The sequence below is a fragment of the Vigna angularis genome, chromosome 3 (genome assembly GCF_016808095.1).
Source record: "Vigna angularis cultivar LongXiaoDou No.4 chromosome 3, ASM1680809v1, whole genome shotgun sequence".
In the NCBI taxonomy this organism is placed as follows: Eukaryota; Viridiplantae; Streptophyta; class Magnoliopsida; order Fabales; family Fabaceae; genus Vigna; species Vigna angularis.
This window is the reverse complement of record NC_068972.1, coordinates 20,705,070-20,777,158: the sequence shown is the minus strand read 5'-3', so window position 1 is coordinate 20,777,158 and position 72,089 is coordinate 20,705,070. Positions and strand designations below refer to the sequence as shown.

At 32.4% G+C, this 72,089-nt stretch overlaps 6 protein-coding genes and 1 long non-coding RNA gene across 10 annotated transcripts; 2 read left to right on the top strand and 5 right to left on the bottom strand.

The window, feature by feature from the left end:
• Positions 1-1,332: 1,332 nt before the first annotated feature.
• LOC108324634 (probable aquaporin NIP7-1) lies at positions 1,333-3,502 on the bottom strand. The gene is made up of 6 exons (XM_017557577.2): positions 3,018-3,502; positions 2,662-2,886; positions 2,354-2,548; positions 2,220-2,281; positions 1,607-1,824; positions 1,333-1,486 (listed from the first exon to the last, which is right to left on the bottom strand). The coding sequence occupies exons 1-6, from the start codon at positions 3,201-3,203 to the stop codon at positions 1,380-1,382; spliced, it is 993 nt and encodes a 330-aa protein (XP_017413066.1). The 5' UTR covers positions 3,204-3,502; the 3' UTR covers positions 1,333-1,379.
• Positions 3,503-6,950: 3,448 nt separating this feature from the next.
• LOC108325439 (uncharacterized) lies at positions 6,951-9,680 on the bottom strand. The gene is made up of 3 exons (XR_001831829.2): positions 9,363-9,680; positions 8,051-8,201; positions 6,951-7,587 (listed from the first exon to the last, which is right to left on the bottom strand). It is a non-coding gene; the product is annotated as an uncharacterized LOC108325439 (long non-coding RNA).
• An 11,284-nt stretch (positions 9,681-20,964) lies between these two features.
• Positions 20,965-26,709, top strand: LOC108326349 (flowering locus K homology domain). The gene is made up of 7 exons (XM_017559807.2): positions 20,965-21,112; positions 21,631-22,145; positions 24,212-24,461; positions 24,713-24,861; positions 25,299-25,595; positions 25,689-25,883; positions 26,334-26,709. Exons 2-7 carry the CDS (start codon positions 21,639-21,641, stop codon positions 26,517-26,519), a joined length of 1,584 nt encoding a protein of 527 aa, XP_017415296.1. The 5' UTR covers positions 20,965-21,112; positions 21,631-21,638; the 3' UTR covers positions 26,520-26,709.
• A 1,707-nt stretch (positions 26,710-28,416) lies between these two features.
• LOC108326328 (fructokinase-1) lies at positions 28,417-34,233 on the bottom strand. The gene is made up of 5 exons (XM_017559771.2): positions 33,749-34,233; positions 32,766-33,034; positions 32,367-32,658; positions 29,737-29,889; positions 28,417-29,253 (listed from the first exon to the last, which is right to left on the bottom strand). Exons 1-5 carry the CDS (start codon positions 34,061-34,063, stop codon positions 28,870-28,872), a joined length of 1,413 nt encoding a protein of 470 aa, XP_017415260.1. The 5' UTR covers positions 34,064-34,233; the 3' UTR covers positions 28,417-28,869.
• A 9,479-nt stretch (positions 34,234-43,712) lies between these two features.
• LOC108324271 (iron-sulfur protein required for NADH dehydrogenase, mitochondrial) lies at positions 43,713-48,732 on the bottom strand. 2 transcript variants are annotated; one of them, XM_017557177.2, is made up of 8 exons: positions 48,531-48,732; positions 48,334-48,442; positions 48,104-48,214; positions 47,434-47,531; positions 47,122-47,248; positions 46,558-46,643; positions 45,608-45,733; positions 43,713-44,534 (listed from the first exon to the last, which is right to left on the bottom strand). In XM_017557177.2, exons 1-8 carry the CDS (start codon positions 48,534-48,536, stop codon positions 44,376-44,378), a joined length of 822 nt encoding a protein of 273 aa, XP_017412666.1. In that variant the 5' UTR covers positions 48,537-48,732; the 3' UTR covers positions 43,713-44,375. The 2 variants fall into 2 exon arrangements, with proteins under 2 accessions (XP_017412666.1, XP_017412665.1); XM_017557176.2 differs by having other exon boundaries at positions 48,104-48,226; positions 48,531-48,730.
• A 7,547-nt stretch (positions 48,733-56,279) lies between these two features.
• Positions 56,280-60,333, top strand: LOC108324056 (myosin-binding protein 1). 3 transcript variants are annotated; one of them, XM_017556853.2, is made up of 4 exons: positions 56,280-56,330; positions 56,436-56,539; positions 57,258-58,562; positions 58,643-60,333. In XM_017556853.2, exons 3-4 carry the CDS (start codon positions 57,389-57,391, stop codon positions 60,061-60,063), a joined length of 2,595 nt encoding a protein of 864 aa, XP_017412342.1. In that variant the 5' UTR covers positions 56,280-56,330; positions 56,436-56,539; positions 57,258-57,388; the 3' UTR covers positions 60,064-60,333. The 3 variants fall into 3 exon arrangements, with proteins under 3 accessions (XP_017412342.1, XP_052730865.1, XP_017412343.1); XM_052874905.1 differs by having other exon boundaries at positions 56,311-56,330; positions 56,441-56,539; XM_017556854.2 differs by lacking the exons at positions 56,280-56,330; positions 56,436-56,539 and adding an exon at positions 56,912-57,168.
• Positions 60,334-69,400: 9,067 nt separating this feature from the next.
• LOC108324635 (uncharacterized mitochondrial protein AtMg00810-like) lies at positions 69,401-70,102 on the bottom strand. The gene has a single exon (XM_017557578.1). It carries the CDS (start codon positions 70,100-70,102, stop codon positions 69,401-69,403), a length of 702 nt encoding a protein of 233 aa, XP_017413067.1.
• Between the last annotated feature and the right edge of the window lie 1,987 nt (positions 70,103-72,089).

The window sequence follows — 72,089 nt, the reverse complement described above, 5'->3', positions numbered from 1 at the left end:
AAAATACTAAAAGATAAAAAAAATTATTAAATGACCATTTCACATATTTTGGTCCTCTAATTCCTTTTGAGTAAACAAATTTCTTTTATAATGTGTCTCAATCTAAGGTCTCTATCAAAAGTTTTGTTTGAATTTTTCTTCACCAAATTTTTATATGTCAAAATCTATTAATATTCTATCAAATGTAAGGACTCTATTAAATACACACAAAAATAAGTTATCCCAAAAAAAATTGGTCAAATTTTCCTTTTGCTATTATTAATGATTTTTACGAATAAAATAATACAACAAAACATATAACTTTTCTAATGTGAAAGTAAATTGGTGAAAACAAAAAGTTACACCAATAAACAAATTTAATGGAGACATTCATGCATTTTGAATAAGATATTAAAAAAAATCACTACTTTAATTTCAAAAGTAATATATATATATATATATATATATATATATATATATATATATATATATATATATATATATATATATATATATATATATATATATATATATATATATATATATAACACCTATCTTAATGCATTTGGACTTAAAAAACTCCAATCAAATTGAAGAAAACTATCCATCACTGCGAACACCTATAAACCACCAATTCACATCATAAAAATGGTCTCCAAAATGTTTACCAACACCCACACAGTTGTTACCAAAGAAAGAAAATGAGATGAGAGGAAGAAAATCAATCGTGAGAGAAGAAAGCTAAGAGCTCTAATTTAAATAGTTTTACACCAAACCTTAAATAGTTCGACATAAACAAGTTTTATTTATTTACAAATATGAGACTGCATTTTGTTGTTGTGTTCTTATGAATATGATGTAAATTGTGTGAAGTGAAAGACTATTTTTGTACTAATAATTGCAATATTGCAAAATCATATAAACTTAATTTGTTTGATTTCAAGTTCAACATTTAATATCACTACACAAGTTGTTGGATGCATAATTTATTTGAGAAGTCTACTATATCACATGACTTATAGAAGTTTTTTAAGCATTTCGAATATAAATTACAAATAGATGGTGAGAAAATATTTATGGAAATCAAAGCATTTATCGCCTCTCCATCCGTACATGATTTAGGATTCAAATATTTGTAGTACTAGTTATGAATTAAATTATATAAAAAAATATTTATATTATGTCTAGTCAAGGTCCCTTAAAGAAAAATTATAAACGAGTTTTATTTCTGGGAGAAAACTTCTCGCCACCACAGTATCATGGTTGATATTAAATTTTAGCTAAATGAACAAGAAAAAAAAAAACTAGTCACAAAATATACTATATTACATTTCAACCGAATTTGAACCATGCTTATAAAAAACAATTCTCATTATAGATGAAATATTTTGTAACCACACCTATTCTTTCGATATGCACCATCTGATATTTTTCTTCCCGAGACATATTCTTTGACAGAACAAACTCCAAATTTTCTCTACCAGCAAAATCATGGCCCCACTTCTCCCTAGAAAAAAAAAATATATGAATTGAACTGCTAAAGCTATTTGATATGCAATGATTACTACTGATTCTGCAGTTTCTTTAGTTTGGTCTAAAACAGTGATTCATGTTGGTGCACACTAACTTGAGCAAAAGGGTATGGGACGACCAGCGTCACTGATGTTTGGGGAGAACAACGTAGTAGAATGTTGGTTTCGAATGCGTAGGAAGCGAAACATTGCAGCTCCTGCCACAGCTCCACCACTCGGGGCTACCATGTATATCCATATGTTCTTAAACTTCCATGACAGAATTGCCGGACCTAACGATCTTGCAGGATTCATTGATCCACCTGAGACTGGTCTGCAACAAATAACCAACACTTTCACATTACAAAATAACACTATGTTACAATTTTCTATCATTTCTAACCTAAAACCAGAAAAGAAAATGGTAATTATCTCTCTAAAATAAGTTTAACAACCAGCAACAACGAAAACCTTATCAACTACAAGCATCACATAATTTATCAACTATGATAAGTTAACAACTATTTTTAACAATTTTCTTACAATGGATTATGTTTTACTATTTTATTTGTCCGTATATTTAAAACGTACCAATCACAAACTACTTAAAAGTTATCAAAAAAAATATTTTCCTAATTTTATATCATGTCCTTGCTGTGCTGATGTAACTACCATCTTAATTTTTCTAAAAATAAGTTAAAAGAAAAGAAAAGGTAGGTCCGTAGGTACCCTGTGATTAGCACACCAAGGCCAATTCCTACACCAGCAACAAAGCCAGATAAATGGCCCACCTGCAGAGTGTTAAAAGTTTTAATTAGGTAGTTGCATGTTTAAGAAACTTAGGTGTGAATAGGTAACCTTACTGATTGAGATTCAGATGTCAAAGCTGCAACGAGGAACATGATGATGAAAGTTGCAATAAGCTCCACCCAGAAGGCAGAGGTGCACCCTTGGAGTGGCATGGTCATGATAGCATCTGATTTTATGCCGTATACAAGGCTACCTATGTATGTTGCCGACATAGAACCTACTGTCTGTGCTATTATGTAAACTGGAACCTGTTCAGCAAAATAATGGTACGTAGTCACAAACTAATCAATTATACCACCAGAAAATTTTTAACAAGGTCTATGCCATGCTATGCTAGCTCTTGTTCTATTATTATTAGCACCTTCAACCATGGAAATTGACCCATTGTAGCAAAGGCTATTGTGACAGCTGGGTTAACGTGCGCACAAGATATTGGCCCTATAGAGAAAATTACCACCACCACTGTTAACCCTGCTGTAGCTGCATACTCCGCAAGGCCCACTGCACCCTTTTGGATTTCTGTGCTTCCACTGATTCCACATACACAGAACATCAAAATAAAAGTACCCACCAACTCTGCCATTACCTACATACCAAAAACTTGTACTTCTCATTTTACAAAACTTCATACTTTCTTTACAAAACTTGTAAGTATTAAGGAAGAAATTTACTTAAACAATGCTTGAATTTAATGAGATGGGTTCTTAATACTCTTACCATGCGAGCATAATTCAGGTCAATTTTGATGGAAAAGAAGTGGAGAACAGATTTGTTGGCCAAAAGATATATATGTTTTGATGTTGCAGCTCCATATCCAATCTCCTTGTCTTCCACACAGAAGCCACTGCTTGATGCATAATTTGAAGAATCAGGTGATGGTTGGTTTTCAAATATGTCTGTCATGATCAAACCTCTTTAGAACACAGCTTTGATGAGACCTCATATATATGAAGAGTAAGTGCAAAGAACATGTTGGCAAGAAAAAGTTGAGTTCTAGCATTCCATGGAACTGTCATGATGCAGTAAGATGGGGTAAGTTTAACTATGGTTGGAACCTTTTGTTGCTCATACATATTTAGCTTCCTAAAAGGTTTTCTGAGAAGGACATCTACACACGATTCATGTGTTGCTTGCATTGACGTAGGAAGAGCAATTTGTGCTTATTAACTGCTCCAATGTAGAATGAAAACTGCTACTTTTTGCCTATTCTTTAGTATGTAGAATCCAAACTAAAAGCTAGCACTCAACCACTTCCACACTAATATTACCAAGTTTGTTTCTTATTATTCTACCTCAGTTTCTTCAATCCCTTTTTCTTGAATTCGAGTTCTTCATGTAAAACATGATATGATCATCTTTTAAAAAGAATTTTTTTCATCCAACAAAGAACTGTCATGTTTGGCTGTCGAAATCAGTCATTAAATATGTTTTTTTCTTTGTAAAAAGACCATACCATATTAAAAATATTTACATGTTCCTATTTGAAGTAAGTCAAAAGAAAGTTGTAGCCATAAGAAATTGCTAAAGTAGGCAGAGTATATGCCCTGTTTTATGTATTAGAATTTTCTATATGATAAATAAAAATTAATAAACTCAAGGTCAATCGTTGAAAGGAATAATTTCTAGTTAAATTTTACGTATGTTTGGTTGATTCATTTTAGTTGAGATAAAGTCCTTAAGATACTAGTAAATCCTTATTGAAAAAAAGGACTTTGTAAATAATAAGTAATAAAATAATAAAAGTTTAGATGTTAATATGAATTACCAAGCACTAGTATCATTATAACGATTATATAAATTGATATTATTTTCTATTAATATTATTATATATTTTAAAATTTTATATTAGCATGAAAACTTGTGAAATGTAATGAATGTTGTATGAAAGGCATTTAATGCTTCTATATGTTAAAGCTCAACAACTATAATGAGAAGAAAATAATCAATTGAGTTAAAAGTTACTCAATAGACACCAAAAGGTTTAAGGTGATCATCTATTATGAAGCCTATGCAAAAACTCTTTTTAGAAAAAAAAAATTGAGAGAGAAGAGCTATAATTTGCAAGTTCCAAAACTTTGCTAAAATTTTCTTATGTCCTAAAAACCTTAAAAAAATATTGTTTGTGTTCATATAAGCAAATTAGTCAAAGAATCAAATCCTTGTATGTCAAAAAAATTTACAATCTTTAGCAAAAATTAAGATAATGATATGTTGATTATTCAAATTGTGTGTTTGTAAAAGTTAAGAATAACTTGTTAAAAGAATATTTAATTGAATCATAAATGACTTAGAAAAAAAATACTTGAACATGATTAAATAAAAGTGATTGAGAATATTCGTGTTTAGTCAAAATTGATTTGAAAAAAAAATACTTATTTGAATTTAGAATAACTTGAAAAAATAATATTTTTGTACACTTTGCAACATGAGTTTGCTTAATAAAATTTAATTGATTACAAAAACTGAAAATAATATATGTGATTAAATAAACAAATAGAAAAAATATTAAGTATTTTTTCTTTCCAGTAAACTTTTATATTATATATTATAACTGCTTAAGTAACTAAAGAATAAGAAGAAAAAACATAAACCAAAAAATTACAAAAATTTTAAAACACAAATTGACTCTTGATATTTGTATTATTAATTTCTTACAAACATGTTCGCAATAAATAAAAGCAAAGAAAAAAAATAAAAAAAGTACTTGGACACCCTTAACAAAAATACAACTACCTTATAATCCATTATACTAATATAATATTATATATTAGAATTTGAAAATAAACAATAAAAATAAATATGATTAAATTATTATTTTAAGTTATCAAATGGATATTTTTTTATGTGATGACTGTTAAAATATTATCCTCAAAAGTCATTTATAGGAAGATAATGATATTTTGACAATATTTTTTTAATAATATTTTAATATTATTTACGTGTTATTATGTGATTAACATGTTAGAAAAATATTATTATACTTTTTTTTTCTCTCCCTCTAAAGTCTCATTCTTCTAATTAGGGTTTAGGGAATATATGGAGAGAACGTATGATAGACACGAAGCATTTAAATCTTGAATCAATTACAAGAGACGAAGCTTTGAAAATGGAGGAAAAGAAAGAGAAAAAAAGAGGAGTACGAAAATGGGGAAATGATATATTATTATTTAAGTCTTTATTTCTAATTAGTTTAATTTAAATATTTTTCCAAATAAATATTTCACCTTTTACTTTTAATTTGTGTTTCTATTTTTTTTAAATACGTAATTATTTATTTGAATGTTTGTAATTATTGTCTTTAATTTCTAAAAACATTTCATTCGTGTTTTTTATTCCTAATAATATCAACGTGATAAGGGCAACTATGTAAACATTTTCGTAATAGAGAATGGTGATAAGATTAAAATAATTCATTTATTCTATAAAAAAATAAAATAATATTCGATTCTTGATAAATTAACTAAAATCTTCTATACTTTTAGATTGTTTGACTGAAATCATGTATATATAGTTGAACAAGTAACACATCATTTATGATTTTCTCACGTGTTTACTTGTATCTATAGAGTTAACTAAACTTGTAGAATTAACTTTATATCACAGTTCATATTTAAGATATATAAAAATCAGTATATTGTAAAAGCACATTAAAAAAACAACACAACAAATCTAGTTGAAAATTTGAATTCAAATAACAAATTCTTGAATGGATATATGACCAAATGGCACATTATGAAGTATATTTGGCTCTTAAATTCACATTCAGTCTTCTGAAGGAATGTGTTATATGCTGTTAAAAACTTAAAAACAAGTTTTAGATTCAAAGTTGTTATTTTCATTTACTCAAGCTGAAGTTTCATTTATAAAAAATAAATAAGTAATAATATTATGACATATTTTTATATTTATTTGACATAAAATATAAAGATAAAATAGTCATAAAAATATATTTTTATATTTTTTTAAAGAAAGAAAAAAATAAAAAATAAAAAAGAATAGTATTAAATGAAGGTAAAAAAATGTAAATATACAAGAAAAAAAATCATTTTTTAAAATAAATTAGTATGTGGAACTGAAACTGTGCATTATCACACACAAAAACACAAAAAAAAAACATACTATCCATTAATGTTCCTTCCTACATCAAAGTGCACACAATCCCTAGTTGACTAATTGCTAACCTTTTTCTAGTTGACTAATTGTTGTGCTCATGTCTCCCTTAACAACATGCCCATTGTCTCTCCTGTTTTTATTTGTTACCAAAATGTCCTCTGAATATTAGTGGCAACTGAAAAAATATTTCTCAAACTAATTGAACAATAGATACTTTGACATATATATAGATAAGTTAACAGATGAAAAGTGAAAATAAAATAATAAGGTCGTTGCAATAATAATAATAATAAAAAACTTGAATTATTTGGCGGTTAATTTGTTTTTAAGGTCTTGCTGAAAATTGTCATTAAATAAAAATTTGCTGAAGATCTAACATTTTCTTTTTCAGAAAAACTCCTCTGCAACGTATCTGGTGCAATATTACAGGTTTTGTAAGAAGAGGAGTACTAACATTATCTTTAAACATATCTCTTTTAACAAGTGCTTCATTATTGTTTAAAAATTTATCAAAAACTAAAAAAATAGCAAACTAAATTTGAAAAAAAAAATTCTCCATAAACTTTATCTAATAAGAGAACGGTTCAAAGAATTAGTTAAAAGTGTGAACAATGGAGAGTCAGATGAATCTAACTATACAAGGGATTCATATAATTTTTTATCAAAAATAATAAATTAAAGAGTCTTTTATCTATATATATAATATTGTATTTTCTTATTTCTATTGAGATTTAGACTTACACTTAGTATTCCAAATACTTGGATCATGTAACAATATCTTGCCGTTGTAGCATGAAAAGGAAGTTTTCATTTTTGTGTTAGCTGCTCTAGTGAGTGATGATAATAGAATGGAGGTTAATGTTTGGTTGTTGGGAAATATGCAGAAAAAAGGAGGTTTAGGTGTAGGTGGTGTAATTGGTGGTTCTGTGGCATGTGCATGCCAGCTTTGCAGGTGCCAAAGAAGCATGTAGTTTGTTATCTGTGCCTTCTGAAGTCTCTTTTAGGTGGAAGTTGCTTGGTGGCTTAGGTAAGTGATCTGGAATCTGATTCTATGGAGCCTCTGCCTGTAATTAATCAATCATGGAATGAACCAACACTGGAGTCTGCTTTGGGAATTGGGATGACCCTACGAACTCCTTTTTAAGGCTGTCTCTAACTGTTCTTTTTATTTCATCTGTACCAAAATAAAAATGATGACTCAGATGAAACCAACAAGCATTTCATTACACCAAGCGTGTGGGGTCAACAAATATGTTCTCATCATGCTAATATATTGCACAGTATTTTAAGAACTGTTCTGCTCACAATGTGGCTCTAAGTATCAGCTTAATAACTTTTTATTAAAATGTCAATTTTCGTATATTTGATTCAAATATGCTTCTTTCAATGCACCACATAGAAAACAAAATTTTAATTCTGTCATAATCACTAATGCTTCATTTTATATACTTTTGCAAACATAATATTTAGTCATGTTTTGAACCATAGTGCAATGTTTCAAGCATCTTTATTTAATCTGCTCTTTGTATGAAGGGTGCTGCATTTTTTTGAGTCATATTCATGGTTTACACAGAGTTTGTTCTTACCTAGTTTTCAACCAGCTTTACAAAATTATAAAGTCATAAGTGTACATTTACCTGCCTGGGGGTTTTCTTTCCATCCCAGGTGAAACATGCCAGAATTATTTTACTGTTCTTTTCGCCTTTTGTGCAATTGAACGGACAAGTGATACTCCCCGATCCATACTCTACCATCTGCATGTTCCTGTCACCTGTAACTGCAGTTTCCCTGCAAAGGATGATGTCAAGACTCCAAAATGCCCCTAGATTGAATCATTCACCCTGATTTACTACACCAACACTACTACCTATTTACCTATTCTGTCACAGCCATGTCATTTTGCTACATTTTTATGGGTTGTAAACTATAAACACCTGACTACTTAACACATTGATCATTAGTTACAGTATTGTTTCAGTTTAATCACTATGATATTTTCAGTTTAACCAATAATCTCGTGCCCTCCTAAATACACAACTACGTAAAAATACTCAAGAGAGAAAACTTTATCCTTCACATTTATCCTACTCAACTCGAACAAAATTGTTTCTAGTGGAAGATATTTACAATCTTTACCCTAAAAAACCTTCCTTTAGTGTATGTTGCAGCTAGTTATATATTTTCGGTTTCACTGTGTATGTCATGTCTTAGCTTGGACTGCATTATTGTAATACTATTTTTTTCACCTATTATTTTACCATTTCTCTGTACTCATACTAGATAGTGCAACTGTAAGAGAAGACTCTCAAATCAGATTCAGACGCAAATGATTGGATGAGTAACAGTGTTCCATCCGATCATTCGGCTAAAAATATATTTAATATATCAGTATTACCTAAAGAATGAACTATATTGAAACTTGGTGAGATTAAGCTTTATGCTGGAAACAACTCATGATTGTGATGCCAACAAAGCCTGCCCTTTGATGTTTGTGTCTTATGGGGTTTGCTTTTCCATGTGATTATTGTGAAATAACATCAAAAAGTTATGAGGAATCTTGTGATAGTCTTCTCATTACATCAGTTAAGGAGCTTTAAATAAATCAAATCCACATGCCTTTCTTCTATCTCATAATTCTTTTCTGATTCTGTAGTTTTAGTTTTCTCGAATCACGAGAGTAACTTAACCACCTGGTAAAGATAGTTTGTGCTGAACAAATAATATGATTCTGGAGAAGAATGAAGAGATTGTTCCCCAACAGAACACAAGCAAGAAAAAACTAATTATGCTGCTTAGGTCCCAAAGACAACAAACAAACAAACAAACTAGTGTTTATCAACAAACCAACAGATACTCATACAAAACAAGCTATAGAGGAAAGATAGGAACTTGAAATTATGAGTTATAACCACCAGAAAGCATACACAATAACAAGTTACTGCTACATACCCGTTTTATGCAATGATGTACAATTGCCTTAGAACATCAAGAACACGACATGAGAAGGAGAGTGATGAAAGGAAAAGAAGGTTGTCTATGTATGTAGGAGTGGAAGAAAATAGTGTCTGCTTTTGGTTGGTTGCTGAGGGGAATGAAGCCTGGTCCGAAATCACCCAGAAGAGTTACGTCTGAGACTACTTACATGAATGATCTCGAACCAGACGACATTCCCCTCAACTTTTTTATGTATTTATGGCAGACAGGGGAAGTGTGGGAGGTAGGGAAGAGAAAAAAGAGAATATGAGAGAGAGAGACAGATGACTAAAGTTTTTGATATGGCCATGCATTATTTTTTCATGGGGTCCTTATTATATACGTAAGTTTCAGAACAGATTCTTGTTTCTTCTTCTCTCATTTGGCCGTTGAGGAGATTCTTTCTTTGCTCACATGATTTGAAGTCCACTTTCTACACTACCCCTAACTTGCTTTTCACACGTAGGATTTTTTCGTTTAATAACAGGAATTGTTTCCATCAAGAATCCTTCATTCATATAAAATATGGTTTTTTTGTTTGACAAGTTAACATTTTTCGTCTGCAACTTGTTTGATTAATCCATCTACTTTGGAATTTGCATTATCAAATGACACCCAGTTAAAACTGTGTCTGATGTTATTAGAAGGCTAAAAAAACTTGACCACAAACCGTAGTTAAAGCAAACACAGCCTTTTCACCTACTTAGCTAGCTACCTGAGTCTAACAAAAGTAGTACTGAAATTGGAGGCACATTATACCCTTATGGGTGTTACAATCAAAGTTTTGATATTCTTATAGTTTTGATTCTTTTGAAGGTTTTGACCTTGAGTTTATACTCCGCTCTCAAGTAAAGGATTTCCCTTTTGCTTGCCACTAGGGTAAAGAGAAGATAGTGATGGTCTTCGATGGGGATCCATCACACTGCAGCAATATGCCAAACTTGATTAACAAGTTTAACAAGAAAAAGTCGTTTAAAGGTATAAGCATATATGTACAAAGACATTAGAGAGAGAGAGAGAGAGAGAGTAGATTTTGTACCGAAGAAAAGAGGAACATAAAAGTCGAAAAGATTTGTATTAATGTTGCCTTTTGTTCAACTACTTTGTGACATTGCATACCCTCTGTTGTGCCTTCTTATAATGTAATAGTGTACCAATATGTGGCAATAGGTATGAGTATTCATAAATAGTGTGTTTATATAATATTATATGTTACTATTGTTAATGTTAATATGCATAAACAAACAAAAATCGAGTTCCTACATTCCAATAAAGTAGACATAAACATATTGTACTAGTTTTTCAAACACTGGCCTCAAATTTTTACTGCCAACAACAGTCACCTGAGATCGGTCCAAATCTGACATATTTTTACAGATTTTCATTCAGGCTATATTTTCTTCAAATGTTAAACACCAGTTCTCAACATTTCAAAATGAAACTTGCATATTAAAAGTATTTTTACCTAGACTTTTAGGTAGACGCGCCGTGGACACATCACACATAAAAATGAGAAATTGTATCAGATAAGAGAGAATTTGGCTAAGTTGGAAAGATGTGTGATCCAGCTAAGAGAAGTTAGTACACCATATATTCCTGTGGACACGAGTCTTCCCAATGGATTTTTCCCCCATCAAGTTCATTATCAAAACAAAGGTCACTGAATATGCTAAAGACGTTTCTCTAATACGACCAAAACAATGTCTGGCCCAGAAATCTCCACACTGTGAAGGAAAACACATACATGAATAAAGTTTAAACAGGAGAAGCTCTTAAATTAAGACAAGACTTCAATTCAATAGCTTATTTGTTTTTGTGATATTCTCTCAATAAATATATTTTCGTGTTTGCGGATTTCAGAAATCGAACTTGTGATCACATACTAAAAAAACAAGGCTATATAAGTATAGAGAATGTGCATTAGATGTGTATATTGTTAAAGATGTTGATGTAGTTAATTACTGGAGATATTAACACTTGAATTTTGTCCATGTTTTAAGTCAAAATGAGGTTTTGGGGGGCCAGCAAATGTCCGAAAATGCTGGCAGAATAAAGTTTCCTTGATATAACTTCCAAGAGCTAATAGATAAATGTAACACCAAACAAGCCCAACAGAAAAAGGTGCATGAAATCATTACTCATATGCAAATTTATAAAGAAAACATTTCCTAAATGACCAACGAGTCAAAATGCCTCTTCATTCCACATTTCCAAGTTTCTTCAACCAGAAAAAAGGTCTCTGATTTTAAAATTCTGCCAGAGGGGACAATAATTGAGACACTCCTCCAAGAGAAATTTAACTACAGGGATATATTTTTCCTCTTTGTTTTAGACTATCCTACTGTGTGGCGGCTTACGTTATTACATTGACCTTCTACCTATAGAAATGCGTATCATCAATCACTTCAACATGTTAAATCTTTTACTTTTTCCTTTGTTTTTTTTAGTTTTTGGTTGGATTTTCTAAAAGCTTTTCCCGTAAAAAGTAAACACGTCATTGTACAGTTGTTCTAAGCTTCGGTGATTATATTATGTGGTTATTAATGTTGTCGTGAATTTTCCCCATGGTCAACAATGTTTAGCGCCATCATTACACTTGCAAATTCAGTTTCTTCAATGCCACACTCAGATCAGAATTGTGTTCACTTCATATGCTTTTCTTTCTTGACAAAACTTGGATCCAATAGTCTATAATTAATGTTTTTTTACAAGTCATCCTGCAATCAAGAATTGTCAGTGGATTAATGATTCTTTTACTACTCTTTATTAAAAATCTTAAGACAAAAAATTAATAAATCTTTTATCTTAAATTTTTTTATTTCTATCCAACGTACAATTTGGATTCACATTTAAAATCCTAATAATCTTGGTATATAAATATATATGATATCAAGAAAATTTAATCATACATAAGTGATAACATTAAAGTGATTATTTTTTTTATCGCGTGTTAAGATAGTATTAATTGTACATTTGATGAACACTCAGGTTTATATGCTAATTAAAAATATAAATAGATTAATATATACATTGTTCATTTATATATTGATTTTATTATTTCTAACTTGAGTGTTAGAGAGTTTTTCACAAGAAATACTCCGTAAGTCCAACATTAATAAATAAGAAATAACACATCTCGAAAGGAATATGATATGAAAGACGAGAAGATAGAGATATTTTGATCTTATAAGATACGGAGAGAGAGTTATACGTAAATTAAGATAAATAGAATTAATATTTATTGATTATTCATAGTATACTGGTATTGCATTTTTCATTTTAAACTCATTTGTTAAAATCCACTGTGTTTCATGTTATTTATATCATTAACAAACTTCCTTACATCTATTTTTAAATCAAAAATCACTTTTTGAAATGTTGCATCACACTCTTCCAACGTTGTAAAGTCTAAAAGGTTGTTATTTCTTGATTCACAATTTCACATGTCTATATTTCTTTGTTTTAAATCCTATGCCAAAGGCTACATTTTTTTTATCTTAAGTTGAAAATTCATATTTCTCAACCTAGTATCACATGAGCGCATACTGTCATATTTCTATATTGAACCACCACTTTCACTTTTTGATACAGTATTAATAGAGTTATTGATTTAAACCTCAAGAGATGATAGAATGAGGTGTTTGAAAACTCAAAACCCGTGAAAGAATTCACAATAATGGCAAAAACATGTAAGTTTCCTTGGAAATCAATTCGACAATTACAAAACAAAAAGGAAAACAAAAACGAGTTGCAAAAGGAAATAAAAAATGGATTGAAAGAAGAAAATTGAAACAACACATCACCTTTAAAATAATTTCCAAAGGATAATTTACTGAAATCATATGAAAACACTAGAGGATGAATAATGTTTTTGAAATCTTTTCGCAAAACATCATCTAATGGTTTATAAAAAATATACTTTGTATGAGAGGTTTATAAAAGATATACTTTGTTATTTCTCCCTTAAGAACTCTCAAGGGTTTCATTAATCTTTTAGAAAGATTACACGAGTTTTACCTCTCCAGGTTTACAACAAGTATTCTCACCACTCCTAGTTCACTTAGTCAACACGACTAATCCAAGTTTAACCCCTTATGATTTACAAGTATTCTAACCACTTTTGTTTTCAACCCTAGACAACACATCTAGACGGTTTTTATTTAGCTGAGTTAAACACCAAGTGTTTTAATTCTTTTCAAAATTTACAGCACAAACAGTGTTATGAGAAAATGTATAGATGATAACTCTCAAAAAAAGGATATAAACAATACAAAGAATTTTGTGATTTGCTAAGATTTTTCTCTTCTAGAGAAATATTTAACTTCAGACGATATATGAGCACAAGAGGCTTAGCATACACGAGTTCATTATATTATTCTTCTTATCTTCCCTTTAAGCTTTCGTCTATATATACCTTTTTTTGAAAGATGATCGTTAGACAGAGAAGTTGACTTCAGGAAAGCATGTAGCCTTTAGGCGGGAAGTCAGACTTTAGTCTACATTGTTGAGATCAGAGCTTTATCATAGTCTTTAGCAAATCAAGCTTGTATGATGTGAGAGAGCAAAAGACTTCAAGGGAAACATTCTCATAATGTTCTTCATCTCTCACAACGTCTTTTTCTTGGGTGTGGTGATTATGATTATATCTTTCTACTTTAGTAATCTGCACAAATATCGAGAATAAGATATACAAGCATCGAGGTACTTTATTATACATGCATTTAATATTTTTAACATTGATAAGCTTTAGGCCGTATTGCACGTACAAAATATTTTATTACTTGTCATATATCTTTAATAAATGCATCATTTGGTAAAGTATAAATATATTTGATTATCAAATGGTGTAAAACATTATATGCTTTATGATAGACTATTTGAGAAAGTAGCGTTTAGCAGTCATATCTTAGACAGTGTAAATCATAAGACGTTTTGCTTGAGTTAACACTTTATTAAATTAAACTTTCTTTTAGCTTCAATGTCATAAAAAGATAAACTTTCTTGTTCATAAGACGCTAACTTGTTACTCATTCATCTACTAAATGATATAAAAGAGAGACACTTTCTTTTCTTAGACATTATTTATAAAATAAGTTCATCAGACAATTTTTTCTAGAAAATGTTGTTCATAAGCTTGATTTCATCTAAAACAGATGTTACAAAATACTTTTCTCTTAGACATTATTTCTTTGAAACAACTTTTCATACACTATGATATTTTGTCTGATGTTTTTGTTAAACTTGAAAACATGAGTTGCTTAGACATTCTGTTCTCTAGACGATCTTGTTTTAACCGTCTCTCCATTTTTTATTTTTAATGAATACATATGTTAAATAAATATCAGAGTATAAATATATTTTGTAAATGTATCAAAGTCACTTATGAATTTTTCAAAAATAGAAAATTTTGTTTTTACTATTTTCAAAGTGTTTGTATGTCAAGATTTATATCAGAGCGCGATTTATAATATGGCAGAGATATATCATAGCAAACGTGTAATTATCAATTATTTATCAAAGAAAAAAAAACTAACATTAGATTTTCTTTTCAAGTATTAAAGTATATCGTTTAACATTATCAGAGCAAATGTTATTTATAGTGTTCGAGCATTAGAAAAATATCATATTATCCAAGAACAATCATACATGACTTCCTTAAGTTATAAATCATTTGTGCACAACATATGTATCAGAGAAAAACGTAACTCTTTTATGCAAAACATGTGTATCAGATTATGAACAAAAACTAACTTATGTTTATCAAAGCGTAGATAAACACTTATATGTATCAAAGCATAAATAACCATAAATGTTCATACTTATATATTAGAAAAAAATATTCATTCAGAGCACAAATATCATATCTAAGTCATATATGAGAATAGATGATTGACACTAAACATGGATATTTTTGTATTAACAAATAAGCATTTTACAATATTTTTAATGTAGTAACATATTATTACATTTCTCCCCCATGAATGTAATATTAATGTAGTTTAGCATTTTCTCTCCCTGATTTATAAACATCGAAAAGGGAGGGGAGAGAAGGCATCATGGCACGAATGAAGAAAGATAAGATGGTGGAGGTCGTGACTAAGGGAAAGAGAGATTAGAGAAAGGGAAGGCTCAGAAGAAAAAGGTTGGTTGAAAGTGTTGGGTGGGGGAAAGGAAAGGCTGAGAAAGAAAGGGTTAAGGGTACGTTGGGGAAAGAGAAGGCTTAGAAAGAAAGGTGGTGTGGAAAAAGTTTGATGTGGTTGTGGTGGTGGTGGGGTTTGGGTTGGGTTTGGTTCAGTGGGGAAATGTGTCATCTAGAGGTGATGTTATTTGCACTAAAGGACTTTCTTTGAACCATAATCCCTTGCTCCCTTTATATAATTTTCCATATGAGGTTGAGCAAGACCAGCATTCAACAGTTCCTTCAAACACCATTTTCTTTATCATCAAGTTCCATTAGGCAAAAGAAACTTTAAGGCGGATCAAGTGCTCAAGAGAGAGTTATATTGGCTTGTGTTTGATAAGGTTAGTATAGCTGGCCTTTCTTGCGATAAAAACATCATCTATAGAGATGTTGATTGGTTTGGCAGACATGGAAAAAGATAGTTACAAGGTTTTTCAGAGTGTTTGAGAATTTATTGTTTCTGAGAGACCATACAATGTGTGTCTTAGACCATACAATTGATTATAATATCTCCAGACGATGTGTCTTTTGATGTTTTTCACTAGATGCAATGTGTGAGCACTAGATGCATTAAGACAAGGTTTTCTTATATGAAGTGACATCCTATATTTGTACTTTTTCTTTCAACTTTGTCACCAGCATAGTTTGCATCACAATATCAGTCTATACGATTTTTTTCTTTTTTTGAAGCAAAGAATGATTTGTACGTGAATCTCTTATCAATACTTAGATAACTAACAATGTGGACCTAGACTTCTAGGTTGTGTTTGATGTTTTTAACTCAAAGAATTGATCTTGTTTACCCTGCCAAATCAATGGATTAAAAGACAAATAGATAGACTGACACACTAACCCACATTTTTTGTATATTAAAAATTGAAATATAAATTTGTTTAAAATATTAATTAAATAATGTAAATATACAATAATATTATATTTTTAAATTGTTAACATTCAAAAATAAAAATAAAAATTTTAATTATTAATTATAATTAAGTAACTTAACATGGAAGGGTAATACTTATTTAATTTATCAAATTAAAAACATAGAAAATAGTTAGATAATTATATATATATATATATATATATTATAAAATAAAATAAAAAATTAACAAATTAATATGCTAATTGACGTGACGAGTTAAAATTTTCAAATTGTTTTATCAAGCCAATAAAAATGGAGTTAAAATAAACAAAACTAACCCATATTTTTCACTCTATAAATTATTTCTCATTGGTAGAACTCCTCTTCATAGAATATCTCATTAGTGAAACTTTCTATCAAAATCTATTGTGACCTTTACAAAGCACAAAAATTCCTCCTTATCAATATTTCATCCAAAATCATTCAAACTTTTTATAAGAAAAATCCTTATTTATATTAAAGCTATTTTACTCTAATAAGTTAAATTGAAACTATTATAGATAAAAAAAGTTTTCCTTCAAAATAGTTATAATAGTTATAATTCTTCATCGTCCCGTTTTTTATAAGTTAACTCTTTATGGCGTAGATTATTTAACAACAAAATATTTTAAAATATTAAAATCTAAAAAGGGGGTAATAAAATAATGAATTATAAATGATAAATCTAATGAAACGTGAAAAACCAATGACATTGTAAAAAACAATTAAGGAAAATAATACTTTACTTATTTTATCTAACTACTGTAGGGTTGAAAGAATTTTGTTATACATTATACTTCTAAATTCATGCAGGAAAATAAATGCTGTAATTTACTTTAAACTTTAATTCATGATATTTATCTTTAAATATATATATATATATATATATATATATATATATATATATATATAATCGCCTTAATTTTAAAATTTGTCTTAATTTTTAAAATTTGTAAACAAGAGGAAAATATTGAATTTGAATTTTTTTTTTGAACTTTTATTGTTGTTATTTTATTATGCCTTTAAAATACAATTATTTACATTGATTTTGATATTTTAAAACATATTAAAAACTTTTTTTAATGTATCAACGTATATTGAAGACGGGACAACTTCAAAATCTCAACATAGAATATAGACTTGAAAAATATCATCAATTACAATTTGTACATTAAATGAAAAAGGGTGTATTTAATAAATTAGGTGCAAATAGTAAATGCCTAAAAACTTAAAATTTAATAACTAAAAGCCCGACAATATACAAATTTGAAAGAAATTACTCCGTGTACCCTCATGATTTCTTTTTCACTTTTGTAAGTGTGTTAAAAGATAAAAGTACCTTTAGCTTAGATATATAAATTTTAATATACCATTTTCCCTTTGCATACCGTTTTAACTTATTACATTCTATAAGGCATCTCATATCATCATCGTTGTTATTGTCTTTGTCATATATGTTATTTTTTGTGTTGTAATAGGAACTTTTGAGTTCAAGATGTTCATAATTTTCTAGACATCTTTTTTATTAGTTGATTTGTAATAATTTTGAAATTAGATTGTTATAGATCTTTTAATCAACATATTTTTAACTATTGGACTTTAGGAACAACACAAGGTATTAACCAAGTAACGACGATTATAATTACATTTATTATTAGGTTTAATTGCTTTGTTGGTCCCTATTTTTATTTCAGTGTGTTAGCTTGGTCTCCATTTTTTAAAAAATGCCAAATTCGTCCACACTTTATTTAATGTGCATCAATAAAAGTCAATTTTGTTAATTTTGCAGAAACAGAGTTAATTGTGTGGTGATATGGCAAAAGAGTATGGTAAGTGACAAAAGAGTATGGTAAGTGACAAAAGACATTTGGAAAGAGTACAAATGTTTAAATCTATTATGCAACAATGTTGTTGACATATGCTTACAAAGGAGGAGCTTATAGGTGGTTGCCCTAAGTGTAGTGTGTACCCCAAGGAGCTTATAGGTGGTTGCCCTAAGTGTAGTGTGTACCCCAAGGAGCTTATAGGTAGTTGCTCTAAGTGAAGTCTATACCAAAGTGAAGTTTGGAGATTTAGGGTTTAAATGTTACTATTATGTGTTACCAGTTGCATGGTGGGTCTTAGTTGATGAAGTCTTCTTCCCTCCTTACGAGTTTGTTGACAAAGTCTTCTTCTTTCGTTGGGAGTTCATTGAAGAAGATTTCCCATTTCTTTAGTTTGAGGTTGCTTCACGAAGTCTAGTTTTGTCCTTACGCGTTGGCTCAGGAAGTGGCAATGTCATTGAATCAATGTCGTTCATCTTGTTCATGGAGGACCTCTCGTGGTGGTTCATCTAAAGGATTGGCTGGAAGACAAATATGCCATTGTGGGGAGGTTGTTATATTAAGAGTGACAAAAACTGTTAAGAACGAGGGGAAACAATTTTGGGATTGCCTTAATTACAAGGTTTGTTGAGTGGTTTTACTTTTTCATTTGTGATAAATTTATTTGGTGATTGATGAAATGTTTATAATCATTGGACTTTTTGAACAGCCGAACCAAAATGAAGAATTTTAAGGATGAAATTTTTTTAAATGACGCAATGAATATAATGTGGATGAAAGGGATACTACTATTGCTAGGCAAAGAAGAAAGATTAATAGTCTGAAAAAATCAGTTGTGGTTTTCCATAAATGGGAGAAGTTGTTAATATAGATGCTATGTTTTATGTTTTGAATACATGTCTTGGGGAAATAACTATAAAGTGTTTAAAGACGTCTTCATTCAAGTCTTTTATTTCTCTCATCATTGTCCCCCATGCTCGAGGGTGTGTGGATGGTGTTGCCTTCTATAACAGACGTTTCAGATTTTTCCCAGAAAATTTCTTCCTAAAATTTGCATATATGTGGCGCACATAAAACCTTTGGTCCACACCAGGTAAAAGTTGTTGTAATTGGCAAAAGTCCCTACCAAATTAATCATTCAAATTATGACAATTAATTTAAAACACATGAAGATGCAAAGGTAAGGTGTGATACTACTTACTTTTTATTGATGTGAAACAAATGTACATCTTGAACAAATTTTAACACCACTAAGGTCATCAATCAACCATTCCAGCAACCAAGTCCATGTTTTCATATTCTCCACTTCAACAACAACGTATGCCAAAGGTAACATTTGGTCATTATTATCTCTTCTCACAATAGTTAACAACTCACCTCCATATTTCCCTTTCAAAAAACAACCGTCCAAACCAATAATAAGCCTACATGATACAAAGTAGTCCTTACATGCCTTCAAACACACATACAGTCTCTTGAATATTGGGTTCTCCTCACTAGGTTCTACATTAACTTTGATAGTTGATCCATGATTTGACCTCAATAGCTCATTTGCATAGTCATATACTCTTTTATATTGTTCTTTGAAACAACCATCAATGTTCTTGTATGTCATTGTTTTTCCCTAAACGTTGTAGACCTAGACACACCAATGTTCCATTTCTTACAAACTTTGATTTAGAGGTCAGTGTGATTAATATTTGGATTTTCTTTATGGTCTTCTCTAACTTGTCACTTAACCATTTTGAAGTCACTAAACGAAAATTATTTACTACAAGTATGCTTGTTTATAATATTTCTTAATTGTCATGTACTTTGGGCAACCTTATATGCATAATAAGTGTACCATAAACATTTTCCTTTTGTCCCACAATATTTCACACAAACTCTTCGTTTGTCATTTCTAAAAACATTCAATTTTCTACCATTCTCTACACTATAAGTTATGATTGTTTCAGTAAAATCTTTCTTTTCAGTGAAGTATGTCCCCACTTCTCATTTATATTCTTCCAGAGTTTTACACATTGAGAAAATTCCAAAATTTTCATACTAGTCTCTATTATCATTTGTTGAGTCACTTAATATATGACCTACATATCATAATTTTTTAACACTTAAAAAAACTATTTAAATAATTTGTCTTGTTTAAAAGAGTGAGTAATGGACTAAAATTAAAATAGTTTAACTCCTACAAATTTTAGATAATTTTTAGTTATTTCTGTCACAAAATTAAAAATTAGTTTTCTTAACTCATGAATGGAATTGTGTTTTCTAAGGTGAACGACTTATTTTAGAAGATAAAATCATATGGGTCTCTATCATCATTTGTCGAGTCACTTAATATATGACTTGCATGTCGTAATTTTTTAACACTCAAAGACTATTTAAATAATTTTAGACAATTTTCAGTTATTTCTACTATAGAATTAAAAACAGTTTTCTTAACTTATGAATAAAATTGTGTTCTCTAAGGTGAACGATTTATTTTAGAAGATAAATTAGCATATTAGTTTTTAATTTTTTTATCAACAATTAGTTAAATAAATAAAGGTTTAAAATTATTTATTCACACATTTAATTTATTTGCAATATTTTTAAGAAATTCAAACATCAACAATAAAAAATAAAAAATAAAAGAACCGCCAAAGTTGTGAATACGAGTAGGTTAAAGGCGAGGAAAGCAAATAAAATAAGATGTGAAGGTGTCTCCGTCTCTCATCCTTTACGAAAACCTAAATTCTGAACAGCACCGTTCTCTTCGTATCGAAACGCCACCGTAGTTCTTTTCTCTCCGTTCTCCGAAGCTTCGAGAATCAAAGTAAGTTCTCTAACTCCACTATGCTCGCGTGAGGGTTTTCACATTATCCTTTGTTTTCACTTTGAAGTATTTTTTTCGTTCGCTTAGAATATTCAAATGCGAGTTCTACAGTTTTCACTTTTCGTTAGGGTTGAATAACTGCATTCTTTCTCTTCGCTTTCGTATCTGAGCTCCTTCTATTCGTCTTGTTCGGCTAAGTTGTTATTCTGCACTTCTTTCTGGTGTGGATGAACGGTGGATTTGATTACTTTTGTGTCGATTTGGGTTTTTCTTTTATTCAGCTGATGCGGGGTTTTGTTTTAGGACATTGGAAGTTACGGAGTTTGATTGTAGGGTTTTGTGGATTTCGAACGGTGATTCTTGTTGTTAGCTAGTCCTCTTCTTGATGAGTGTGTGTAGATGGAACAATTGATGAATTCTTTACCCCCGTTTTATTTTTATCATTGAATTAATTTGATTTGTGTGTTCTGTTGAAAAGGATACTTATGAGTTGTTGTTTCATGTGTTTGGTTTCGTAGTTGCTGGGATGTCTGGAGAAGTTTTTGACGGACAAGATGCTGGCTATGTGCCTGAGAACCCTGAGTTTCCACAAAATCATTCTGAGGAACATGATGGAGGAAATGTGATTGATGACTCAGGGTTTCCGCAACTGCAGCCCGATGAACATGATGAGGCCAATTTGGCCGTGGATGCTGATGTTCCGGAAAATAATTTTGATGGGAATGATGGAGAAGGTTTGCCTGAAAACCCTGATTTTCCTCCTCAAGAAAATGCTGAGGAACAGCATGTTGAAGGAGACATGACTGAGAATTTAGGCTCTGAGGAGAAACAGGAATCTCAGGAGGAGTTGAAAGGAGGTGAAGTAAAAAAATGGCCAGGGTGGCCTGGGGAAAATGTTTTCAGGATGTTGGTTCCTGTGCAAAAGGTTGGCAGTATTATTGGTCGTAAAGGCGAGTTTATTAGGAAAATTACTGAAGAGACTAAGGCTCGTATAAAAATTCTTGATGGTCCCCCTGGAACTGCGGAAAGAGCTGTGAGTATATATTTTTTAGTTTCTTGTTATTCATGCAGTTGATAATGTTGGATTTTAACTGTTTCAAGCACATTATGTATTTTTCCTATCTATCTGTAGGCATATTAGAATTATTTGAATGGATTGATTTATGGTTTTCCTTCAACACCCTCCTTACAGTTAGGCTTTATGAACTTCCCTTTCCTTCATTGTTCCATTATCTTATTGAATAAGTGTATAGTTAACAATACGAAATGCCTTGCATGACCTACCTTAAAGTTGCTATAGTGGGTAGGGGATTGGTTACTTTGCTGAACTATAGATTCAGGATAAATAATGCATAATAATAGTATAGAATATATACAAATGCTTAAACATAATGTATTATCTAAAATGATGATATATTCTTAATTCTTAAGCAAGAAGTTAGTCTAACGCATATTGACCATTAATTTGAGCTATAACATTGTGAGAAATGAAACTACACGAAATTAAAAGAAAATTAGGAAAATAGAGTTTATAGAAAAACAGAGGGCCATGACAAGAAAGATAGTGGAATTTTATGTATTTGATGTGCTATGAATAACACACTACACGAATAAACAGTGGTAGTCATATATTTCTTAGTTAAGATGCAGCAGTTAAGTGTTTTTTGAATTGCAAAAGAGAATGGAGGTGAACTTGGCAAGAAAATGAATGGGCTTGGAAGAAAAGGGGTTGATTGTGCAAAATGTTAATGTATGTTGTGGTTAAGTTGCAGCAGTTAAGTGTTTATTGAATTGCAAAACAGAGATTGGAGGTGAACCTGGCGGGAAAATGAATGGGCTGGAAAAGGGGTTGATTGTGCAAGAAAGGTTGGATCCGGCTATCATATGCAATCTGGCTGCTATTGTTTCAATGCCAAAGTGGTGTACTATGAGTTTCTTGTGGCCACCAGCTGCTGTGATGCTCTGCTGCAGTGTTATAGTGCCGTGGTTGGTACCTATGGATTCTTTGCTCGATCATTATGAATCAGAGTTATAAAATATAATAAAGGGAGCTTCTATTTGATAAATCAATCATACGTCATGCTTAGTCCTATATTTGTTAGTATCTGATTAGTACCTTGATGTGGAAAACATATATTTGATAAAACGAAGTTACATACTAAATTTGAGATGAAACATAATGTTTCATTCATGTTAACAAATGAATATTATTGCTAAGAAACTGTGTTATCAAAATAAAACAAAAAATTAACAAGGGAGTAAAAGCATAAAATAAAAATAATCTAGTTGAACCCAAGAAATAATAAATAATCAACAAGTTAATATATAAAAAGAGATGTCTTTTGTCACGATGATCAAATGGGTGTGTGCAGGTTGTCAGCTAATATGAATGACTAAAGTGGCATCAAATTGAAGTGCCAAAGTTCAAGTTGAAGGAAACAACAATGAGCATTTACAACTGCTGAAACGTTGTTTTTGACTTAAGAATGTGCAGATTTTGGTGGAAAGAAGCGTTCACTTCCTGGTAACTTCAGAACTTGGTCGATTGGTGGCTTGCCACACTCCCAGTAAACACTTTCCTCGGAACACTCTTAAGTTACTAAAATAAGAATTAAAAAAGATTATGAAATTTGAAATATATCTAATGTGTAGATCTGAAGCTATATGGGAAAATTGTAAATCTGAAATATATCTAATTAATAAAACTGAAATATATCTTGGTCCATTTAATTACTTATCATTATCAAATTCTTCTCAAGATTTACAATTATTAAATTCAGTGTTTATGCTAATTTTTGGATTAAGGGATGATGCATTCTTCCTAAGAAATATAAATAATGTTAAAGAAAATTTAGTTTAGTAGAGTTGCTAATTTGTGGAACCAAAGACACTGATTGTTAGAAATGAAAATAAGGTTAACAGATAGTACATATATGTTTTTTCTTTTTTTTGCTAGTGATGCAATATTGATATGTATTTTTGCAACGTGGTGATGAATCAGCCATGGGTCAAGTATATAAAATTAGCTTGCTTTAAAATTTGAAATTTAGCTGCTTATGTTGTGTTTCTTTCTCAATTCTCCTTTTACGCTTTTAAAAGGTAATGGTTTCTGCAAAAGAAGAGCCAGATCGCACCATACCACCTGCTGTGGATGGTTTGTTAAGAGTTCATAAACAGGTTGTCAACGTAGAGCCTCATCCTGCTGATGGTGCATCAGGTGCAGGACGCACAGTTGTTACAAGGCTTCTAGTGGCAGATACTCAAGCAGGGAGCTTAATTGGGAAACAGGGAGCCACTATAAAATCCTTTCAAGATTCCACAGGTTGCAACATACGTGTTCTTGGTTCAGGTGCGCCTTCGAGCACTGTAAACTATATTAGGAAGTGTTACTTTTGTGTGCCAATGAACACATTTTCCTTTTCAATATTTTCCCAAGTTTCAGTGAATCTTTGATGCTACATATGTTAGTATTTGAAAAGTTGGCTGTGTTGTCAAGTAATGAACTAATAATATTTTAGTAACCATATATTTGAGAAGCATGATTTATGATATCCAAGTTAGTAACTATGGTACCTGAATCATATATTATATATACAACAGAACACCTCCCAGTGTTTGCCCTGCGAGATGATAGTGTTGTCGAAATACAAGGAGAATCCTCTGGGGTTCACAAGGCAGTTGAACTTGTTGCAGTTCATCTACGGAAATTCTTGGTTGACCGCAGCATAGTTGGTGTATTTGAAACACAGGTCAGTTCATTTTACTTTCAGTTTTTTATTCAAAAATTGAAAATTGCCAATGACCAATTAATAATGTATACAGAGAATTTATCTCACGAGTTTAATTATGTCATGATAAGTCATTAAGTCTGATTCGAACACTCTAAGCTATATACAGAATGTTGTTTTCAATCTCGGGTTATAGTTGAGGATAGTTGATTATGATATGGTGGGATGGAAAACGTTAGAGTAGGCTTCCTGTAAATTGTATATGTATTCCTGTTTTTTTATCATTCTTTGTCTATGTAGTTTGAGAAGGGGTTTCAATGTTTCCAAGTGTCATCACTTTATTTTCATGTGCTTTGAATTGAAGGGAACTCTGAATTTATTTTTGTGTAGTTATATGGATCAATTTTATTACCATTCATTTTGTGAATAATTTTTTTTTTCTTCCTCCAAAACTTCAGATGCAAAGGCCAGATGTTCGGGCTAACCAGAATGTGCCACATGGCCCACCACACCAACCTTGGGGTCCTCCTCAAGGTTTTCCAGCTCCTGGACCTGTTAGTGGTGGTGGACCTGCTTTCCCACCCAATCCTCAGTATATGCCCCCTTCGCATAACTATGATAATTACTACCCACCTGCTGATCTGCCTCCCATGGACAAGCACCTACATCAGGGTCCTCCACCTGCCTATGGAAGAGATGCTTCCATGGGAATTCATCCATCCAGTGCGCAACCGCCACAATCTGTTGTGACTAAGGTATATTTTTGCCAAGCTTGACTATGTCAGAGAGAAACATTGATTTTAAAACACTTTTTTGTGGTTTAATATGATTTTTTTTGTACTATGTAGGTCACGCAGCACATGCAAATTCCTCTTTCCTATGCAGATGCTGTTATTGGAGCATCAGGGACAAACATCAGCTACATCCGTCGTGCCAGTGGAGCAAGTATTACAATTCAGGAGACCAGGGGTGTGCCTGGGGAGATGACTGTTGAGATAAGTGGTACTGCTTCACAAATACAGGCTGCCCAACAACTGGTGCAGGTATTTTGTTTTAAAGGGTTTTTGTCATTGTTTGATAGACTATCTGGGTTTTTTTGGGTAATTGGAGTGGCAATGGTTAAATTTGTTTGGTACGTCTTTTTATTTATGCATTACTAGCTCCCAAACTAGTTAATTCGTGTGGGTATATTAATTTCAAATACAAGTATGTTGGGTTTAACTTAAAGTTTGTCTTTTCAATATTCATTCTTTTACGTAAAGTTATAAGTGAATGGTATAAAGAAAGTGCCGCACGAGGAGAGGGAATGTACTTGACATCCAAGTATTTATTTGTAGTCTAGTGTTTGTCATGAGGTTTGAATGACAACTGTTGTAGTTAAGGCTTAAAAGAATATTGTTAATGCTACTCAGGATAGAATAGAGTGTTTTTGTTATTGTCATTATTATGGCTGTTTTTCTCTGAAATGCCCACAATGTGTGTATCGGATGCAGAATTTCATGGCTGAAGCTGCCAGTGCAACTCAGGAACATATGGGAGGATCAATGAACCAAGGTTACAATTCCTATCCTACCAGTGCTCCTGTCTACCCATCTCCGCCCTCAAGCGCTGCTGGTCATGCAGGCCACGTACCTTCCGCAGATTATGGACCCGTTTATGGCACCAATTATGGCTATTGAGAACATAACATTCAATTTTAGATGAGGAGCCATACCATTTGTAAACATTGACCGTTCAATTTTAGCTGTACTAGTTCTCTTGCAGCCATCATCCTGTCATATCCTATATTTTCACTGTATTACAGTTCGTATAATGACTCGATAGGATTTAGAGGATATGATAATGTGCTAGTTCTTTTCATGGGCTTAACTAGCTTTCTAGTCATTATAAAGTAGGCTTTTTTGTTTTCGTCTTAAATTATTTTCCCGTTTAGAGGATATGAGTTTTTTTTACAAGCTTCTAAAAATTCTATCTATATAAGCATTCTTAAACAAACAACATATTTGACCAATAAGTGTTTATAAAGAAGGTTTTAACATATACCTCAAACAAACTTAGGGTTAATGTCATTAAGGATGGGCATGAGATTTAATCTCATTAAGTGTTTACCTATAGAGATCTATTTACGTACAAATAAAAAAAAGACTTGCTTACTTGAAGAGAGAAATTCTTTGTTACATGTATCTTCTAATGAAGTTTGCATAAGAGTAATTAAGTACATTCACTTAATACGTTGAGAGTCACATTAGATATGAAGTTGATGAGTTTCACCAGTTTGTTCTCTTTTCTCTAATATTCCAATGTGTTTAACTTTGTTAAAAAGCATACTTTTTTTCTTTTTTATGTAGTTGTCACTTCTCTATTGTGTAGAAAACACAATTTTATAGTTTTAAACCTAGATGATTTAATAAGATTATAGACAATAAAATCAAGGTAATCTAATTTTAATAATTTAATCAATTACAATTTAGTTTTCTCCAACCATCATAGTTTAGATAAGACACCCATGATTTTGATCATAAAAAATATCAAATTTTAATGAAATGAATTTTTTTTCTTATGTTTCATAATAAAAACAATGAGATCACCAAGAAAAAGCATGCTTGATTTTCATTTAACCATCAAATCATCTATACTCATGACTTCTAGGATACTCACAAGCTCACCTAAGAAAGGACACAATGATGAAGAAGTGACTACCATAATGCAAAAAGATCTAACAACCTTATGTAGAATCATAATGTGTTTTGCATTTGTTATTGCTTTTTAATTTTCAAAGAGTTAAATTAATAGATTGCCTTATAGAACAAAGAGTACGTGAGATAACTTTATAAATCTTTGCATTTGTGAAGTACTCTCAACAAGGAGTGTTTGAGTTTATATTTCTTCTTTTATCCTTGTAATCTTTTAAGAACATATTTTCTTGTAATAAGGAGAAATACATCCAAAAGTAACTCAATGTTAAAAGATACTTTTTTTTATCATTGAAAGAAATAAATGAAATACATAATGACTATGTGTGCTAGTTATAAACTAGAAGTAGCATAGAGAATATTTGAACAAAATATAATTAAAAAGTTGTAAAAGAATACACATATTAGTTAAAATTATATATAAAATTCACAAACTATCGAAGAACCAAGACATTATTTAAATCTAACGATAAAAAATCATTTGGTTTTCATAGAAATGAAAGAAAAGACAAATTAGTTTAAAGTAGACAAATAAAATCATTTAGGTTAAAATACTTAATTACCATAAAACCTCCCCTCACTCAGATCCCGATCTGAGAAAGAAAATTTATTTCAATTAGTATAAAACCTAATCTCCCGTTCCTTTCAACAAATGTTATCCAATAGAGCCGACAACCCAAATGAACGCAACTATAACCATTTCGATGTGATTTTCTTTATTATAGGTAAAATTTTGCAGTTAATATAAATTAATATGATCAGAGTCCGACGCAGAGAGGAGTCGATGGTCTGGTTTTACTACTACGGCGTGCAAAATACCATTGTTTTGTCACGTACTTGAATCTACTGATCAAGAGGGAAACAAAATTCTAAGGGTGAAATGTAAACAAGATATTGCAAAGTAATATATTAGAGTGCATACAAACAGCCTTTTCGTGTCAAAAATCAACTATGTAAATAAGGAGACTATTACAAATCACTGTTTGAAAATCATAAACATAGAACATGAAGCAAAAAATTGGGATCTCAGGATAACAGCTCTGCTCCACTGGTTCGTGGAGTAAAATATACCTTTGAAATCAAAATTAAGGGAATACCGTTGAGACTGAAATGCCACAAATCAGTTAAAATGCTTGATGATAAGCTAGCTACCTTTCATGTATTTGCCAAAGCATTCTAGCTACGGCAATTTATGTAACCCTGTTGGGTTATAAAACTCCATTATCTAAATGCTTAAGCTTTAACTTTTACAGAGTGAAGCTAAGAACCCAAGAATCAGAAGAGTTCTTTTACATGAACAGATATCAGTGGTTGCAACCCATTTTTCCATAATCAATCAAGTTGACAAATTCCCTACTGTTTGTTGTAGATCAAGCCTGGGCAAGATTTCAGAGACAACTTTGTCAAATGAGACAAGGTTGAGATGGTTTCTTTTTCCGTTCATAACATTTGACAGATATGTTATTTCCTGAGATACCACATTCTTTTCAAGTATGTCAAACCAAAATTCATCATCTTCGCTGATGTTTGATGATCTTATTAAGTCTACTACCTTCTCTAGTGTTGCTACATTCCTACCAGCACCACAGCCCATGGCTGTAGCAGCACCCACTGCATTTGCAATTGCCAATGTATTAACCAGTGGCATATTATGTATAAAACCATAGGCAATAGCAGCTACAAAGCTGTCTCCACAACCAACAGTATCAATAACATTCACCTGATAACAGTTCAGAATTACAATTAGTTTATAACAAAATGGTAAAGGTTGTCAAAGGAAAAAAAAAGTTGTCACATAAGTTTCTTAAATATCATTGGAAGAGACAAGCACTTTTGAACAATCAAAGAAGAAATAACAACATATACTTTGAGCATACCAAACAGTTGAGCTTAACTATTCCTTCAATATTAGGACGTTAGAAAAGCATGTTTGACTCTTTTGAAGGAAAAAAAAATCTTCCACTTGAAGAAACCACAATGTTCATAAAACGTGGTTACTATGTAGTTTTGAATCATTTGATTAATTTGCCCTTAACTGAGATATTCACCTTTAAGCTGATAATATTTATGAAACTTGAATACCAAAGTGGGTCAAAGCATGGCTAAGCAGAACATGGCAGTATATCAAGTGGAAAAAAAATATTATGTTCCAAAATTTGCAAGAATTTAAGAGGCAATGAAGATTAGAACGAGAAGCTCATGCCTTGAATCCAGGTGCACAAGCTATGCTAGAGGCCGTTATTATAATTGAACCCTTAGAACCCATTTTTACAATCACCCATTTCGTGCGGATCCCTCTTTTGAGAAACTCCTGCCCTGCTAATATTGGATCTTCTATGCCAGTTAATGACTCAGCCTGTCATGCAAAACAATAAAATCAAAGATGACCTAAATTAGAAAGTAGTTTGCCAAACAAAAAAGAGGAGAAACAAAAAGCAACTTAATTTGCATCACGTTATTGTTTTATGGGAATAAGACAACCACTATCTTCTGTAAACGACTTGGGAGATTGCCATGCAAAAAATGTAAACTCCAAAAGTCTTTTGCTTAGGCAGGAGTTTGACAACATATGGCCTAACAACAAAAGTAATTGTGGCATGATTTAGATAATCTGATCAACTCAAGCCTATGAATTTCATAATACTTGGTAATGTCAGATTAACAAAGATAGAGACAAGCCCTTTTGGAGTCAGGATAGGGCACCACAAATTCAAATTTACTAAAATATGAGACTTTGAAATAGAGGATCTAAGGCAATTCAGAAACATATATTGTGAACAATTTTGCGGAGCTGCCAGTCGTGCTTAAAAATTAAAACTTAGAGGCCACCTGATGGTGACATCAAACTATTTTTCATCTGCATTGCCTATCTATGGTAGACAAATATTCTGGAGGCAGATTTATAGGAAAACAGAACTGATAGATGAGAACTAAGTTGGGAAGAAGGTATAGTGTCATCCTTTTATATATATATATATATATATATATATATATATATATATATATATATATATATATATATATATAATTACTCATTCGGTCCTTACAAGAGCAAAATCTTTACCTTTTAGTCCCTATACTATCCCGTTAGTCCCTACACATACCATTTTAATCCCTTTTAGTTCTTACTGTGATGACTAAAAAGACTAAAAATGATGTGTAATGACTAAAAGGGATTAAAAAACAAAAAATAATGTAAGACTAAAATGGGAAGTTTTTAAGTATAGGAATGAAAAGGTATAAAGTTTTTACAATTATAAAGACCACACAAGTAACTAAAGTTAAAAAAAACTGGAGAAAAAACAAATTTTGTGAAAGCTGTAAGAACAAGTTACCCGTGTGACTGAGTAGGGCATTGACGGGTGAGTGTTGCAATATGAATGCAAACTAAATAAAAGGTAGTTAGAGCTAGCATGGTTTACTTTTCTCAACCTGAACCAATACTTTTCCGGAACTTAAACATAACTCAACTTTATTAAACTAGCCCCATAAGTTGAAGTTTGCCTCCACTTGTATATTATAATTTGATCTTATCTTTAGTCGATATAGAATCTCCAACACATCCCTCACGCCAAAGACATCGTGCATTTACACCAAAGACATCAAGCATGGGAATCAAGGTCCCTACAATAGCAAGTGATACGATAGACCCAATTCTCAACTAGAATAGACTCTTAGTGACTCTTATACCATATTAAGGTAAACCTCACTAAACTGGTTCAATGAGGTGAAGGTTTGCCCCCACTTATATATTAGAATTTGCTCTTTTGTTTAGTTGATGTGGGATCTCCAACATGTTTAATGGGCTATCATTAAAGTTTGTAGTTGTCAACTAGATTGGACAAAAGATACTGGTGCTGAGTCTTGACTCATCCATCAATAATGTAAAATAAATTTGTAGAGATAGGAAAAGTTAGCATGCAAATAATTGACTATCAATGACTCGGTAAGAAAGGAAAATACATTTTAACTTATCAAATACATTGAATTCTAAATGTTGTTCAAGTGAAACAAAGCCATTACATAATAATGTGAAAGCACCTTACCAAAACCAAGGTTTAGAAGTAGGGGAAAAGGGATTGGCAACAGAATGGTGGGGGTCTGGTGGGCAAGCAGGAAAGGTGTGTTATCATTGATCAGTAGGTATGGGTTTGGACTGTGCAAAAACCTGCTAATCATTATGATTTAGGCTCAAATTTATCCTGAGAAATACAGATGGTAAACAAGCTCCAAAGGACTCTGAAATATGAACAATCGACTGACACAAACAAATGAATTATCAGGATTACTTTCAATTAAAGATTATGCTTTTCTTCATACTTCCAAATGTTTCATATGAATTTTGCTACCTAGATAGAAAGAACAAGTGAAGCAAACTGAAAGTTGCAAAACTACACAACACTTTTAAAGATTCCAGATAGATACAGTTTCTTGGACAAAATACAATTTGGTAAGGTGAAAGTGTCCATAATTATGCTAGCAGAAATATGTACAGCATACAAAAAAGGTTGGACAACGTATGTCCATATTTGAGGAATGGTGTAAGCACTGCATAAGGTTCTGAAGGTGCTAAAACACAGAATATAATAACAAAGTCCTTAATATGAAAACAAGAAACTGAGAGAGGGGGACAGATAAACATGGAGTACTTGCTGCACATCTAAATGCAAAGTGCAAAACAACGAAATACACACACACACAAAAGGCGAGTTTTATAGATTATAAAGCAAAGAAAGAGTAACTGTATGACATCATATTAGAAATTGTACAGCTTAACCCTGAAGCAAACAATTATGGGAGATCACAATAACTATCAAGGATAAATGCAATAACCTCGTCAGAAGTTAGAAGAATAACATCACTCATTCTCAATAACTGGTTAAGAGCTCTTTGTTCATCAGGTGTCCCAGTGGAGAGTTCCTTCCCTCGTGGCCCAGGATCAAAGAAGATTGATGTGCCAACTTCAACAGCATATTCCATTGCTGAGAGTATTGCACCAGGAGAGAGCTCGTCAAAGCCATAACCATTACAGAACAAGACCTTTGAATTTTCAATAGCTATTTTAACTTCACTGGACAATTTACTCATCCAATGAAATGCAGGCTCCTTGCTAAAATCAGCCCGACTAATAGAGAAACAGTAATAGGTTAGGTCATTGTAAACAAAAATATGAAAACAAATAATATCCAACACGATAACAACAATAAAAATTAGAGGAAAGATGACTTTTACCTGCAAAATCCATGTCTTTGCAGAGGATCAACAAGAACCCAACATAGAAGAGTATCATAAGAGCCACTATCACTACTAGATCTGTCGATGATATTGTCACTATTGTCATTAGAAAGTATCCCAACCAAACCAATGCCCTCATCATGAAGCACGTCCGACAGAAACTTCCCATAGATTTCATTACCCACATGACCTATAGAAATGCAGTTAAGTCCTAACCTTGCAGCTGCTATAGCCATATTGCAGTTCCCACCTGCTTCCCAATATTTCTACACCAAAAGCCATAGGATGAAATAAGGGAATACAATCATTTGCAGAAAATAAACACAAAAATGAACAGTATGAAAAGGGAGGGAAATTGCAGGAATGACAACTTAAATTTCCATTATTAAGGATCCGTAACTTAATTAAATGTTTATTGAATACGAAATTATCATGCATGTACTGATGTATAAGTTGTTTCTATAATTGAATAGAAAATAAGAGCTAAATTGTTTTCATATAAGTTGCAAATATTTTCATAAGTTCTACGCTAACCTAAAAATTCCCCAGAACACTAGAACGTTTCAATAAATTTCTCTTAAAACACTTACAGGATAAGAAAATAAGAAAACAAATGAAATAAGTTTCTTATGCTATAAAACACGCTTAATTAATCCCTTACACAAGTACAACGCCACAAGACAAGTCTAAATAAGCTCTTTCAGGCAAAAGTCAAAGAGCGATGTTCTCAGATTATGATGACGAATTGGCAACCGCACGAGTAAGTGGGGAATGCGAACAGAAAACAGTAGCAGAAAAGAAGAGCATCTAAAGTAACGACAAAAACTTGCACAGTTCCCTTTACAGAACTGAACTGATTGGGGGAGGATATTTCTCACCACACAGATTGGTTTTAAATGACAATTAACAAACCACGACAACACCGAACCTAGGTTTAGCCCAAACCCTAAATGATGAAACGGAAGAGAAAGAGAGAGAACCTTGTCAGGGGGAGACTGAGCCAAACGGTCCATGAAGGCCTTGCGTTGAACCGGCGAGGGAGGGGGGAGCTGGGGGACATTGAGGACGATGTCCACGCAGAGGTTGCTGAGAGTGGCGACGTCGACGTGTTTGGAATTCGGTGGAACGTTGGAATGGAGGGAGAGGCTGGGCGCGGCGATTTCGAGGCTTTTGCAGGCGAATGCGCGATTGAGAAGGTGATGTTTGAAGCATGGAGGTTTGGAAATGGAGGGGAATGAGGAAGGTCCATGAAGGACTGGGTGAGTGAGGGTTTTGGAAGGGACTGAGAGAGGCATTCACCCAACAACCAACTACACTCACTGCACTCTAACAAACTGCAGATTCAACAAAAAAAAAAACAAAACAGAGGATAGATTGTTTAGATAACAGAAGCCTTATGCAATGGATTCTCACTTTCCTACAACCCAACTACTATTAGTTATTGTTTATATCGTCAAACTACTTTTTCATTTTATTACCATTTTCATCTATATCATTTGTGTTAAGTGTATTCATTCTCGAGTTCTTTATATTTTTGGATTGAATCTCGAGTCACTTATATTTTTTTTTTATTTAAGTCTTTACTTATGAAAAATTAAAATAATTGGACTTCTAACGTTAAGTTCGTTGAATCGTATTAAAAATACCTTCTTAATGTAGTTTTTTAAATGACGTGACGAACTGTAGTTGTATAATACATTTAGATGGATACTGACGTGGATTTTCCTATTAACATAAAAAATGGGAAAATTTAATTAAAAACACATAAGTTAGGATTGTTTTCATTAAAGTCGCATGGTCTCAAATTAGCGTTCACCGATACGAATTAGGTTTGTTTCATGCAAAGATTGATTAAGTGAAATTAATTGTCGAATATAGAAATTAGGTTTCATTTGAGGTATTTGTCATCATATTTGGAACATTTTTGGTTGGCATCGTGAAGGTGAGTAGATATTGTATTATGGTTTACAATTTATTCTTGAATGATTTTTATCGTCATATGTCTTTCGTATTTGAAAAGCTACATATTGAGGTTATTTTATAATATTGAAATGTGTTTCGTTGTTGATTGCGATGTGATCCTTCATGTTTAAAGTTGTATTGGATTGTTTGTTTAAGTGTATTTTATTTTTAATAGGTATTTTTTTTACGGTATATTATTATTTTATAGGTCTATAAATATTTATATATTGTTGTGCGTGATAGAGGAGGATTTTGAGGTTGTTTTCAATCATGAAGGAAAGTTCGTAAATGATGACATGTTGAAATATGATGGAGAAACTTCTACGGTATCTATTGACCTAAACAATTGGAGTTACTTTTTTGTGGTAAGTGTAGCGAAATGGTTGGAGTATGTTGGACTCAAAGAGTTGTGATACTGTGTAGGAGGGGGTTCTATCTTGGATGATAGGTTGAAACCTTTGTGTGATGACACTAGAGCCATGCATATGGTTACTTAGTTAGGCTAAATGGTCAAGTTCATGTATTTGTGGTTCACATAGTGTCTCAACCTTAGGTGATACAAATGTTGGAATATTTCCTAGTGATACAGCTGAATGAGAAGTTGAATCTGTGTTGCATAAGAAAGGTCAGTGTGTAGGTATAGGTGATGGTGAATGTAAAGGTTAGAGTGAAACACATTTTGAGGTGCCTCATTGTGAAGAAGATGTTGTTGTGTCACAAGATGCTGCTATGTTGCAAACTAACACTTAATAACTATTGCAAGGGTTGAACGGTTTGTAATAGTTGTTAGACGTTTGTATTTTTAAGCAAGCGTTTAGGAAAACGTTATAAGAAATTAAAGTAATAACACAAGTATTTTATACTGGTTCACTCAATCATGAACTACGTCCAATCTCTCTCAAGAACTCTTAAGAGGTTCCACTAATTTTATCAAAGATTACAATCAAGTACAAACCACTTCTGGTATACACCAAGTATTCTCACCACTCCTACTCCCCTAGTCAATCCTAACTAGTCCGAGTTTAACCACTTCTGGTATCTAAATATTCTAACCACTCCTAGTATAAACCCTATACAACTATCTAATAAGTTTATCTCTTTTGAGCTAAACAATACAAGTATTTTAATTATTTTTAGAATTTTCAAACACAATCAATGTTGGTTTACAAGTACAGTTTCCTATAACTCTCAATGAGAGGATAAGTACAATACAAAAATTTGAGAACTTGTGAAGTTCTTTCTTTTTGTTCTATGAACAAACTTATGTAAGCTTGTGAGAAAATAACAGTGTAAAGTTACAATGATAACAAAAAGTTCTTGTATTCTCTTGTGCGAGTCATCCTTTTATAGTTTTCTTCATGAGATAATCGTTATTTAGAGATAGTTAACTTTGTTGAGATTAAGTGGCTTCCCGTATAAAGACATGTATTTTCTACGTTTTGGGAAGAACAACATTGTTTTCGTAGTTAGAGCTTGTACGACTATGGTAAGACGTAAAGCTTTAGGAAACATTTGAGGAATGTCTTCCTCTCTTACAACGTCTTTCTGATCCCCGTGCAATGCTTTTGAGTATATCTTGGTGTTGTCAAAATCTACACAAATAACGAGGGAAAAAATAGAGCAAACAAGGTATAATACGTACATGAATTTAATGATCTATACGTTGATATAATGTCAAAGCATGTTTTGTATAATAAGCGTTTAGTACAAGTTTGAGCTTTTTCAAGTAGTGATAATTGTTAAGATAATTGTCAAAGCATTGTTTATTCTTTTATACTTACCATGTCATGATTTATTTTATAAGTGGTTAGCAAGAATGTTATGATGTGCACATTGTTCAAACACTATTCATCTCTAATAGTTAAATATTGTTTGTTAAACTTCAAAACTTCCAAATGCCTAGAATGTTTATTCTCTTTAGACGATCTTGTCTTAACAATCTTCCATCTTTTATGTTTAACAAATACCCATGTTAAACAAAATATGTTTATAAGGGTTTTGAAAGAATTTCAACAATATTGATTAGAATTTGAGTAACTCAAATTATTTTGATATGAATGATTAGAGCATAAATTTTATCTTTATAAATCATTTGCTCGTATCATGATATAATGTTTATGCATTTTCAAATTATCAAAGGGAATGAGTTTAGACGATATGTTACATAACATTTGTATCTCAACTATATTGATTCAAAGATAAATCTATATAATTTTCATATCAATGCTGTAAAGATTCATTTTCAATTATATCTTCCATATAATATATATATATATATATATATATATATATATATATATATATATATATAATAAGTTCAAGTGATATTTTATAGTTTTCATATATCATAGGTCGTAGAAGTAAATCTTTAAACGATATTTCGCAACATTTATATCTGGACTATATGAAGAATACGTTTAAGCAATATCTTGTAGCATTTTATGTTTCTAAGCTTTTCAAATATAATTGTCTTATGTACTAGACTAGATTATTCAATCATTAAAGATGAGGATGGATAGTTGAATGATATCAATGCCAAAAAGGGTAGAATCAGATAGGGGACAATGATTGAAGATATGCGAGGTTAATGGAAGTGCCTTCAATGTCTTTAACATCTTCAACTTTGAAGCCTTGTATGCAAAGGTGACGAAGAAAGTGGATGCAAAGAAGGGCCCGAAAGAGAACGAAGAGAGTTGGATTTGTTGGAACCAAAAGAAGAAGAAGATGGAGATTGAAAACAAAGAAAAACATGATCAAGAATATTATTAAGAAGTGGACTCTAAGTATAACTCAAACTTACAAAATCGGCTTGTAAGATGAGATTTGCACCCACTTATATACTATATATTGGTTTTATCACTGGTCGACGTGAGACTTCCAACACACTCTCTCACGTCAAGGCATATACATCTCAAGCATAAGACTAGACATTATTGTGTGGTCTGTCCAATAGTAAGTGGAACAAAAAACTGAACAAAAAACTTCGCTAGGAAAACCTCTATCCCACGACTTTTATATTAGGTTAAGAAATGAACTTTAAGTACAACTTGAAGTTTCAAAATCGGCTTGTAAAGTAAGATTTGTACTTAATTATTTATTATGATTTGATTTTATCTCTAGTTGATGTAAAACTTCTAACAAAGATGAAGAAAATGAGAAGGACGAAAAAACAAAATTTAAAAAAAAGTGAAAAAAGCAAAAAAAAAAAGTGACCAACATATGCTAATGTCTTGTAAGGCTGTATGACTTATCGTTTGTTATGTCGGAAATAGTTTGCAATGTTGGATGAGTAAGAGATTACGTCAATGCACTTTCTAAAACCTAAGAAGAATAAAGTTTGAGATAGAAACAATAACCAAAATTGTATTATAATTAAAAAAAAATCATAGTTAACTCAACATTTATTTCTACAATTTATAAAGGTCTACCTTTGTTACTGTACATATTGATCGTTAGTCATTATCCCACATTATAAACTAGCGAGGAGATAACATGTACCTTGAAATAGAGTTTATCTCATAACTTTAATTACGAAGCTTATTTAAATAAATTATATACACTTTGCTTCAATATGAAACTAAAAATAAACAAAACAATTGAGGAAAGGTCATAAATAATTTCATAAGGCTCCAAAATATATTATTATAACCACTAAAAAAATGTTAACATAAGCATAAGCACAACAGTAGAGTGAAAAGAATGACCCTTTTATCTTTCCTTTCTTTTAAGTTAGAAAAAAAAAAAAAGCTTTCCACGTTTACAACCTTACCAAGAAGTTGAAGCTATCTATTTAGTTTGCTTTCAATTGGTTGGTTGATGAGTCTGGTGATAATGTTCAACTTAGACATAGACACAGCCAAAATAATCCTAGTCAAGTGGCTAAGCATCATCGTTTAAACCAAATAAAAAACCCTTATGTTCTTTTCGACATTCCCTTTAGTCATACCATATGAGATGCTCGAGAAGCTTTCAGCATACCTTGCGTAAAAACTACAACAAATGCTTGGTCACCAATTGCAGATTCTCGGTGCATTCACTTGGACAATGTGTCGCTCTAGCTATGCTATGAAAATTGAGAAACTTGAATGAACCTTCAAAGGTGCATTTTCTTTTTCAAATTGAGGGACGTGATTGAACATTTTAATATTTTATATATAGAAACCAAATTGAACAGACTGACTAAGTAAATAGCAGGATAAAACAATACTTTTGCCTATCGCTAAAGTGACTAGGGGTCAATTAACCGGTGAGAGGTTTTCAACAAATATTATATAATGTCAAATTTTTTATATAAATACATAAAAAAATTGAAAGTGTCAAAAAGTATATAAAATATATTAATTTTTTTTAAAATATTTTAAATATTATATATATAATTGGAAAGATAACAACCCTCAATTTCCATTAAAATCCGTTAGTGGTTATGAGGAATTTTTGGAAAAAGACTTCTAAAAAGGAAAATAAAAAATATTAAAATTAATTTTTTTCATTAGGTAAATTTAAAATAAGTTAATTTGTAGAAACTCTCTCATATATTTTTAAAATTTTTATTTCAACACATGAAATAATATTAATTTAAGGAGAAATCAATTTTTTTTTCATATTTTTCTCTTTCAAAAGTCCTTTTGAAGTGGTCCATTGAAATAGAAAGAAACATAGAATAAATCCCATGTTCTTGCAAAGCCGAGTTTCTCTCTCTCTATATATTTTTGGTTTCCCTACACTTCTAGAAATTTGGTGTCCGGTTGTCTTCTCGGACATTTCGACACTCAAATTAAGTTTGTTTTCAATTACAAAAAGTGCTAGTAAATTTATCTAGATGGGTTTTTACTTTCTTTTCTCCTGAGTGTAATTAGAGTCTAATCACTCTGTAATTGGCGTTACTTAGATTAATCAAGTTTAACATCCTGATCATGTTATTCATGTTCTCGGCCTGAGAGCGGCATGTTATCAGACTCGGGTATATAATCATACTGCCAAAGCCCGAGTATTTGGTATTGACATCTTGAACAAGGGTTTTTTTTCAAAGAAAAATTGTTTTTTAAACTTGACTTTTAAAGCTTCTCCATGAACCTTCAAGCATTTTTCTTTTACCTCTAAATATTTTTTTAATGAGTTAAATATGCTTTTAGTCTCTTAACTATAAAGTATTTTTAGGTTTAGTCTCTCTTCCAAACTCTACTTCACTTTCATCCTTATTCTTAATGAAACGGTAATATTTAGTCCTCAAAAAGTAACGACATTAAATTATGTCTGAGTTGGCTAACAGTGTGTCATGTTAGAAATTGAAAATATGAAATTCAACTGAAAATGATTTGGTCATTTTCTCTTCCTTGTTACCATGGCTAATGGCCCTCCTCCCTCTCTATGCCTCAACCTCCACCTTGACACCACCACCTCCGCCCCAACCTTCCACCTTGACCCTACCGCTCTCCGTCGCCTCTCCAGAAAGCTTCTCATCCTCGTTCTCTCCGTATATAATGGCCCAATGGGCCATTCCTGGATGCGCGAAGCCAAACTGTTGGGTCAGGTTCATCTCACCGTTAACTTCTCCACCGTCCTTTCTCACTCCAATACTTCTCCACTTCTCTACTAGCCTCATACAAAGGCTGTCACCAAAGGGTCCAGGAAATAATGTTGTGATCATATGGTGCAAGGCCACCTCGTGACTGAAGTTCTGAATTTGCCTTACAATCTTCCCAAACGGCTCTATGAACGTTCAGAGCAGCTTTTCCTTCTCATGCCTGATATTGCTCAAGCTGAGAGATGTTAGAAGATATGGATGGCTTATAGGGAATTGCACCCCAAACTTAGTGCGGATAGTGGTGAAGTGTTTTATGTAGTTGGGTGGTAGGAAATTAAACCAAGTCAATGTTTCTCCCTTGAGTAAGATGGAGAAGAACCTTCTTAGATATATTGTCTTTATTTTATATTTATCTTTTATCTTTAGTTAGTTTGTTATTATTTCTTATTTGTATTTTGGGCTTATCCCATATTTCTTATAAATAAAGGATCCTAGTGTATATTCAATACAAGGGAGATTAATTTCATACATAGTTTTTATTATATTCAACATGGTATCTGAGTCTAAGGTTCTTTTAAGGAAAAAAATTATGTTGCCTCGCTCGTTTTCCTCTTTCAGGTTCATCGTGTGTTGTCGCACGTCTCCTCTCCTCTTAAGCAACTATTCAGACCATCGAGGTTGCTCTTTTTCCCTTTTCAGGTTTTTTTATTGAAGAATGTTGGATTTTTATGGTTTCTCTCTCCTGTTCATCCATGGCTTCTTTCACTATCGTCTTTTCTGACCTCTATTTTCTCACCATTGCGTTTGACCCGTCCATATATGCTTTTTCTCCCATGAAAAAGATTACTTTTGTTAGTTTATTTATAGTCATGGTGGCTCTCTAAGAATGATCTCTTTATCCACGGGATGTCAACAATGCATTTCTCAATGACGATTTGCAAGAAGAGATTTACATGGAGCAACCTCCTAGATTTGTTGCTCATGAGGAGTATTTTGGGTTGATATTTTTTCTTCAATGTTATCTTACAAATCATTAGCAATTTAGTGTCACTCGAGTACAAAAATAAATATTTTCACTAAGTCTTTATGGATTATATTAGTAACAAACTTGATACATATGATTTGTATGCACTAGCTTTAGGGGGAGTGTTAGATATATTATCTTTATTTCATATTTATCTTTTATCTTTAGTTAGTTTGTTAATATTTTTTATTTGTATTTTGAGTTTAGCCCATATTTCTTTTATTATAAATAGAGAACCCTATGTGTATATTCAACACAAGTGAGATTAATCTCATACATAGTTTTTACTACATTCAACAACCATAAACTAAACAAGGTTATTAGAGGTGTAAAGTACTATTTGTTTCATGAACATCCTCAAATGTTTGGCAGGATCAGTGAAGTCATCATACTTCTCAATGCTAGAAGGGTCCACTTGTTTGACAAGGGGGTTTCCATTATGCCTGACATGAAGGGAAGCAACCCTGTTGCGTTCACAATGATCATGGACGAGAGATCCATGCTAGCTCTCGTGCTTCCTTCATGAATGGTTCCACATGAGACTTCACGCGGCTTGGTCGGGGTACACTAGGTTGGTGTAGGAGGCATTTAATTGCTGACACTTTATTCTTGACACGTAGATGCGTTCTCAGCATGATGGGTTGTCAACTCCTCTTCATCTTTGTGCTACATCTCCTCCATTTGTCGTTGGATGCTTTTGAACATCTCAAGCTAGTCAGATTGGTTCTCTGATTCCTTTGTTGCTATGTTGCTTATCATGTTTCTTATGATCACCATAGGTTTAACGTTGATCAATCGCCCCCACAATGTGCACCAAAATATTTCAGGTGTGTGGTCAAGGTCAACTGTCTAGGTTGTGTTGTGTTGTATAGTAAACAATCTCCCGTACTTATTAGATGATACTTACAAACGTTACTCCAATACTAAAGTCAATTCAACGTTTGACAAATAGAAATTAATGCAACAGTTAATGCATTTAACCTACATTTTTACCTCAAACCTTTATTTATAGGTTTCGTGGTGGGCTTTTGAACAATGTTGACCTAATTATGGTCTAATTTTGAGTAATTACACCTTAACCTTAAGTTGATCAATTTTGGGGTTAATTTATTTTGGTGTCCTTCATCCTAATTGGTCCAATTAAAGGTCAAACAACCTATTTGGTGATCATTTGGTCTTTATGGCTCGCTCTTTGTGCTGATGTCTGACTCATCTGAGCTGGTGCATAGTCGACTGAGCTCAATGGCCTACTAACTAAGCTGGTATTTGACTATCCAGACAAGTATGTGGCATTCGCTCCGAACTATGAATTAACCATTTAGGCTTGTGTATTGTCGACCAACTTGTTTGGTGTTCGGCTAGGTTTGCTAGCTTGCTCTATGAGCTGCAAGTTAACTATCCAAGCCAATTTGTGGTTGGTTGACCTGTTTGGTGATTAACTAGACTCGTGAACTATAGTTGACCGTCTTGGTGGAACTGACCAGACAATCCTACGGTACAAAAACCATCATCAATCAGTCTCTTATCAACACAGATGGGAGGAGCAATGCAAGAACTCTGACTACCGTAAACAAAATCCCAATTATGGACACCATCCACTTTCCGACTTTCATTCCACTCCCCTCTGTGTCTCTAAAACTTAGTTACTGCAAGAGGTGAACACTACCAACCTCCTGGAATGTACCGAAAAAGGGCAACAAAAAGTTGGAACCCGATACGGAAGTGTGGTGTGAATTCCATAGAACAAATGGGCACATCAAGAAGTGTTTTTCCCTTATATAACAGATTGAACAATTGATCAAGTGAGGATACCTGGGAATGTACAAAAGCAAAGGGGAGCCTTCACGGGGAAGGGAGTCTGAAGGATAAAAAAATAAAAAATAAAATAAAACTCTGCAGGGAGCACGAAACACCTATACTTAAGAATATATTTTTCTCGACAGAGAGATAAGTGAGTATTTCTGATCTCAAGCTCCTTAGCTTCACCATGAACAAATTTAATAATAAGTTTTTATTTAATCATTATTATAATAATTTAAATTCTTTTATCATAAAAAATAGATGAACACATGTGTGTTATATGTGTTCACTAATTCTATAAAAATAAACATTTATTTATTGAATTTATGAACAAAAAATATAAGTTTAGATAAGTTTGTTTAGGTTGAGCCTTTTCAATGCACATCTACAACACAAGATTTTTGCAACCTGATGTACAATATCGAATGATGTTAGCACGCCTCATAATAACCTAGTAACAATACATGTTGATTATTAGTGATTGTCCCACATTATAAACTTCCGAAGAGAGAATACGTACCATGAAGACCTTAATGAGAGTTTATCCATAACTTAATTCTGAAGCTTATTTAAATAAATTATATGCACTGATTTCTGCATGCTTCATTATGAAAGTAAAAAATAAACAAAAAAGTTATAGAAAGGTGATCAATCACTTTCATAAGACTCCAATATATATTGCTATAAGCAAATACATTGAACGAAACAAATTTAACATAAACAGAAGCACAATAGCAGAGGTGAAAACAACTACCCTTTTATCTTTCCTTTTTTAAGAAAAAAAATATCGTTTCCACTCTTCCAACCTTATGAAGAAGTTGAAAGCTATGTATTCAGTTTGCTTTCAATTGGTTGGTTGACCAGTGTCGTGGCAAATGTTCAACTTAAACATAGACACTGCCAAAAGAATCATAGTCAAATGACTAAGCATTATCATTTAAACTAAGCTTATTATAAATAGAGGTGACCGCTATGAGGGGTAGTTGTAAAAGATGCATATCGAATCCACCACAGATTTGAACCCAAAAAATACCTTACGTTCTTTTCAACATTCATCAGTACATTCTCCATAGTCACACCTCGTGAGATGTTCAGAAGCTTTCGGCATACCTTGCGTAGAAACTACCACAAATGCTTGGTCAAGAATTGCAGATTCTCGGTGCATTCTCTTTGACAAAATGATTCTCTAGCTATGCTATAATTCTCCAACAGTTCTAAATATAATCTGCGGCCGAAGTCAAAACCCGGATTAAAAGCATGAGGGCAATTAGTTCGATGTTTTTGGAATAAACGCATTTCACAGTATTATCTCTGGTTGGAACTGTTGTTCCTTGAGTTTCTGAGCAAGTTTTTCAGCTAACTCGCCATACGCTCTCGAAACTACTGAATCAGGTGCAGCTAACACTATAGGGTGCCCCTGATCACAAGCTTCTCTGACATTCACTTCTAGTGGTATCTGGAATAATTATTAAATTCAAAACATGTCAGAAATACCCAATAAATAAATTCGATTTGGTTAATCAGAAACCAGAAGCTTGTGGATGTACTTTACACATTAGAATAGTTAAATACTCATTCCTCATGCCCAAAGACAACAAAGATAAGTCAAAACTGATTAGTTGTCTCATAAAAGTTATAAAAAGATGGCTTAATCATCTTTGTCTCATTACTAATAAATTATTCCACAAAATCCCTCAATTTTTAAAAAGGAGGGAAACGGAACCAGAGCAGCAAGTATAACAACTAGGGACATTCCCCACCACAACAGTTCCACAGGCACCATAGGATTTGGAGATTACATAGAAGAAAGACCGAATCTATAAAAGGTGAGGATGAATGCAGTGAGATAAAAAGGCAATAGCCCATGGGGCCTCTCAGAAGCACACACTACTTTCCAATTAGCTTGATGATTTATTTTACACAATACAATTTATTACGAATGCCCATTGATAATTTATAAAATCCATTATGTCAATTTAAACAAAGGAAAGAGACATGTTATTGCAATTTTAAAAATTGAGAAACTTGATTGAACCATGGAAGGATCACATAGTTGCATTTTAAAATTGAGGGACTTGATTGAATATTTTATCAATAGAGAAACCAAACTGAACGAAATAAATAAATAATAGGACAAAAAGATACTTAAGTCTAAAAAGATCTATCACTAAGTAACTAAGGCTCTGTTCTGAAAAATTTCTCCATAGAGACTTCTAATAAAGAAAATAAGAAAAAATAAAATTAATTTGTTCATAAGTTAAATTTAACATATGCATAAGTTATATTAATCTCTCTCATATAGTTTCTCCAAATTTTTATTTTCAACTTGAGCATAAATTAATATTAATTTATGCAGAAAATAATTTAATTTTTCTCTTCATATTTTTTCTCTTTTAAAAGTCTGTTTTAAGAGGTCCGTCCAATAGACCCTAAGAAGTCTGTTCAGTTGCTTCATTCAATGAAGTCCCCATTAAACATCAACGAATTTATAATTATAAAGTAGATTCTACATACAGATCATCAACTTACCTCGCCTAAAAATTCTAATCCCATTTCAGAGGCTGTCTCGTGAGCCCCTCCTTTACCAAATATGTATGAAGGTTCGCCACAATGGGGACACTTAAAGCAGCTCATGTTTTCCACAATTCCCAAAATCTGTAAGAAAAGTTGGAATCTTCATATCATAAAAAGGCATGTTGATATATTAATGGTGGATCATGCATTTCATTCTGTAGCATGTTAGTTGGCACACTTAAGTGCTCAGAAATTAAAATGAAAAAAAAAAAAAAAAACTCAAAAAGACCTCAAACACAAACATATATGCTTCCACCAGACATTAGATACAAGATAAGCCTACCGTCTGCACTTAGACTAATTTTAGCATCATAAATAATCTCCCGAAATAAGCCAATAGGATTTCTGAAAGTATAGTATCATTCCCACACCTAAACACAACCAAATGCAGTCTATTGATTCAACAAATTGGGATTCAGACAGCTTAACAAGGATCCAGTGCTTATGTGCCACTGATATATAAACTAGGGCAAACTAGGATAACGTTAAAGCTACAAAAAAAAAGAGGCTAAAATTGTATTTTATTCAGGTCCTCAACACAGACGCTGTACGCTTCTTATAATAAGAGACACTTAACAGACGTTTCACTTGTGCCCTAAACCTATACAAGCCTGAATGCTACTGAATGAAGGCCTCCTTTAGCCAAGAGTGATTTTTGACACTATGTTTTGGCCCATTTTGCCGATCCAAAACAAATGTTTGGGTCTGTCCGTCTCGTCATTGGGCTTGCTAACAGCCACTAGCTCAAAATTCATGCAAATGATGGCACAACGCCATCTTACTATATGCCCACTGCAAATGTTAAAAGTGCTGAACATCAACATAAATGCAGACATGTATATTCTGATTCACAAAAATATTGTTATTATGCAACAAAGCAAGTATACAAAAGGGAATTATCATACCGGAACATCAACTTTATTGAACATTTTTACTCCCCTCCTGGCATCCATTAATGCAACATCTTGGGGTGTTGAAACAATGAGTGCACCTACCATACAAGCAGCCTTGACAATGAATAACCAAGAAAGCTAAATGTATGGAAACTAGTTGAAAAAAAGTCAATACAAAGGAATATTAGTAATACTGCCATAGTATAAAATATCAATATCGCTATACTTTGTTCAATTTTATCTTGATTTAGTTAAACTTAAAAATATTCTGTTTTAATGATTATAATTAAATTAGTGTGCAATTGAAAGTTTTTCAATTGAATTAAGGTAGTATGGTAAACAGGTTTAGCCACAATCTTCATGAAAGTTTAGTGGCCTATATCAGGCACATGAGAACCAGAAAGACTTAGTGCATAAAGTCAGACATAGTGAAGGTTCAAGCTATTTGCCAAAGTTGCTTTTAAATTATATTTGTTTTTATTGGTATAGCTTAAGTATTATAAACACATAATAGACTAGTTAGAATAAAAAATATATAAACAACCCCCACGGAAGGAATCATGCAGAATTAACTACCTGATAATTGCAGATTTTGAGACATAGCTATCTGGACATCACCAGTGCCTGGAGGCATATCCATTACTAGAATGTCAAGGTTACCCCAGTCAACTCCCCTTGTCATTTTCTCAAGGGCATTTGACACCTACAATAATGCAGCAATAGAAGTTCAGATAAAAAAACAATAGAAGATGGTTTTCGCAAGATCATGCATCCAATAACAAATCCTTCATAGTATATCCCAACATAAAACTTAAGTTGCAGAAGACAGTTACAGCAAGATATAATGAATGAAATGGAATAAAACAAATAAGAAAAGAAGTTACTTACCATGGGACCTCTCCAAACAATCGGGGCATCCTTATCCACAAGGAACCCTATTGACATACATTTGACCCCATAATTTTCAATTGGAATCATTTTCTTCTCTGAGAATAAATGAACAGCAAGATATTAAAATTAACTGTAATTGAAAACTGGCAGAGCATTAGCACAAAATTAAGCTTAATATATGGCTTCAACATTATCACCACCATTGGTGGAATGTGGAAACTAGAAACAAAACTTTAATTGGTATTGATAGCCACATACTGATAAGAATCTTGGGAGAACCACACTACAAAAACTACCTATTGTAGTTAAAGAGGTCAAGACCTTCCAATATGAAACTCGACCTGTATCTTGCAATTGGATAACAACCCACAATGCATTACAGCACTGACACCAATGCAGGCAGGTTGTGCACTAGCCCTTTAACTAGTCTTCGGCAAATACAGCAATGACAGCATTCCACCCATGCTGCTCGTTTGCAACTAGACATAGTGGAAGGCTGTAATACCAATTGATAACGAACCTTGGGAGAACCATACCACAAAAGCTACCTAATGTAGTTAGAGAGACCAAGATCTTGCAATGCGAGATTCTAGTCTCGTGTCTTGCAATTGAATCCTAACACATATGAAATTATCCAATATAAATTATTCTGTAAGAAAAGACATACCATGAGTGACTTCAGGCTTTGTATTGATGTTCATCATTGTGGGAATGCTGGGTCCGTACACATCGACATCAAGCAAACCAACCTTGAGCTGACACTTTCTCGCAAGTGCAACTGCCAAATTAACTGTCAATTCAATTAAATTCAAAGTTCAAACAGAACTCACTCATTCAAATCAACACAACAACAAAATTGTCAAAGATGAAATAGAAAGAAGGATAAAAGGGTTTTACCAGCAGTAGTTGACTTTCCCACACCACCTTTGCCAGAGGCAATGGCTATAGTATCCTTCACCCCATCTAAGCGAAGATGCTTTGCATAGCTCCGAATACTTCCCAGACTCTGAGCACAACAACACAATACAACCCATAACATTGAGTTAGATTCACAAATAGCCAATTCAACAATCAAGCAGTGTTCAGATCCTCACCCTCATCAATCGAGAACACAATGCACGCAACGTTGTTTCAGTGAAGTAACACCGCGCTATAAACCCTAAGAAACAAGATTGTTTGATTCTCCCATAAGGCCCTTGTCATCAATGTTACTCTTTCGTCACTTGCTTTCAGTTTTCAAGACTTGCTCTTTTCTCCACAGATCTTATTTGTGTGATTACAAAAAAAAAAAATATGACACGGAATTAAGTTATTTAGGTTTTAAATTTGTTTGATTCCTAATTTGTTTAAGTTTTTCAGTTTGGTAATTTTAATTTATTATTGCTATATTTTTATTTACATTTTTACCCCCTTTGATTTTTATAGCACTGTTTTCAAATTTCACGTGGCACTTTCAAATTTGAAAGCCTAATATTTAACGACTCAATTATATATTTCATCATTTCATATAAGATACCGTTAAATTAGTCTCTCAAAAATAAAAATTATGAAATATTTTTTTGAAATGGCATTATATCAATCACCTTAGTTCACGATAGCAAGTGTAATTTAACAGGTGTGTGGGATAAAGCTATTTGTTTTCCTATTATTCTAAGTAGATTTATTATAGTTGATTCAATGACCGAAATTGATAAGATGAAACAAAATAACATAATGTATTAATCATAACAGTATACATGATTAAATTGGAGAATTAACTAAATCTATAAATAATATTAAAATGTATTTTACGAAATACTTTTAAGACAAATAATATAAATGTAAATTCAATACCATGTTAAATAAAATATTTCATCAAGTTAAAAGGATGTGTTAATATATAATCTTTGAAAATATTTAATGCTAAATTAAATTATCATTAAAATGTGTATAAACTATGTTCATCAAACTACCAATTCATTATAAAAACATATACTAGAACCTTGAGTATTATTTAAAATTCAATCACTCCTAACAAATTTATCTTGTTTAAAACACAACTACTTATGGTTGTGATTGAGTATTTTTTGTACCAAAGACACTTTTAACTAAATATCAATATTATTTGAAAAATAGACACTCTTGGCTAAAGCCAAAAGGTTTTAAAAGAAAGTGTTCTAAAAGATCACTAAATTGTTTACTAAAAAAGAGGTTACGTTTTACTAAATATATAAGACAACTTTAATTTTTTATGTTGCTTTAAAATATGAATAATGTTGTTTCTCACCATTACAAAGGCTAAGGAAGGCTCAAAACTTTGAATTTGTTCTTGCCACATGACTTTTGTTAGCCTTTATTCTTTATAAAAAAAGTTTAATCATTTCGAACATCTCTATCTGTGTAGGGTTGTCTCAAATAGGTCCTCGTATTTATTTTTATCTCAATTAGGTCCTTATTTTTGTAAAATTGAGTCAATTAGAACCTTGTCGTTAAATTCAATAGACAACGTTAAATTTATTGAGTCGTGACATGCTGACGAAGCAAATTTTAATGACGTGACACGTGGTTGTGTAATTTATTTTATTTCAAGTTTTAAATAATTAAACCTAATTTATACTATGACTGATAACAAAATAATTAACCCTAATCTTCGTCGCCACACCCCTTCAGAACCTTGTTCAGCATTCCGTCACGCACGTTGTGTCCTCCACCAGCTTCAGCACCTTCTCCACCGTTGTTGCTCCCACCTCCGCCTCCGCTAACAGCCTCGCGTGAAACCACCATCTTCTACAGTGGTCCACGCAGAACTCCCTCCCCGAGCCTCTGCACGCCATCCTCCTCCACAACAAGCATCACAACATCATTCACGCCCAGCAATGAGGCATCTCATTGATCAGGGGATCCGTGAGCTTCACCGCCCTTGGGTTCTTGAAATCTGCGTGTAGAAAAGTTGGTTAGCCTCGGTGATGCAAACCAAGTCGTTCCCCCCAAACGCGCAATCTGCAAGGTTGTCCTCGAAGCACTCTTTTCCTAGAGAGAGGTTAGGTCGCCGGAGGAAGAGAAGAGAAGAGGCGACCGCCGGAGGAAGAGAAGAGGCGAAGCTTGCGGAGGGCAGACTCGGCGTGTAGCTGGACGATCTTGGAGTCGTCACTGATGACGGCGACCAGGTCGCCAAAGGACGCAACGACGACCTTGGTAGTAGCGGTTGTAGAGGAGCTGCCACTCCCCAATGACAGAGACATTGGCCATTGAAGGGGTGGGAAAAAGAGGGCAATGCAATTGATAGGGTTAGGGTTTGGAATTGAATCAGAGAATGAACATTGATCGATCGCGGAAGCGATTCAGAGGAATTGGGAAGAGGAAAGTCATATACTTTCTTCCTAATTTCTTAGTTAAGTGTTAAAAATGTGTAGTGGGACATGGGATTTGTGTACTTTGTTCCTAATTTCTTGAACGCTTGTCCCCAAGTTCCACTTCTTGGCCTCCAAAGGCATCTTGAAAGGTGTATTCTTTTTAGCTTGGGGATACTGTAATTCTAGTTTTCTCTATCTGGTTGAGCTTCTTAGTTCTTTGGGATGCACTTTCCAATTACCCAACAGGAAGAGGATTTACTGTTTAAGATTTGAAGATTCTGGAATATATAAACCCCTTATGTTGTATTGAATGAACGGAACTGAGGCACTAGTTGCTGATTGACATAAAAGATAAAATACTTTTTGAATGATTTGCGTGAAATCACTACAACTTCAAAAACCCTAACAGGAAGAGGACACCAAGGAAGAAGACAATGCTTTAAATTTCACCTAATGCATAATTAAATTCCACCTAATACAATCTCAGTGTGCTACGTCATTAAAATTTGCTTCGTCAGCATGCCACGACTCAATAAATTTAACGCCGTCTATTGAAATTAACGGTAAGGTTCCAATTGACTCAATTTTACAAAAATAGGGACCTAATTGAGATAAAAATAAATACGAGGACCTATTTGAGACAACCCTACACAAATAGGGATGTCCGAAAGGATTAAACCTAAAAAAAATTATATATGAAGTTTGAAAAGAAAATAGTTGTTGCACATCTTTGTAGTTGTTGTAAGAGTCTTCTTCTATTATCTTTCTTCATGCAATTAATTCATGTTCAAGCTTCAATGAGCATTAAATGAAATACATGTCTTATTAAACATGGTTATCCTTTCAAGCAACATCTTGAAAGTTGAAGAGATGAAATAGGCATTGTTGGAGTCACTATAAGAAAATTGCATATTATTGATGAGCAGAAATGTTGGTAATAGCAAAATTTCTTCGATAAATGGTGTTTATTGAAGGGCTTCCAACAGACACAAATTCATTAGTAAAGTGGTTATTGATAGACTTTATCCATGTATGCATAAAATTGTCGATAATTACTGATGACTACAAATTCGTCAGTAAATATACATAAGTAATTATCGACAGATTTTGATCATCATTAACATCCTTTAGTAAAATACGAGATTAAGTATCCTTTTTACTCCTCATTTTCCTCTTTTGTTTCCTTTATTTTTTTTTTATCTTTTTCCTTCTTTCCTCGTGACCATTGTTGGACTGTCGCGCACCACCCCCCCCTCTAGGTATCCTCCTCATCTTCTCCACCTTTAGGTCATGTCCCTCTTCCTCCTCCTTTCTCTTTCCTTTTTCCTTTTCCTCTTCCTTCATCGCTGTCTTTAACTCACGTAACCATCATCACTAGTGTCCTCCACCTACGTGTCATCAACGTCACCAACAAGCCACCATTGTCATCACTCTTGCATCATCTTCTCCTCCTCATCCACCTCCTCTTATTCTTTTCATTTCATCTTCTTTTTATTTCTTCTTCTTCACACCTATCTCTCCTTAATATAGAAAAAGTTCATAAAATTGAGATATTTTTCCCAAATTACCAATGGAGTTACCTATAGAATGAGACTGTCGGTAATTGTGATGATAAGGTACTAATATATATAACTGTCAATAATAAGAAGTGTAATTTATCAACTGATATTACTGACTAGTTTTTTTGTTGATAATTATTATAATAAGTTATTGACAAAAGTATTTGTCGATAATACTAATTATAATTTACCAGTAGATCTTTTTGACGAATTTTATAGATGAATTTCATACCGACGAAAATATCCATTGCTAAGTTGAAATGTGAAATTTGTTGAAAAAATGTCACTAAATTTCAGTTTATTGACAAATTTATTGTCATCGATAATTAACAAGATTCTTGTAGTGAGTGTATTTTCTAAATAGGACAAAAACATGGGACAATACAAAGCAAATAACATTTTAGAGTCAATAAGGAGTGCATGCAAGATGGTCAACAATGTGGAACAAGTTTAATACATCTTCCAAGAGATATTTGATGTAGACTCGTGCTCTCAATATCTTCTTGTTTAACGTGAGATGCAAATGTTCTTTGCAAATACATAATAAACATAGACAATATTTGTGAAGAATATTATGTTAAAATTTATGTTAAAATTGTCTAATTAAGGTTCATACTTATGTTAGAGAAAAGTCTAATACCCATTATTTTAATTTAAGTGCTATAAATAATAAAACATAAAATGTGATCATGTTTCATTTAAATACAATGTAAGAAACAAGTGTTTTGTGTGTCGAACAATATAAAACTTTGCATTCTTATTTTTACTTTTAATAATATGTTTGCTCAAACGATAGTCTTAAACTAATAATACTTTACGAATATTTGTATTTTTTTGTTGTATGGAGTGTCTATTTCCTACATTTGACCAAGAAGATCCAAAAAAGCATATGTCACATCAACAATCTCTTGGAAGCTAATCTATAATTGTTTTGCTTCAACAACTCTCAAGTGGTTCATTTGTTAATCCTACACAAGTCTATTTGCTTTTTATGCCTTTAAGCTTTTAAACATGTTCAAGTAAATTCACTTTGTCTAAGAAGAGATAAGTACATTCAACTACATGAATGTTGTTTAAAGGAGAGACGAACATTTAATGTGTGCATGGAGTGCATTTAATGTAACTTCTAAGTCTAAGTTTTCAAACACAAGGAAAACATTTAGGCTTTGTTCACTTGAATGGATTTGGGGGAGAGTGATTGAGGAGATTTGAAGGTAAATTTTTTTGTTGTTTATTTGAGTGAATTTGGAGGTAAATGAGAGTAGATTTGGAAGTAAATTTTTTTAATCTGTCACGTCAATCAAATCCTACACTAATTCTCAGAGACTTTACTTTCAAATTCACTCTCACTTACCTCCAAATCCACTCAAATAAACAACAAAAAAATTTACTTTCAAATCCTCTTAAATTCCCTCAATCACTCTCTCCCAAATCTATTCAAGTGAACAAGGTTTTAAGCAAATTTGAAGTTGCTCAATGACTTGAAAAGGATTTCCAACAACTTTTACACACGCACACACATTACACTAAGTTTAAGAAATTTCAAATTTTTCATTACACAATTAAGTTAGATGTGAAATGGGACATGTGTGATGATAGAAACGTGTTAAGCTTGACCAAGGTGTGTAAATGAAATAGAGTGGTGTAGGTAGATAAAATATGTAGGTAGATAATTCACTTTTTCTTTTCTTTTGTTGTTTTTATTTTTTTAATTTTCTAATTTTTATTTAAATAGAATTTTCTGAATTTTAATTTTAAATTGAATTTTGAAAGAATTAAATTTAATTAAAGAAAAGATGAAAATGATTTATTTATTTATTTTAATCCCCTCTCAAAATTACTTAAATACCTATCTTTTAGGCATTTATTTTTTTTAAATCAAATTTTATTCAATCTAATGAAATTGGGTATTCAAACTCTACAAACAGAAAATAAGCATGAAAAGTACTGAAGAAAAAACATTAGCTTAAACATGTTCATATTGCCTTATTAAGGCTTTTGCTTATCAAGCAAGGCAAGGAAAACACGTTGTGTTTGTGTCTAATCACCAGATGAATCACTTGTATTTGTCATGTTTAATACTTTGCATTATTAGACTAGACGAGACATTTTTAAGATTTATACTTTGTTATTTAAGTACCTCATCAAAATAACTTTAAATCTACTTAGTTTAACTCTAAGTTTATTTCATAATCTATATTAATTAAAATTGAAGATGAGTTTACTTTAACTAATTAATTTAGATTTTAACTAAAATTTATAATATATTATTTGTATATTACTAATATTGTTAACCGTGTCAACTTTTTAAACTTAAAATACTAAAGTAATTACATTTTTTTAAACTAATATTAATAAATAAAATTAATATGAATTTCACAATTGGATAATTGAAACTCTGTTATTAGGACTTTAGAAAATTTATAGTATAATTAATTAACATAAGATGTAATAACCAATTTAATTAGATATGATGATAACATAATTTTGTATTTGACAATTTTTTTGGTAGAGATATATATTGAATTGAATTGGGATGTATTTTTAAATTTATGATTGAATTGGATTTTTGTTATGAACTTGGATCTTATTATGTAGTATAATTTGCGAATTTATATTATATTATTTGAACATTGAGTGTGACAATTTTCTTTTAGAGATATGCCGAAGAATGTAATTTGTGGATTTTGTGAGTTAACTATGATTAGCATAACCAATATTATAACTTAAATTTCTCCTCAAAATATTAAAATCTAATATTTTAAACCTAAACTCATCCAAAATAATTTTTTTAGGGAATCAATATAGTAAAATATAGTAAGTAATGAAAGCTTGTATAAAATAGCACAATATAAACATAATAGCAAACTACAAACTACACAAAATTATAGATGAAGTAGATGTAGAAATATGTTGAGTCATTGTTTTAACATAGTAATCATACTATCATTATTTTTTATTAATTTTATAGATATTATTTATAGATTACGGGATAAAATGCTCAAAAGGAATGAAAAAAAAAAGCTTAAGAGTTATTACACGTGTCACATTGAAGTTAATCAGGATTAATTACACTATTTTTTGAAACCTAAGATAATAAATTTTAAGATTAATTGAGTTTTACCCAAAATGATTCAAACTAATTATGAAACTTCAAGTTGAGTCGAGTTAATTATCAAAGTCCACCAACCAGAATATAATCAAACACTAAATTCAATAAAGCAATGAACATTCATCCTTTCATGTATACAACTAGTTACTTTCCCAGTACATCAACTTATATATATTATTCTTTCTTTCTTTTTTTCCTTTTTTAACTTAGAGAAAAAATAAAGAAGAATGCATAGAAAAATATACCATCCATTGTTTCTGCATATTAATTTTATAAAATTTGAATTCTTATATGTTTAACATTATTTTCAAATTACATTGCTTTTAATATTTAAAAGTAAATTAAATTAATTATAATATCTCAAAGTCAAATATAAAACAAAAAAGCAATACTAAAAATTAAAAAAATCTGGATTCAATTTTACACTATCTTACTTAAACTTATTTTAATATTATAAAATTGACTTATATAGATTAATTATGTTATATTTAAATATTATAATTTAATTATATTTCGGTTTCGAGCATTAAACTACTCAATATCCTTTAAGGGAATAATTTTTCTTTGAAAATGATTGATAGCAAAGTGATCCATTGTTGCAGCTGTAAAATAGCAACGTGATGAGCAGTTGGCATGAACCCAATCCCAAAGTGCAAATATTCTTATGTATTTGTAATCAATTCTTTTTATTAATTATTTCAATTTAATCTCTATATTTTGATACATTCTTTGTTTCATCATATAACAATATAACAACAAATGAATCATCAAATTAAACCCATTCAGAGAAAAATATTTTAAGAAATTAAAATTATTTTTCAGCTGAATAGGTGACAATCAGACCGTTGGTTTCAACTGTCATTGATCAAGCGGAGAGGGAGGGACCGACTCGTAATTTCGCGCCTTATTTTTCTTCAATCTTCACTTTTTCTTACTATTTTGTTTTGTTTTTAATTTTATTGATTGATAGTTTTGTTTATTCCTTATTTTTGGAAGGAAAGAAAGACAAATTCTATGCCATCTTTGATCAGAAATTGCCTCTGTGCCTCATCCTCTCTGTTTCTCTTTCGCAGTCTGCAGAACAGGACACAACAGAACAGGTATCCTCATTTTCCAGAACCAGAAAATGTGAACAAAATATAATAAATAAATCAGGAAATTTTTGTGGATTATCCACTACTTTTTTAATTTATTTATTTCTGAAATTTGTGTCCTTTGAATTTATTTGATTTAATTCTGATAACTAAATTGCAGTTGGTAGTTGGTAATCTAAGGCGTGATGCGTTACGGTTGGGTTGGTTTCAATTCACTTTCTGATTATGTTTACGGTTACTTCATAATTTATGAGTATAGGTTGTTCGATGAGGGAAGTGTATATTTCGTTTTCATCAATCAATTACTCTATTAAATTGAAAATCTGTTCCTATTTATTTATTTGATTAATTGTTCTTTGTCGTTGTCTAAGGAGTTGAGGATTTATTAATGGCTTTGCTCAATTTGTTTGATGTTGGTTGTTGTTGTGGTTGTGCTGTCTATGATTATGGATGATGTCTGGAATTTTTCGTTGTTAAAATGGCGCGTCAACTAAATGCAATCCACCTTGCATTGTTATTCCGATTTAATCATTATACTTGAGTTTGAATCCTGAATTTTAACCATGTTAAATTTACTGTGATCTTCTTGGGTTCGAGTAGGGTTGTTTATGGAGGAAGATACATGTGTTCTTAAAGTAGAAATACTGAATGCAATTCATTTAATTTGAATTTTGATTTTAACTTTTAGAGTCTAATGGTAGTTGTTTTGTTGCCATTTTTGCAGCCTTCTAGCCTTAGCTCATCATCTATCTTGGTGAGGCAATTTTGGGCTTTGAGTTGGGTGGCTGTGATTTGATTGATGAGTTTCCCTGTCTTGTCTGAGTCTTGTGGGTTTGTAGAGCGACTGTGGTGGAGATGGCACCAAGTGGTAAGGAAACTTCATTTGTCAAAGCAAAGAGGATGAAGGGGTTCATTTCCCATCTTACATCTGCAGCTTGTGAGTGGTTATTGATATTTCTGCTGCTACTAGATGCTTTGTTGTCATACATGCTCACCAAATTTGCAAGTTATTGCCGACTGCAACTGCCTTGCTTGTTGTGTTCTAGGCTTGATCACATCTTAGGCCGTGAAAGGCCAGAGTTCTATGATAACCTGTTTTGCAGCAATCACAAATCAGAAATATCATCTCTGGTTTTGTGTCATATTCATGGTAAGGTAGCAAATGGGCATAAGATGTGTGATGACTGTCTTCTGTCAGTCAATGCAAAAACCAAGACCAATGGAAAATCTCACAGATTGTTGGTGGGTAAATTTGGGCTGGCTCTTGGTGATTCTGGTTTCAAAAGTCCATCACTAAGCAGAGATTTGTTTGCTGGCTCTAAGGGTTCAAGATTATGTACAAGACAGTGTGCTTGTTGTGGTAAGCTTTGGAAGTCAGATCCGAACTCCCCAAGATCTAAGCCATATATTCCTTTGCCATGTGCACCACGGCAAAGCCGTTTAAATCACCGGGATAACATGAGGAAAATGAGGGATAAATTTGGCGGATTAGAGGGAAAAAACTGTTTTCAGCCCTTATCTCATGTTGGGTACTGCGAGCTGAGACTGACTTCAGATTCTGAGAATGAATTTCCATTTTCTGATGACGATGATTTTAGCAACAGTAGTGTGTTTCAGGAGAACATTGAAGCCAGTAATGACCGCATGGCTCAAATTACATTACCTCCTCCCATAAAATCTATTCCAAGTAATTCAAATCCGGAAAATGGTAGTTCTGCCAAACCCATGCCCTTGTCCTCAGATCAATGTGTGGAGCCTAATGTTGGCAAATATCAAGGCGTGAATGCCAATTCTGCCGTAGAAATTAACTTGCAGCAAACAAAACAAGAGTCATTCAGTTCTGAACTGGCTGAGCTCATTTCACTGGATGAGGTTTCACCATCACCTACTGTTAGGAATGTTTCTAATAGAGAATCAGAACCAGAGGACAGTAAGATTACTTCTTCTCAGGATTCTCTTCCTGCTCCCCTATCTGAACTTATGACTTTGAATGTCACAAATGCACTTGCTGGAGCATCATCAGAAAAATGTAAGATTTCTCTTTCGCTGTATTTCAAATTTTATTATTCAAAATAGTTGTTTAACATCTGCTTTCTGAAATATTTCCAGCTGCAGATGTCGCACAAGCAAGTGATATCGGAATGGTATCTGAAAAGAATGGGGACGTTTTAGAAAAAATTGGTACAGAGGAAAAAACATCTACTGAGAGTGATCCAGTGGTATGTGATGCTGCTTCTACAAATCCTAGTCAAGAGAACTCAAGCAACATGAATAAATTCTCTGTCGTCACTGAGGAAAGAAAAGAAACTGAATTTGTCATAAACCAACCAACCACCGAGGAAGTAAATACCATCAAGGAGGAAGTGGAGCAATCACCATTAGATAATTCTGCTCCTAATGGGTCTAACTTATCATCACCGTTTCCTATTAATCATGTTGACTTGCCTGAGATGCATACTGAGGATTCTAGTTCAAATGGAATTCAGGTACTTAAAAAGTCATCCTCGGTGGAATCTGGTCTTGAATCTCTGGATGAAAGCAATATTGGTGAAATTGAAGGAGAGTGTTATGCTGATAGATTGAGGAGACACATTCATTATTACAGGCAATGCTTGGATTCTTTGAATAAGGAACTGGAGGAAGAAAGAAACGCCTCTGCTGTTGCTACAAATGAAGCAATGTCTATGATTACAAGGTTACAGGAGGAGAAAGCATCACTGCAGATGGAGGCTCTTCAATATTTAAGAATGATGGAAGAGCAAGCAGAATATGATAAAGATCAATTGGACAGAGTTAATGATCTACTCACTGAAAAGGAAAAGGATTTACAAGATTTGGAAGCCGAGCTAGAATTTTATAGATCAAGCATGCCGAATGTTGAACCTATGGTCCACAATATGCATAAGGAAAGTTGGGATTTGAGAGGAGAAAAGGCCACAACACAAAATACTAGTGTGCCTAACATCCTCAGAAAATTTTCCAGTTCAAAGAATCTTGAAGTATCCAGAGTTGGCGATGAAGCTAAGACTGGTGGAACCTTCATTTTAGAGTTTGAAGAGGAAAAGGAATACATTTCTCAATGTTTGAAAAACTTGGAACAGAGAGTTTACCAAATTAGTTTGCATGCATCTAATGATAGACATGAGAAACTTGAAGTCAGTAGTAAATCAAATCAACAAGGAGCTTCTAATGTTGAAGGGCATCAATTAGATGACCATGAAGAGACTGACCTGTCCACACAGAAAAACACTAAAATGTTGAATGGAAATCATATTGATAAGGATGGATCAGCTGTAGAAAACAATCATTCCACGTCTCCCGGACCAACAATCTCCACACCTAGAAGAGATTTTGAGTTGGTTGTTCTAGAAAATGAAATATCGGATCTTAATGATCGGTTAGAAGCACTTGAACTTAATCATGAACTTCTTGAGCACCTAACAAATTCTCTCAATACCAATGATGGAAAACTATTTATCCAGGACATAGCTCGTCGATTGCGTGAGCTACGCAAAATTGGAATAAGATGAAGACGGTAAGCAGTCAAACAGAAGTGTTTTTAGCTCTTCCTTTACTTTTAGGCACAAATAAACTTTCATATAGCATATAGTATAAAACATGTTGTACCAATGGAGATGATATGAATCCTCCCATAATTTTCCGAATTTGCTTTGACAATTATATGCTTGTGCTATTTCAAAACATGTAACCAATGCTGGACATGCTTGTTAGCCAGGCATGGAGTCGCTCAAAATGATTATGGATGCCTATGAATAGATTTTACAATTTTGTAAGTCTCATTTACTTGTTAAACTCTGCTTCAAATGTTGATCTTGATTTAAATTCTAATGACAAGATCAAGTTTTGTAATGTCCAATGTAATTTGTAGAGGGTTATAGCTGTTGAGTTCTCAGTTCTGCTTTTTTGGTGTTGATTTCTCAGTTCTGTTAGGTCCTTCAACTGGATCTTGTGATTCTCAACTTTTAAAGTCCGGATTCCTTAATGTGTTAGCATGTTAACTTTTCCTTTTATATCTGTTATTTTGCTTGTGCATCATTTTGCATGAATAACTTGAGCATCTGATATAATCTGTTACCGAGAATCATTTGCACACTCCAAACCTTTATTTTTTAAATCAGAATATTTTTACAAAAATTATGGGGTCAAATTTTATTTTATTTTATCTCAAGTCATTTAATAAATTTTTTAAAGCAAAAAAAAAATGTGGACGTTAGCAATGACCATTGAAAATGTAGTATAATCAATAAAAGATACTCCAACTCAATTTTTCTTTTACAATATTATTTTAACCCTTCACTGACTATATATCTATATACCTGTACTTGGGAAAACATGCCTCCATAGTCAATTCCTTTTGTGTTGCTTATGATGGATAACAATATCTATTATATATGAAAAGTGTAACAGTGAATATCATTAAATGATTGGTTGGAGCTTGAGAAATGGGTTAAAACTAATCAGCTAGACTTAACACGGCTCTTGCCCAATGAGCTATTTGCTCGCCAAAGTAGTTTGCATAACTTAGAATTCATGACAGATGGGTGGATTTGTTTCCAGCGCTGCGCTTGAGAGCGTGTTTTTCTCCATTCTCATATAAAAACCAAAGTTACCAAGCCAACAATGCACCCACGGATACCAATTGAACCATACTTACCAACTTTGAAGCAATTACAATAACAAAACCTAATCACATATAACAAAACCTAATCACATATATCAAAACTAATCACCACAATCATCCACTCAACATAATACCAATTCACATTCTCAAACTAGCCAATTCATATTACACATCAAAATCAATGAACCTAAATCAACACTAAATCATAGTTTCATACCCAAGCATATTTAATATATAACTAACTTCTCTTACCTGACCTTACTTTTGAGTACAAAACACAATTTTATCAGCCTAGCACTCCTAACCACATAGAAGAGAATATTTGCACAAAGAAGACTCACAACAATGATATGATCATACTCCAACAATCTTAATTGAACATAGATTCATCTAAAGCTTTGAGATGACACATGCAGTCCCTAAACCTCACACATGCATTACAAAATCCAAAAAGACTCTATAAAAACAAAGGTTTAATACCTATTTTGGTCCCTCGATTCGTAACGTTTGTTCAAATTGATCCTACCTTTTTTAAAAAGTTCTAAATTGTTTCATATTGTGTAAAACCAGTTCAAGTTGGTCATTTTTGCTAACAACGTTAAAAACTCTAATGGTGTAACTACCTCTTGGCCAAAACTAAATGAGTTGTCCATTTCTTCATTGTGTGGCACGCTGAGGTCAAATGAGGTGTCAATTTTAAAAATAAAACTTAATGACGTGAGGTCAAATGAGGTGCCACTTCTTCATTATGTTTCAAATTTTACAAATTTTAGGGATTTCAGATTAGGGTTTTGAATCAGGGTTGATTTCGCATTTTGGGGTTCTTTCCTTTGTTTGCGAATTGGGTTTCTTTTTCTTGGGTTGATCTCGTGTTTTGGGTTTTGGTGTTCATGATCTTGCAATTTGGGATTTTCTGTTCTTGCTTTCTCAAATTTCGAATTTGGGATTTGTGGTTTGCAAGTTGTTGAATTGGACTTTTGGGATTCCTACTTTTACGTTCTTGATTTTTTAGTGGTTTGATATTGCAATTTGAGGCTAGGGTTTGAATTAGGATTCTGGATTTTTGCTTGGAGGATGATGACTGTGAATTTGGGTTTTCTTTGTTTTTTTTTTTCGTTTCTGTTCTTAGATTGAAGACGTTGATAGTGGTTGCCCGAGTTGTGGCGGGGGAGGCGAGGGCGACCATGGAGTGTTGCAGTGACATTGAAAACTCTTTCTTTGGTTGATGTTCCCTTACTTAAAGTTCTGCATCTTTGCTGTATTGAGATTTTAGATGGAGATCTTCAACAAATTCTTTTTTCTTCATTGCATTGGGGAAGGGGAAAATAATTGAAGAGGTAGAAGAAGAAAATAGGAAGAAGACCAATTCGGAAACCAATTTCAGCAATTATTCAACTCCAAATTTCCAAGTTATTAACTTTTATTTGTAAAATTTACACCTTAATTGACCTCGGTGCGCCACGCAATAAAAAATATGAAACAATTTTGAACTTTTTAAAAAAAGTAGAACAACTTTAAACAAACGCTACGAATCGAAAAAGTAAAATATGTATTAAACCAAAAATAAAAAAATGAATGTCATCTATTCGAGGTATAAAGATATATTTTTTCACTAAGAATCATATGTTATAATATTGAAACAAACGAAAGATGAAATAAAAAATATATGAAAAAAGATAAAGAAATTTTTTTCAAAAGAGAAGTTTTATATAAAAAAACTCATTAATAAGAATCTCTATTTATAATATAAATTTTTATTAATAAAGTAATTGAGTATGACCACTAATACTCATTCTGATTTTTTACATCCTTACATCTATCTACAACTAAAATTTGAATTAATATCACTTATGAGACTTAATATTTTAAAAAAACAAGAATTTAACTAAATTTTTTAAATTAAAAATGATTTTTATTTTCTTTCAAATCGGAAAGAATTGTTTGTAGATGTGATAAAGGCCAGACTAGGGATGACAAAATAATCCGTTCTCGCGGATATCCGCGGATAAAACCCGCGACATATAATTAATACCCGCAAATATTACTATTCGCGGGTTGTAGGTAGCGAGTGTTTTAATACTCGCTTATAAACGGTCGGGTACGAGTATTATACTATCCGTACTCGCGGATATCCGCTACCCGCAAAAAATAAAAATAAAAATTTAATTTATATTTTATTAAGTTAAATTTAATTAAAATTAACATTAATTTATATTTTATAAGGTTAAATTTAATTAAAATTAAATTTTAATTCATATTTAATTTAATTTATATTATATTTTATATATTTTTTGTAATTTTAATTAAATTTTATTTTAATAGTTTATAAAAATATATATATTTTTTAAATATTTGCGGGTATCCGTGAGTATTCATGGATATTTGCGGGTTTTAAAATATCCACGGATGTTTTTTAAGCTAGTATCGGTGTGGATAGCAAGTCGAGTAACAGATGAATTCTTTTTGTTGGATCGAATTGTGGGTAGGCACTATTCGCATCAGACCCGACCCGTTGTCATCCCAAGGTCTAATTTGTTTTTCGTTCATTTAAAATATGAGTGAAATCATACTACACTAGTACAGCAGAAGCAAATGGCCTCGGTTGTTTTTGGTCATAGGCCCCGGTTTAGAAACCGAGGCATATACGAACGAGGTAAAAAGTCTTCTTTTTATGCCTCGGTTATAAAAACCGAGTTAGTATCTTGTCTTATATTGTCTCAGTTTAAACCTGAACCGAGGCAGTAAAGTATTTTTTTTTTTTTGCCACATCGTGGAGTACAGGGAAGATTTTTTTTCTGGACATTGTGGAGCACAGGAAAGCAGAAGTGGGAAGCAGCGATGGGATGCAGAAGTGGAGCACAGGGAAGCAGAAGTGGGAAGCTGGAGACGGTTCCGTCTGAAACTGACGAGATCACGGTGCTCTCCACCAGCGGGGACTACGGCAACGTGTGTTCAATCCTGAACGCGCAACGTGTGTTCAATCCCTTCATCCCTTCATCCCTTCATCACCTGAAAACACCAGAAAACAGCCCAAGCTTCCGTGTGTTCAATCCCTTCATCACCGAAAATCACCCAAGACCAACCAAGAGTTTCAGCAAAAAATAAAAGTTCAAAATCAAACAAAACAACCTAACACCAAAAATACTTCCCCTCTCCAAAGCTTCAAACTTTTATCGATTCAGTGTCCAGCCAAACCCCAATACACGACGGTGGTTGTCGGTGGTCGATGAGAAGAACAGGCGGCGGTGGTTGATGAGAAGAACAGGCGGCAATGGTGGAAAATGAAGGCAAGGACCAATGGCGACGACGGTAGTGGTGGACTTGGTAGTGGCGACGGCGGGGAGGCAAGGACCAGTGACGACGATGAAGAACAGGCGAAACCACGACGCCAGAGGTTGAGCCAGCGGCGGTGGTGTGGCGTGGCGGCCGAAGCAAAAAGCAGTGGTGAACTGCGAGCAGAGAGGTTTTGCGGGAAGAGAGGTTTTGCGGGAAGGGAGACGGGTGCGGTGGTGCGGTGGTGCGGTGGCAGGGGGAACTGAGACGACGGGGCGGTGGTGCGGTGGCGTGGCGGCCGAAGCAAAAACCAGTGGTGAACAATGAGCAGAGAGGTTTTGCGGGAAGGGAGGTTTTGCGGGAAGAAGAATAGTGAAACTAAAAAAGTTTTGATCTTTAACCCTAAAACGAGGCAAATATAGGCCTCGGTTAATTTCCAACCGGTGCAGTATACCTTTTTCAAAAGCGGATTTAAAAGAACCGGTGCAGTATACTTTTTTTCAAAAGCGGGGTTAAAAGAACCGGTGCAGTATACCTTTTTTAAAAACGGGTTTAAAAGAACCGAGGCATATAGTGTCTCCAAAATTACATTTCTGCCACCGCATTTTTATATGCCTCGGGTCTTCAAAAACCGAGGCATAATACACGATTTCAAAACCCTATTTTTTACTAGTGCTAATTCAAATCAAATTTAAAAAAATTCGTTGTGTTAGGTCGAGTAGTTCATTTTACTAGCTGTATAATTGAATTGTGCTAAAAGAAACTTTATAAGATTAATAAAAAGAAGTTTAATTTATGTTATAAAGTCATCTATATTTTCTTAAGAAAATTTGTCAGAAACATTTTTTATTATTACGGTTTGAATGGATTTCTTCCTAACTAATTTTGAAGGAGAAAAATAAAAAGAAGGAAAATAAAATAAAATAAATTTCTTTGTAAACTAAAAATGAAGATTTATAAAAGATACACAAGATAATTTGGACCAATGAACTTCTGTCTAGAAAAATAATAATTTCATAGTTTATTGTTATTTTGGAAATATTTATGGAGAATTTTGTTGTATAAAGTAAAAACAACTATAGGTTAAGTTTGTGGTTCTGAATGAGATAGCTGGGACTACCCATTAATCCCAAAAAAGAATCATCACTATGTGCAAACTTATTAGTAGATAGATCTGAATTTCGAAATCCTGAAAGACTTTTCAAGACTGAATGTGTTCATAACCATACAAAAATATAGAATAATATTACAAATCTTAAAGTTTTTAAACTTATCATTCATTGATTTAATTCTTTAATGAGTTATGTAAAATGTTTTTATATTTTACCTCCTTGTTGAAGTTATAATATTTTATACCATATTTGTTGCTAAAAAACCTATCTAGTATCATTCTTCTAACAATGAAAAACACCACATATCAGCTAATATAAAAAACAATAAAAAATATAAATGAAGAAAATAAGCACGTGATCTAATAAAGTGAGATGATGCCCAAATTGGAAAAGATTGTAATGCACCAGAAAAAGAAAAAACCATAATTGGAAATTGAAATGTTCTCACACTTTGCAAAAGTAGCATCTCAAGCTAAAATCCTGCCATGCATCATGTGTGTTAGAACTTTTAGTAATGTATTTTCCAATGGTCTCATTTTTAATAATTATTAAAATATAAATTAATAGTTATAAAATTTAAACAGGTTTAATTATATTGATAAGTAAATGGTAAAATTAAATTTACACCATTTCCCAAATATACAACTTAGTTTAAAAATTCCTTATTTTTATGATTGTGGTTGTGCATTAATTTATATATAAATTAAATATAATTAATAACTTAATATATATCTCATTTTTTATCTAAACTAAAATTTTTCAATATTATATTCAAAATTAACTTTTAACTGAACAAAATAAGATGATAATATTTAAAAAAAATCAAATGGACGTAAAAAGTAAAATACAAGAACATTATTACAAGAGGTTGCACTCACTTATAACCCTAAGATTATAAAGTGACAAATAGACAAATTTCAAAATTAATAAAAGAGAAAAATTACAGTGAATTTATAAACACATTTAAATATTTAATATATCAGTGAATTTAAATTCTTGGACCACTTTGTTGAAATCTGCATTTCTATCTGAAAAAAAAATTAAATTAATATTAACTTATTAAGAAAACTTTATAAAATATCTCATTTATCCTAATAATCATAAGATTGAAGAAAAGTGAATAACTTTGTCTCTTCCTCAAACTCATCTACGCCCATGGTTGAGTTGAAAGTGGAATGCAATGCTCTCAGTGCATGCATATTCCCAAAGTCAACAATTTCTTCTCGAGTTTTCTCGTTCCAATCATACGTTTTATGTTTAGTCAATTTATTTTTCTAAAATATCTTTTTGTCGCCATACATTATCAATTCTTCCTTTTGTCTTTCTTATTTTATTATCCTTTAATATCAAAATCACTTTATTTCATTTTTAAAGACCTTTTAAATACAAAAACAAAATTAAAATTTTGTTTGGGATGAAAAGTATATAAAAATAATATTAAAATAAAAATACTTAAAACTGAAAACATATTTAAATCCAGTCATTTACTTATAGGTTTTAAAGTTTTAAAAAATATTCTTAAATTTATATATTTTGTACTTTCTCTGGTTAAGTTGATTTATAGGAATAATTTATTGCTTTACGATGAGTTTGGTAAGTCTTCTCGTCTGAATTTTAAGCAGTTTTTACATTAATTAGTTGGTTTTCAACTAGTTGGTATGAGGAGCTTCTCTGTTTCTAAACTATTCGAATTGTACATGTAAAATGTACTTCAATACTAAACTCAGTCAATGACCAAGTCAAAAAGCATTAGCTACTATGATGCATGTGTTGTACACAGATATGAAAGTCAGACTTTAGACTTTTATTTCTAATAGTTGTTATAGATTTTTACCTTTTGGTGGTCTAATCACGACCCAATCACACCTTATAATCAGTAGTAGTACTTCTAGATGAAGGGTTCTTCATGGCTTGAGTCTCAGGTCAAGGCTTGAGGAAACCTTCCAAAGTGGTTTTCTTCATGTGGTTAAAGACCCAGATTCTGTTTTCTATTTTCTATTTTCTTTCTTTTTCTTAAAATTCAACTTTGGCTTTTGAATTTCATGAAAAACCTACAAAACAAGTAAAATTGGGGTGATAAAGACACACACACACACACACACACACATAATCAGTAGTAGTACTTCTAGATGAAGGGTTCTTCATGGCTTGAGTCTCAGGTCAAGGCTTGAGGAAACCTTCCAAAGTGGTTTTCTTCATGTGGTTAAAGACCCAGATTCTGTTTTCTATTTTCTATTTTCTTTCTTTTTCTTAAAATTCAACTTTGGCTTTTGAATTTCATGAAAAACCTACAAAACAAGTAAAATTGGGGTGATAAAGACACACACACACACACACACACATATATATATTACAGAATCAAAACAAGATAAGTGTTAAATTAACATTAAAATAAACTCATATTGGACACTTATCAATCTCTTATATGAATCTCACTTGAAAGACACATTAGTGTTATCAGTGTCAATGGCTCATCTTATTGATCGATCACTCAGATGAGTACAATATAGTTCATGTATTACTTAATAGAGGGTCCAAGAATGTGTTGTATTATGATGAATGATAGTGCAAGTAAGGCTCACTAGTGACATATTCATGATTAAAAATTCTTCCTCTCAATAGGGAGTGTACCAATATCGAAAGGACTCACACTTGAAGTGGATATTATTAGGATATCATATGTGTCTCTAAACCTCACATTGAGTAGAAATGAGAAACTTGAACAATATACAAGGAAAAAGACCCATAAACTTATCATCTTGATTGGAGATGTCAGTCCTTTGTATATTATTGAGATATTACCATTATGGTTGTTTATTATTATTATCGTTAGTCATTATATTTAGGATATATATTCTTATCCTAATTAAGAGCATGTTTAGTGGCTGCAATTTGAAAAATTATGGACATGTTTAATGACCTTAATAATTGTAATTGTGAGTTATGATATGTATTCAAATTCATGATACATGAATGAAATGACATGAATTTCTTTTTTCTTGCAATAAAACTTATCATGGTATCAAGAGTCTCGAAAAATCCTAAGGAGAATTAAAACACATTTGTTTTAGAAGAATAAGAGATTATGGGGTAGTCTCATTCTCTATCAAACCCAGGTGAGAAAACAAGAATATCTAGCATCACTCTAACATAATGGCAAAACATCAACATCTTTTTAGCTCGACGAAAATTTTCTTCTTTTCCAAAAGATTTTATGAAATAGAAATAGAGAACAAAGTAACTTCAAAGGATAGTCTCATAATTTAGGGTAAAACGTATATATTATTATGCTGAGATTACAAATTCATATATACAATGCTAGAAAGCTATTTTAGGAAGTCTAATAATAGCTCCTAAAGAAAGAATCCCTATATTTTAGGGATATCCTAATCATAACTGATAATTATAATCTCCTAAATAAGGAAGAAATATAATTAATAAAAACAATAAAAGCAAAGACTTTAATACAGATAAAAAGATTCTAACACTCCCCCTCAAGCTGGTGAATAAGTATTTTTCATTCCCAGCTTGGAAACAATACTTTCAAAGTTGTTACTATTCAGCCCCTTTGTTAGAATATTTGCAAGGTTGTCTTGTGAAGAGGCATATGGAGTACATATTAGACCACTATCTAATTTTTCTTTGATAAAATGTCTGTCAATCTTGATATATTTGGTTTTATCATGTTGCACTGGATTATGAGCTATGCTAATAGCATATTTATTATCACAATAAAGTCTCATTGATTCATCTGACTTTATTCCTAAGTCTTCCAAGATGATCTTTAACCACAGTAGTTCGCATATCCCTTGTGCCATTGCCTTGAATTCTGCTTCAGCACTAGATCTGACTAACACATTTTTGTTTTTTACTCTTCCAAGTCACAAGATTTCCACCAATGAAAGTGCAATACCCTGCAGTTGACCTCTTGTCCACAATTGAGCCTGCATAGTCTGCATCTGTATATGCTTCCACACTTACATTCCCATTTCGTTCAAACAAAATTCCCCTGCCTGGGGTTCCCTTCAAATATTGCACAATTCTTAGTGGAGCTTGTAAGTGAACCTCCTTAGGTTGGGGCATGAACTGGCTAACAAGGTTTACAACAAATGCAACATCAAGCCTAGTGTGAGATAAATAAATCAATCTACCAACTAACATTTGATACATTTCCTTGTCAATTGCAGTACCTTCTTCTACATTCCTCAATTTCATGTTTGGATCAATTGGTGTACTTGTAGGCTTGCATGTTGTCTTCCCAGTTTCTTTCAACAAATCTGTGATATATTTTTTCTGAGATATAAATATTCCCTTTTTAGAATGGGCCACTTCAATCCCTAAGAAATACTTCAATTTTCCCAAGGTCTTAATTTCAAATTCCTTGGCTAGATGTTGGCCTAAAAGTTGTTGTTCCTCCTCATCATCACATGTTATTATAATATCATCTACATAAACCAATAGCACTGTAACTCTCCCTGATTTAGAGTGTTTAATGAACAAGGTGTGATCTCCTTGACTTTGTTTAAATCCCAAACTTATCATAATTTTAGTAAACCTTCCAAACCACGCTCACAGTTTCAACCCATACAATGTCTTTTTTAGCTTGCAAACAGTGTTGGCAGCTGTTTTCCCCTCATATCGAGGGGGCAATTCCATGTAAATCTCCTCTTCAATTTCTCCATGAAGGAAGGCATTTTCGACATCAAATTGTTGCAAGTTCCAACCATAATTAGCTGCTAGAGATAATATCACCATAATTGTATTCATTTTTGCCACTAGAGCAAAAGTTTCCATGTAATCCACTCCATAGGTTTGAGTGAATCCCTTAGCCACTAACCTTGCTTTGTACCTCTCAATAGACCCATCAACCTTTAATTTTATAGTATATATCCACCTGCACCCTACTGGTCTTTTTCCATTCGGGAGAGCCACCAAATCCCAAGTACTATTCTTTTCTAGTGCTTCCATTTCCATGTCCATAGCTTGTTTTCATTTTTTATCACTCAATGCCTTAAATAAAGAGGTAGGTGTGGTTGTGGTGTTTAGGCTTGTGAGGAAGGCGTTATGAGTAGGTGATAAGTTTTTAAAGGATAGGTAATTAGCTAGAGGGTACAATGGCTTGGTAGTGCATTTCCTAGTCTCTTTCCTAAGGGCAATTGGAATATCTAGGTCCTCATAAAGGGATGTTGGACTGGATTCAGATTCTTGTATATTTGGAGAAACAGAGTTTGATGCATTGGAGATTAAAGGATTAGGGATAGTTACCTCATGTAATGTTGGGTTGGATGGTTGAACATGGACAAACTCTGGAATGGTCTTTGTATTCCTTGTATAAACCATATTTTTACCAAATCTTACATCAGCCCCATCTTGAGTCTCATATGTTACACTTTTAGTCCCTATTTTTGGTCCTAAGCTTAAGTCAGGAAGCATAAGGATATCATCTTCATTTGGTGCAGCCTCCCCCTAAAGATGATCTTTATAGAAGTAACTTTTGAGCTAAAAAAAGGTGACATCACGAGACACAAAGAATTTTTTGGATGGTGGGTGATAGCATTTGTATCCCTTTTGTGTGGATGAGTAACCTATGAAAACACATTTTAAGGCTCTAGGATCAAATTTACCTCTATCACTATTGTGGACATGGACAAAAGAGACACAACCAAAGATGCATGGAACAAGGTGGTTGGATGTGGACACATTAGGATAAAAGGATGACAGGACCTCCATAGGGCTTTTAGAAGCTAGAATACTAGAAGGTAGTCTATTAATTAGATAACATGAAGTGAGTACAACATCCCCCAAAAACTTTTAGGAAACTTATGTTGAAAAAGGAGAGCTCTAGTTTGGTCAAGAAGGTGTCCATTTTTCCTCTCTACAATCCCATTTTGTTGAGGAGTTTTGACATAAGAGGACTCATGAATGATACCTTCCTTTCCTTTTGACAAAAAGAAATAAGCCCATGATTAAAGTAATATTTTCCATTATCAGATCTAATCCTCTTAATGCTAACACCAAATTGATTTTTTACCATTGAGAAAAACTTTGAACCATAGAGCTTACTTCGGATTTTTGTTTTAGTAAGAAAACTCATGTGGACGAGTGCAATCATCTATAAAGGTAATAAACCAATGAGCACCAGAAACATTTGTGACATTTGAGCGACCCCATACATCAGTATGAATTAAATAGAAGGGAAAAGTGCTCTTATTATTACTAACAGGGAAAGAAACACGTTTGTGTTTAGCAAGTTCACACACTTCACAATTAAGACTTGCCACATCCAATTTGCTAAAAAGGGAAGGGAATAATAATTTTATGACCCTAAAGGAAGGATGTCGAAGACGACAGTGATGGTGGAAGATCTTCTCCCTGCTGGTCTTTATTGAATCAGAGAAAAAAGAGTTGGTATATCCCAAGGCTGATGGCAGATTTGGATTGTCCAAGTAATACAAGTCATTCTAGTCTCTAACATGTCCAATCGTCCTCCCCGATTGTTGGTTCTGTATGATACAATCATTGTTAGAAA

Bases quoted from the DNA above. Each gene is read 5' to 3' on its own strand.
- LOC108324634 (XM_017557577.2), bottom strand. From the start codon at position 3,203: ATGACAGACATATTTGAAAACCAACCATCACCTGATTCTTCAAATTAT. The intron at 2,549-2,661 runs GTGCTAATAATA...TTTGCTGAACAG, and splicing joins GTCAATTTCCATGGTTGAAG to GTTCCAGTTTACATAATAGC. The intron at 1,487-1,606 runs GTTAGTGTGCAC...TTTTTTTTCTAG, and splicing joins TCCCATACCCTTTTGCTCAA to GGAGAAGTGGGGCCATGATT.
- LOC108326349 (XM_017559807.2), top strand. From the start codon at position 21,639: ATGTCTGGAGAAGTTTTTGACGGACAAGATGCTGGCTATGTGCCTGAG. The intron at 22,146-24,211 runs GTGAGTATATAT...CGCTTTTAAAAG, and splicing joins CTGGAACTGCGGAAAGAGCT to GTAATGGTTTCTGCAAAAGA. The intron at 24,462-24,712 runs GTGCGCCTTCGA...TATATACAACAG, and splicing joins CATACGTGTTCTTGGTTCAG to AACACCTCCCAGTGTTTGCC.
- LOC108326328 (XM_017559771.2), bottom strand. From the start codon at position 34,063: ATGCCTCTCTCAGTCCCTTCCAAAACCCTCACTCACCCAGTCCTTCAT. The intron at 32,659-32,765 runs GTAAAAGTCATC...TTTCTCTATTAG, and splicing joins CAAAGACATGGATTTTGCAG to TCGGGCTGATTTTAGCAAGG. The intron at 29,254-29,736 runs GCATGAGCTTCT...AACTGTTATCAG, and splicing joins CTTGTGCACCTGGATTCAAG to GTGAATGTTATTGATACTGT.
- LOC108324271 (XM_017557176.2), bottom strand. The intron at 48,227-48,333 runs GTAAAACCCTTT...TTGAATTGACAG, and splicing joins GGGAAAGTCAACTACTGCTG to TTAATTTGGCAGTTGCACTT. The intron at 46,644-47,121 runs GTAGTTAATTCT...CTTGTATGGTAG, and splicing joins TCAAAATCTGCAATTATCAG to GTGCACTCATTGTTTCAACA.
- LOC108324056 (XM_017556853.2), top strand. From the start codon at position 57,389: ATGGCACCAAGTGGTAAGGAAACTTCATTTGTCAAAGCAAAGAGGATG. The intron at 58,563-58,642 runs GTAAGATTTCTC...AAATATTTCCAG, and splicing joins TGGAGCATCATCAGAAAAAT to CTGCAGATGTCGCACAAGCA.
- LOC108324635 (XM_017557578.1), bottom strand. From the start codon at position 70,102: ATGATAAGTTTGGGATTTAAACAAAGTCAAGGAGATCACACCTTGTTC.